The 72,089-nt window shown below is 30.5% G+C and overlaps 2 protein-coding genes across 3 annotated transcripts; both read left to right on the top strand.

Moving 5' to 3' along the window:
- Positions 1-20,678: 20,678 nt before the first annotated feature.
- LOC121119602 (chitin synthase chs-2) lies at positions 20,679-53,049 on the top strand. Of its 2 annotated transcripts, none has more exons than XM_040714310.2 (14): positions 20,679-20,815; positions 22,246-22,389; positions 22,462-23,165; positions 27,554-27,988; positions 33,949-34,278; positions 36,924-37,146; positions 38,374-38,986; positions 39,046-39,440; positions 40,212-40,443; positions 42,083-42,236; positions 44,558-45,005; positions 49,006-49,189; positions 49,250-49,376; positions 52,724-53,049. In XM_040714310.2, exons 1-13 carry the CDS (start codon positions 20,768-20,770, stop codon positions 49,255-49,257), a joined length of 3,918 nt encoding a protein of 1,305 aa, XP_040570244.1. In that variant the 5' UTR covers positions 20,679-20,767; the 3' UTR covers positions 49,258-49,376; positions 52,724-53,049. The 2 variants fall into 2 exon arrangements, with proteins under 2 accessions (XP_040570244.1, XP_040570242.1); XM_040714308.2 differs by having other exon boundaries at positions 44,543-45,005.
- A 13,763-nt stretch (positions 53,050-66,812) lies between these two features.
- Positions 66,813-70,895, top strand: LOC121120602 (transforming growth factor-beta-induced protein ig-h3-like). The gene is made up of 2 exons (XM_040715478.2): positions 66,813-67,379; positions 70,197-70,895. The coding sequence occupies exons 1-2, from the start codon at positions 66,828-66,830 to the stop codon at positions 70,755-70,757; spliced, it is 1,113 nt and encodes a 370-aa protein (XP_040571412.2). The 5' UTR covers positions 66,813-66,827; the 3' UTR covers positions 70,758-70,895.
- Positions 70,896-72,089: the final 1,194 nt, after the last annotated feature.

Below are 72,089 nucleotides of genomic sequence, written 5' to 3'. Positions count from 1 at the left end.
TTTTGTGATTCCAAGATCACTAAGTAGTCGAACGCTGTTAACTGATATCATTCATGATATTACATAAGTGGCATGTTTTACTTCAATACATATTATCACAACTTATACAAGATATTTCAACCTTTATACATATGTGGCATATTTCCTAGGACTACCTTTGGCACGATTATTTTGCATATTTTGAGCGGTTCATTATCGAAAACAAACGAATTTTCTATATTTCTTAATATAATTCAATAATAAACACCAACCACGTTCAAAACAGAGTTTCTTGTAACCTTAGAGAGGAAGGCATCTCTAAATATTTAAGGTACTTCATCTGGGCAGCTTTGACAGAATTGTACACTATGTCATGGAACACGAACTTCTTCTAGCCAAGTTCAGGCCTGGACATTTTTCTGTATTTTCTTCAAAGCTTAAAAAAAATTCTTGAATGAGTGCAGCGTCTTAATAGGCCTAAAGCCGCCCTCGTTTATGGTCTGGGTGGGGGTCACCTTCTGTGGTATTAAGATGCAATTGATCTGCATACTGAAGGTATGAAGGTCAAGTACTTCCCTAGATCCAGGAGCAGTAATGGGAAGATTCATACTCTTCCAACAAGACAGAAAACATTCACATATTCCAAAGTCTGTGCAGGTGTGGTGCCAAGCCACTTTTGACCACTTTTGGAGAAAATAAATGTGGCCCTCTTCATCCCCAGATCTAAATTGAATGGACTTCTCCATATAGTCAATTCTGGAGATGTAGGTTAGTGTTATTTCCTACTGCAGCGTTAACATCTGTATGGCGTGTAAAGCAGTTCTGAAGCGTCTTAGAGCTACAGTTGCTGCAAACGGTGGTCATGTGAAATGAACTGACACTAATTTTGAAAGAAATCACACGCAGATTACAATAATTTAAAAAAATGTTTGGAGAAATAAATTTTTGTATACATTCTTTACCTTAAAATTGCCTTAAGACTTTTGGTTCACCCTATATATATTCTTTTCTAAATGGGCAACAGATTTTCTTAATTTTAAGTTTTGATATACTTGCTTTGTTGAACAATTGTTAAAAAACCTATTTAAACACAAGTTTTTAACATATTTATATGTATCTCATCTCGATACTCAAATTGTACTTTTTCATTTTCCTTCTTGGAAGTATGCAGATATCTAATTACATCCGACAAAGTATTGTTCACAAATAGATTATTGGAACATTATAGCTTTGGTGAAATTTACTTATAATCGAAGAATTGTATTCCCTTTTGTTTCATGTACAATAAATAATATATTGAATTACATATGAATGAATATGTGTAGATTGTAGACAATAGGAACAACAATATATTCTTGTTAACAATCTAATTGTGTATTTTATCTTCCAACACATTTATCATTATTATTTAACTTTTGAGGAGGAAAAATAAAAGTTTAATTAAAGTGCGTGTACTATGAACAATGGAAGCATAAAAAAAGATATATATAGAGATAACAAGATATTTTTGATGGTAGTTTGGCATTGGAAGGCAAACGTTTTTTTGAATATAAAGCTCGTACAGAAGAACTCAGCTACTGTTAGCAAAAATGCATCATGCATTACAACTTTAATAGATTCCAAAAAAATTAACGTAGAACAAAGAAACATACATTGTTTGAAATAACATTTTTGAGACCTGCCTTTGTACGTCATACAACTTTTTATCAACAGAGTCATTTTTGTGGTGCTGTCGAAGTAAGATAGAGTGCTTCATTTTCTCCATTCGGGAGTTCCTGTTTGTGAGGTGATCGAGATTGTGGAAGTGAACAAAACCACAGGTTTTTAAGATCAGGAGGATGTTTGAGGGTGATGGGAGCTATGAAAGGAAACCTGGGAGTGGGTAACATAAGCGATTGGAGAAGTATTGAGGCAAATCCTCAAACCTTGAGGCGGAAGTTCACATAGAAGCACGTCGTTCGTGAAAATACGATCAGGAATGCCGTAGAAGACATGGGCTCAAGAGCTACGTCCGTGGAAAACACAATTCCATAGCAGCAACGGTTAGGAGCACCGGATTGGCCAAGGCCAAAAAACTTCAAAATTGGCTGAAGGAAGATTTCCGGGTCAGGACATTGGGCCCTCTCTCCTCAACAGATCCGAACCCACTTAACTATGGGATTGTACTGTCCCCCACAGAAATGTCGTTGAGCTGAAGTCCTCTATTGAGCGCGAGTGAATAGTCATCTTTGATGTGTAGGTCATCAGAGTTGCAAGGCCTTCCGTCTTGTGTAGAGGGTGCAATTGAAGCTAAAAATAGATATTTTTAATGTTAAGGAATGACGATACATTTTTTCATTATTTAATAAATTTCAAGGTGATAATCTTAATCAGGTTTCAGCTTTCTAAGATTTTGTTTATGTTATTCACCATGATGCTTTTTTTTTGTTTACGCACACTTTGCAAAAAAAAAAAAGAGGTTGGCTAAGGATATCCATTATTTGAAAAACAAGTTATCACAATCATTATTTATTTTTTGTTAAATTTGCTGAGTTAATTTAACTTATAAATGATTGGCCAACAACCATATCCCAAAAGAAAATATTTTCTACAGCTCTACATATGCTTGTATATTCTTCTCTTTATATATAGCCCGTCAATACGAAAGTAAACTGTGGTAATTTTTCTCAAAAGGCTTCTGGAATTAGTTTGTATTCTTAATATAAGTAACTTACATATGTATTAAACATATTTTTAGATAATTCATTTGGAGATTCATACCTATCCTCATCAAAATTCATAAACACATAGAAAAGAAAAATACAAACGACAAAGGAAATTATTTTTTGATTATGTTACATAACGTTTTTATGATGAACTCCCGACCATTATTACTTTTGGATTACCCCTTTAAGTAAAATTAAAGGCAGTGTTATAAAATATGGCCTGCAACTATTTAAAAAGCTGGGGAAAAATCATTTCGTATTTACAGCACTTTTTTAAAAATTGAACAGGGTAAGTTCCGCATCGTCTGACGTTTCAAATTGTCCGATACTTAACGGTTAATTTGCAACAATTCTGTATTACTTCAACCAAGGATATCAAAAGAGATTCCTATGTAGTCTTCACACATTTCTAAATAATCCTATTTAATTTCGAATCGATTGATGGTATAGTTTTTGAGAAATAAAAATTTAAAGTTCGAGGTCTGGCAAACTCTGGACCCCGAAATCTTGGAGAATCTGGTCGGAGGCATACATAGCAGAATCAAAGGAGTAATCAAGAGAAAGGGCGACATCATTCGGCGGTAGATTTTTGTATTGTCAGTTTTTTTTCCTATGAAATACACGGTAGTTTCTCCAGCAATAATCTTTTTGTGTCACGCCGTAGAGGAGACAGTGATATATTACTTAATAATTATTATGATAAATGAAACAAAAGAATGTACAAGGCTAGAACATCAACATCATCGAAATACAAATGATAATCTTGATTGTTGATGTAAATGAAGAATATAGAATTAGAGACATTTCCTCATCATAATTGATCTCACGTACTATCAGAATAATATACATTTTGATATGGAAGAGTCTAAACGAAATCTAGAATCCTAATGGAAATGAAGGTTTAACTGGAGTTGAGGATAGGAGCAAATAGGACACGAGAATTAAAGCACATCTTTGCAAAATTGATTATTTACCGAGGTTTTATGAGTTGAAGTGAAGCGACTCGGACTCCCAAAGACTCCATACATTCTTGGCTAGAGTTAGAATCAGAGTAGAGATATAACAGTGAATCGGATATTGGAGGTATCCATGGGATAAATTGCATCATATCGCAGAACTGGGTCAATTATATTCCTTTCGAATCCAAATTTGGATGCAGTGAAAGCCTCCCTAATTTGGGACAACATTCTCATGGAGATGGTCCGTCCCTGCTGCAATACCTTCTCTTAAAGACCTATGGCTGTAATTTTGGTAGAAGGATACCATTTTGATTGTTTTATTACTTATTCCTAAGATAATCAGTAGTACATAAAGACATCTCAGACATAAAGAAGTAAGACATCGGCTAAGTTATTTTTTTTTTAAATTGTGAGATAAAATTAAAATATATCAAAATGTTGGCTATGGTTTGGAATCTTTCTTTTGATTTAAATGAACCTATACTAGCCTTGATATGCCCCTTTTGAAATGAAATCCATTTATTTCTCATTTTTATATTGTGAAGATCCATTTTGGATACTTTAAGTGAATTTTGCTGTGCCGACCTTGCGTTCAGAAATAATTTGTACATGTATATTTCTTATAATTCCTCGAAGAATATAAAGGATATTCAGATTCCTTTTCGAGAAAATTAACTAAGCTTCCTTTTGCATTTACGGGCCACAAATATACAAGGGGGGCCGAAAAGTTTCCGACCTAGAAAAAATACAAGACCTTTTTCTGAATCTTAATTTTATATTATAATCTCCTTGTAACTCTACACACCTCTATCAACGATGCTCCCATCTCTCTAACCCGTTCAAATAGTAATCGTCCTTTTTCTCTGCAATTTTTTTTTCAAAATACACTTTTTGTTATTGGCTCAATTACTCCGAGTTGGATTGACGTAGACGCTTTACATTTTAACACAACAAGTCTATGTATGCCTGTTATTGTTTGAATATATTTAAAGGGTTAACTTTTACAAAAAAATATTTAATGAGAGCTAAATACTCAATTTTGTCCAATCGCACAAAAACACTCAAATCAACTCACTCAAACGACTATTACAAAACAACTGCTTGTCCAAAATGGCTAAACTATTTGTGATTAATTGCCATCAGATGCTGGATAAATGTGACTAGCTTTTATTTACAAGTGCTTGTATTTTCACATTGAGGCCAGACTCTGTTCCAAACAGCTTCGTACATCTAAGTAATAAATTCCGTGTATAAGGAGTATTTGACTCTGACCGTATTATCTAGTTGTGTCGGTTAGGATTAATACAATTGCTACTAATTTGTTGAAAGATCAAAAGGAGCTTTAATCTTACAATATAACAAGGTGGAATTCTCAGCTTAAGAAGATTACATTTATTCTATCCATTTCAAGCGATAAATTGTCTTCTTTACAAATAATTCCTAAGCTAATTTACAGTAATTAACTTCTTATCAAAGTGGACTTACTCATAAAATATGCTTGAAACAAAACAATAAGTAAATACAGTTACAAAAGAGGGGGAAGACTTATTCACTACTCAAAACACACCGAATGGCTCATTAAAATCTGAAAAATTTGAATTGTAAAACTACAAGAAGATATATTTATATATTTAGGACCCACTTAATGGAAAAGAAAATAAATGATAATTTTAGTCAATTCTTTATCTTTTTGATCATATTAAATCTTATTATAATTATTTCTAATTATGAGTTTAATAGGTTCACCAGAATTTGAGAGGATACTGGCGTCTCTCTGGGTGTAAAAAGTTACTTTTTACTATTTATAAACAAAATACTAAATTTACACTATGAAGTTGAATTCTTAATATTTATGTATTCTTTTAATATACTTTTTATTTATAATTCGCAAAATTAATCATTCTACCATGGAAAATTGATGAATATTAATAAAATAAATACTTTATATGTGAAACGTAATGGAGCAGAAAGCAAGATTACGAACCATAGTAATGACCAAAGTTCTATTTTCTATATTTTTGCTTGCAGAGTAGGCACATCTTTTTCTCGTGTTCATGACTTGCATCTAAGTGGTATTAAACAGTTCTTTGTTCCATTGTTCACTCCCCTATGCCTATGTTGTACAAATTTTTTAAAACTTTCGATCAACTCAATAGTCTTACTTTATAAGCTTTGTCACTCATATTATTTTTGAGAGTATCACCAAAGTGAAAATTAGGAAGTATAACGACGTGAATGTTGCTTCAGGAGTAAATAAAGCATCTTATGCATTCATTTTTGTGGTAACCTCTTGATCAGCTATAAATTAAGTATTAAAGTCATTAAATAAATTGTCAATTTCTTCTTCATCCCCACTGTTTACTTTGTCTAAAATGCTATAAATTAAGTAATTAATAGTATTACCAAAAAGGTGTAAATTTTTTTGTTTTCTCTCCATTATTTAATTTATGAATAACTCTACATTCAATAGTGTAAGATTAATAAAAATTGTATGCATAATCATGTTTTACTTGCTAATTTGTCCACTAATAAAGCGTACTGAATACTCTGGAAGAACAAAAATCAAAGATAAATGTCTAATCCTGAACAAATTTTTGAAACTAATAAGAGAAAAAAAATAACCTTTCCAATCCGGAGGGATACCATTGTCCCAACAATTTTAAACTGACATAACATTTGAATTTTTCATCAAAAACGGCAAACTTTTCAACAATTGTTTCTTATACTAGACAATATTAAATAAGTAATAAAAAGTTTAATTTGTCGACACATGAAAAGTATGTGATAGGTAAAATTTTATAACATTAAATTCCAAAAAATGACATAGTTTGAAGACTACTAGCACGAACATTAATTCTGTAGATTAAATATTTTTTTATGAATTTTGGAGATGTACAATTATTCTTTTTAATAATTTAAAAATATCACGAAAAATAATGACGAATCGTTGAAAATATGAGACACCAGTGTCCCATCGATGCTAATTGTTAATTAAAAATAGATATTCAACAAAATAAAAATATAAATAGATGTGTGTCTGAGCTTTTTTTTTATCATTAATGTAGCTACCATTTGCGGCATTGATGGATTCCAGGTGGTGGCAAAATGTTGGGAACACGCTGCATATGTAGTCTTCTTTATGGCGTCCCAGTGATGACTGACAGTGGCTCTGATGGTCTCGATATTTGGAAGCCAAACACTGCAGACCTTCCCTTAGACAAGTACTCAAAAAGTGTAGTTGAAATGGTTAGAATCAGGAGAGTAGGAGAGCCAAAAAAGTGAAAAAATAGTTCAAAAGAATTCAAAAGACTAATTTGAAAGAGTCTTGCAACGGAGAAGATTTCAGCTATTTCATTGCTTGTGCCAAACTTGCAATTTGATCTTGGGATTTGACACCAGACTGTCCAAAGAGCTATCAAATCCCAAGATCTCTTGCCTCATGGACTTGAGGGAATTGACCTGGGATCTTTTCTTTAACTCTTCCGGGTCCATTTTGTCCTTTTTAACAAAGCCTTCTTTCTTTTAACGTTTCAGACATGCTGACGGCGTAGAAGTTGGTCCTGGAGACGTGCAATTGCTTGAAGTGTACGAAAGAAAATTTGTCGATCCCGTTCAAGTGTCATGTTTTCAATTTGTATGTAAGCTAGAGAGCTCATGTTTGTGTAGTCTAGAACTAATTATTTATACTTCAAAATATCGAAATATGAAGTAATTTTAATCCCTCAAATTTAATTAATTATTGAATAAATAAGTGTTCAGATATCAGTAGAGTACAGGTAAAGGCCAATATTTGATTGCCATTTTTGGGTTAATGATACACTTATTAGACTATTTTGAAATAAGTTAAGATAAACTAGAATTTCAGCTATTTATTAGAACCTAGATTTGATATGATTTTTCTGATAAAATGTATCAATTTCTCATGCTTTTATTGCAACAATTAATTTAAGCAACTACAGGTTTGGTTTGAGGGGCAAACCCAAAGGGTTAATAAAAATAATTTGTTGACCAATATTGACAATTATTTGTCGAAGAGTACAAAAGTAATGCACACTCAATTTTGAGATGAATCATTCTTGATTGGTTTTGTGTTTGTAGGCCACATATGTATTATACTAGTTCTTAAGTTAGGGGTTTCTCGAAATGATTAGAGAAAATTGTCCAAAAAATGTCCTTGTGGTTATACATGAAAAATATTAAGTTTGATCAACCGAGCCAACGCTTATTATTTAACCAGTCTAGATATATCGATGCTCCTCTACTATATCCAAAAATTTCACTACTCGATCATTCTGGCAATTGAAGACAGATGTTCTTATCAGAAAAGATCAAAATGCGTCCACAGGTTCCCTTAATTAGGTTCAGGATCTTTTTGTACACTCCAAACTGACTTTTCTCTACTTTTCTGTATACAAAGGTTGTCGAATACACCACAGAGACTTTCGCCCTGCCTTTTTTAGATCACTGGACACGGCTGATGGGTCCCCCTTTTTAATCTTTTTAGACATATCAATTGATGAATTTTCCTTAAAGTCCGAATTCAGGTGGGTGATGGTCACGATGGGGGGTCCTGCCTGCTCCTGGAGAGTGTCTTAGGTCCTTTCTGCGTTACTTCCCTGTTTTTGGTTATGATGTCCTTATTTCTAGATTAACTCTTTTATTTTTGTTTACAATATAGAAAATTTCTTACAATAACTTATTACGGTTAGACATTGAAATATAACAAATATGACAAAGGTGTCCCATCTACAAAAGTGTTTTATTTTAGACGGAAGAGCTTTTAAATTATGCATTCTTGAGCACTTGAAAACTATAACACATTTTTAAGGAGACACAATTGTATTTTTTCCCAAATATATACAGTTGAACCCATAAATATTTGTACCCTTTCAATATTTGCCATATCTATATGAGAATTTTTTTTTAAAATTGTTCTTAGTTTTCTTTTTTTTGTAATGTTTTTGATAATAATTACTATTAAATGCCTAAAAATATAAACTTCTTATATAAAATATTCTGGTGCACTGTGCTGTGGTCAGATGAGACAAATGTAGAGTTTTTTCGGCACTACCAGCATCGACACATTTGGCTACAGAAAGACCAAGCCTTCAATCCCAAAAACACTATTCCAACAGTGAAACACAGTCATGGAAGCATCATGATTTGGGCTTGTTTTACTTCCAATGGAACTGGAGAACTATACAAAATAGATGTCTCCATGAAAAAGGAAGAATACATCGAGATTATTGAAATGCATTCGCATCAATCAGCAAGGATACTTAAGCTTAGAAGTCATTGATTGTTTCAGCAAGCAATGACAAAAAGCAGACATCCAAAAAAGTTTAAGAATGTATCACTATGTATGTTTTATTAAGTAGGAAGAAAAAAATACAGCAACGGTTCGAATAAAATAATTGCTATTTACTTCTCCGGTAGTAACTATGATTAGACATGTTGGATTATTCATACTAAAAAAGACTTATGGATTCACAAACTAGCATAATATGAGACAAGAGCAAAATTTACCATTATTCTAACAGAAAACCAACTTTTAATATATTTTATTGTAATAAATATTACACATTTTGATTTAGAAAATTCAAAGGAATCATCCACTTCAACCAAAAATAAACATGAACGACGAATTAATCTCTTATAATTATGTATAAATTAAGGTGAAATATCCTTGAGGCAAAATAGGTTAAGGCAAAATTACCGGGTATCCGATGATCCATGCAATGATATTTAATGTGTTTTATAGTAATAAATATTGCATGTTTTGATTTTGAAAATTCCAAAGGAACATCAATTTCAACCAAAAATTAACAATAATGACTTATAAGCCTAATTTATTTATATATTAAGATGAAATATACTTTAGGAAAAATGGTTTTAAGACAAAATTTACCAAGATTAAATGGTTTATGTCAAAATATAATGAGGAAAATAGTTTAAGGCAAAATTACCAGCACCAACAAACATACACTCAGCAGTATTTGACGCAACTACGAGTTTGTAATAGTTAACAGGAGTTCCTAATTTCCATGACTCACGTGGTAAAAATTCTTGAACTGAATTTGTAATTGATTAAAAAACATTTATTTTCTAAGCAATATATAATAATTGAAAATTGGTTATAAAATCCATTACTTTTGATATATTATAACTAATTTATTATACAGAACTACTATAAAAAAACCTTACAGGGATAGCTGTATGCTCAGACAAGTTGGCCTTAATTGATATACTTTATATTGATATGTTGAGTGTGAATATGTAATTATAAGTTCTTGTTTTGTTATTTGGCAATTTCTTGGTAATAATGGCGTTAACCTTGCCTTTTCCTTTCCTACAATAGTGTTCAAAAAATTTACATCTATAAGTTATGGTCGTGCACGTCGAATGAAAGTCTCTTTCGGTTGTTAAAAATTCGTCTTTTTTTTTTACTTATTATAAACTAGCGGTAATATCCGTTATTCCCCTGAGTAATTAGGCGACGACTAATAAACAAATTATTATTTAAGAATTTTTTAAAAAATGACTTCCCAAGAAATCCTTAGCTTTACTCTGTTTAACACTTACACGTAACACTAAGTAGTTATACTATTTTATATGTATTATTGCCTCAAGAATGAAAAAATAGTATTAAGAGATTGATGATGATGAAGTGATAAGTATTTTAGTTTTTAGAGTACTTAGCAAAAAAAAAAAAAATAATAATAATTACAATCATTTAAATTTAATCAAATCTTAATATATACTGAAACTGCACACGAATTATGTTATATTTCCTAAGAGAGCAGGAACAAAAACAAATATAAATTGTGATCTTATTATACTTCTACAGGCCTGCAATATTTCATTAATACGTGACTTTTTTAATATTTTCAATATATAATTTCATTATTTAGCATAGTTAAGCATCTTTGTTGTTCAAGATGCCAAGTTAGTTGTTCAAATCAGCGCTTTATAGTTCTGAACAAATTGATAATGTAAGTAGTTAGGAAGCAAAACTAATATAAATTGTTTTAACTCTCGAAAAATCTAATTAATTTCGCATCCAATTAGATTTTTCCTGTTATTTATTGATAAAGTAGTTTAAAGTTATAAGTCATTAAACTATCCTTGGAAGGTAGGGGCGAGGATTTTTGAATTACAACAATGTTCGCCTTTCAACACTTGTGATATATGCTCATAGAATGTAATTCATTGAATTGATATTAACGTACCAAGTAAAAAAAGAAAAATGGGTTGCTTGCTTACGTCCCAGGTGGCCTGGAAACAGCGATACCTTTTTGTAGTGTTCCTTTAGTCGGTAAGATGGAGTTGCAATAATTAAGTATAAATAAGCATTATAGTATTATATCGGACATAGGAATCTTCTTTGAAGTCGATATACATATAGTATATTTCCTTCTCTAGGAACGACCGGGCGCGAACATACCCACATTAAGTCCAAAAAAATAATTTCTCCCGAGCTACGTCTTTGCTCCACTAAACACTAAAAAAAATCTTAGAACTACAAAAAGTCAATCAGATAGAAACAGATTATTTTACATAGTTTAACTTTTACTTAAAGGTTTCTATGCAGAAAACAACTCAATAATGATTATGTTTATGTGACAATAGGATCATGACAAAGGGGAGTGCGAACAGATGCAGCATGTTTATTTCGGGGAAGGGGGTGTAATTAAATTGCATGAGACAAGCCCCCCCTCTCAGCATCCAAAGTTGTTACCGAGACCCTCAACCATGTCTACGGCCCTCCTTGCCACCTCTACTTTGGCCCTGCTTGCCACCTCTTCTTTTTTCTTACATATGGCCTCAGTCCACACATTGAAAAGAACAATAATACTAGAATTGGAAAAGAACGACTTTTAAGCATAACAGTTAGAAAAGTTAAAGGAAACATCAATTAAAAACTCCTTATTTTACGAATAAATCCTAACAAGGCGTAAAAAAAGACAAATAAACAATAGGACATAATCAGATTTAATATTTCATGAGAATTCTGAAAAGTATTGTTGTGCAAGTCTTTATTTAGGATTAAGACTGTAGTCCTGTTCATTTTAGTCTCATTTTGGTCCAGTTCAGTCTTGCATATCAGTCCTAAATCTGATAAAGTTCGGTCCTTGATGACATTACTTAATTTATTTATTTTGTGTTTAATTTGGTCTAATACTGACAATCCGAAAGACCAACGTTCATAAGGGCCGTACACAAGGACTCATAGGACCAGTAGTAGGACTAGACTGTACCTAATGAATAAGGACTCTACAAGACAAGAACACCTTGGTTAATGGAGGACAGTCACTTCTCCGAACTCAGGCCTACATGGCTGTTTTTATTTTTTTGTTTATTATTATGTTTGATTGCATGCGTTGCTAAATGCGTGATTATCATTATTAGATTAATTGTATTGCCAAATTAGGAGATAAAAAGTTATATTCCTTTATATTTCACTTATTTTTAAGAATCAACATCGAGATTACACGTAAAAAGACCTTTCTTCATGAGTCAACATATTTCATTCTTCCACCATATAGGCGATGGGAACCTACTTCTGAGACATTACTCAAAAGATGGATTAAAAATTTTACATTTTACTCTTTGCCCTTTGCTCAGCCAGGCGTTTGACATTTCTTCGTGGATGGGAATGTCATAGCACTCCACATTATAATACATTAAGGAGTTATAACAGTGAAATTAGTCAAACTTTCTGGGATACACATGATTCAATAATTTAATATAAATATGTTGATACGTAAATTCAGTACATGCAGGGTCTGAATTCTTTGTTGGATCCATATTGTAATAAAAATATTCTTGAAAATGAAATTTGCTTTTTTATCTACTTTGTACTTGCATATAAAATTACGTGGACCGGTGGACCTATATTAGTCCATGATGCTGATTAAAAATATAGAATTATGTTATAAAAACTGATTTTTATGGGTTATCTGTAGTAAATTGATATGCTTTTATATTTATTCTCTATTTCGTTTTTTTAATATATAGGCCTGAGATTAAACATTGCTGAGATTGTTGTTTAAGTGCACTCTCCCTCTCTTTAGTAGTCATTGTACAACCCTACTCAAAAGTAATAAAGGTCAAATGTAGATTCAAAGGAATAAGAGGTGTATCAAATCCTAGTCCATTACCGAAGGATTATTTTTTGAATTTCTTAGAGATTCTGAAATTATTGATCGTGGATTCCAATAGTGTTTTTTATGGATTCTATTTATTTATCTACCCCAAGGATAAATAAGAAAAATAAAAATTGAAGTAAGTGTACTTTTGTATAAACAGATTTTCTTGAATAATAATTTAATACTAAGAAATATACTATTCCCTATAGTCTTTTAAATTTAATATTGTTGTCTTCAACTACCATTTTACGCAGGTGTAAAATTATATGATAAAAACATATAAAATTTGTTCGTTGATGTGTATAGTATCATATGTAACAAATCCTAAAGACAAATAATGCTTTATATTGCTGAAGCATCATTCATTTTTACGTTAGGGTGGATCGACTTGAAGTAAGGTTTAAAGGGAAGTTAATCATGCAGTGTCTTATTTATTTCTACAACTTGCATCTACACGGTAGTTCAAATAAATTTAATATACCTCTAAAAACTTATAACGAACAAACAAGATGGGGTTATAACCATATTTTTCAATATTTGAGAGCTACATATAATGAAATTCATTTATTCATAATGATATTTTCCTTTCTTGATGACTTCGGCCACATGGTGCCAGAAGCTTTAGCAGGCCCGGGAAACCTTGTGCAGATTCAGCTATGCCTTTGTACTAGTATTGTTCTTCTTCAGGTCCTCCACAGACAAATGATACTTGGCACAGCCCTCATGCTCGACCCCATCCCAGAGATAAAAATCAAATGATTTCAGGTCCAGGATGTTTACAGGCCAAAAATCTGGGCTCTAAAATGAGATATTTTGTGGCCAATACATTCTGCTTTTTTTTGGCCTTGTAGAGCGGTTCACTGTCTTGTTGGAATGGGAAATTTCTTCCTTCAGCTACTCCACGGGGAATGTAAATTAAAAGTGTAAATCCTGAACCAGTATAATCACAAAACTGAATTATTACGAGGTGCTTCCGGCACTGTGTGGCTGAGGTTATCAACAGAGGAGGATCTCATTATGAATATTTAAATTTAATTAAATCTAGCTTTCCAATAATTAAAAAATTATAGTTCTAAACCCATCTAGTTCTTTCGTTATAAGCCTCTAAAGATTTTCCCAGTTTGTCTGGACCACCCTTTACACTTATAACCCCCCTTAAGAGATCATAATTGGACATTAAAATCTATATCATTCTTATTAGAGGTTGGGGACTTGAGTTTGTATTTTGGACTCTAGAATTGATTGAACTTTAAAGTATTTGATTTATAAATCTATATTTTACAATATATAATATAAGAAATAAATCAAAAGACATTAGATAATTACATTCAATAAAAACTAAAAATTATCATTGTAGCTTAAAATTAGTGTAAAATACCTTTTTAATTTCAAACGTACACTAAAAATCTACTTATAAAATAAACAAACACTATAAAAATAACTCAACAATTAAAAATATCACCTTCTATAAGTTATATGTGTCGTCTATAAGATGAATAAAAAATAACGTCAACAAAGAAAAACATTAAAGGAAAAAGAGGTTTGACCGATTTTTATACCTATTAAAGACCCTGATAATACGATTTAAAATTTTAGTGTACAAGGGCAAAAGTTATCGAGAAAATACCATGGAATATCCATTGCCTTATCGAACATATCTGTATGGTCGTTAAGGATCGTCAAATCTAAACCCATATATCTTGAAACAGACGTAATAAGTATGTCTCTAATCTACATAATACACATTGGTTCATTCAAGATCAACTTTTTTGCGTGGTAAGACTTAGAGTTTAGAATGGTAAACCGATTGTAATAGCCTTTTTCGAAAAAAGTTACTTAACTTTGAGCAGCCCAACAATAATTATGGACAAGATGTTATTTGGTAAGATGTTTATAGGTATGCCCTTCATAGTTCCAGGCAACAAACTTCATTACTTAACAAAAAAAAGCATGGACACTTGAAATGTGGCTGTGAATTTATTTCCATTTCCAATCTTTTCAGTGGAATTAATAATAGGACATGTCCATTCGACCTTTCAACTTAAAATACAGAGATATTTTTTATCAAAAGTTAAGGCTGCAGAAGATATTTTTTAAGATAAATCCATTTTTATAGGCCAAGGAGTCAGTTGATAGTATCTTGCTGCTTTCCTTTTCAAAGGACATAATAGTTTTATTTTTGAAAAAATATCGTTACATTTAAAACCATGAATATGAATAATGTTATTCTAGAATGTTTCCATCTCTATTTTTATCAGATTTTCACTGTTTATAAAGAAAACTCTCTTCCCTGGTTCTGATGTAATATGTTGATTGTCGAGTTCGAGTCACAAATCACAGTCTTCCACAGAATTCGTTGAACTTTAACAGTAATAGGAGAAAATGGGACCACCTGAGAATTGATCATTTTATATCCAAAGAAAATCCCCTCCAAAATCCTGCTCAAGTTTATAAAAACGGTCCTTATTATATATCCAAAATACCAATACAAAATTGTTTTTGGAGCTTAAGAAGACAAGATGGAGCGATCTTATCTTTCAAACAGCCGCCAATATGCTCAAACTTCATCGTGGGGCATAGGTCAAAAAAAAAAATCCGTGTGGAATTTTTTAAACTTCACATGGCTGATTTGATTTTTCTTAAATTCTGATTTTGTATCACGCTAATTTTCATTCAAGAGACCACTAATCAATTGCCTGCTCTCATTATCTTGTCCTAGATTAATAATATTTATGAGTTTTGCTTTTTTCTTAACCGCATTCCTACAGTAGTATGTTATAGCAATTTTTTTCCATGCCACTAAAAGTAAGGGAAATTCGCTGTTAGTAAGTTGTGCGTGATCTTAGCAGTGTCTGAGGTGACTCCATCGTGCTGGAAGGTCCAAGGATCATTGCCAAATTCTTAATCCACACAAGGCTTGCCACGAGCCTCAAAACGTTCGACGCTTAGTTCTTGTTACTTAACTGAAGACCTTTACCGTCCTGTAATGTCAACATGGGATTCTCCGTTTTGAATTAACTGAATAATCACTTATTACTGGTTCTCAGCCTGGGTCATGGTGTTAAAGTAACGTTTTTATGAGATTAAAGTATAACATTGGTGTGAATGAATATGCAGAAGATGAAATAGATATCACAAAACCTCTATAATGTTGAGACAAATATATTCACGACTACTATAATTTTCGTACACCCTGTATAGATCTGTACGAATGAATTTAAAAAAATTAGAGCATTTTGCACTAAATTCTACAAAGAAAATCTACTTTACTAATACAGTACATATGTAATATGTCTTGAACGAAAAAATAGTTCAATAAAATTATAAATTCCTTCCTTATATCTTATCTATTCTAAACAGGATTTAGATTATACGAAGTACATAACTTATTATAATTTGTGTAAATATATGAGGATTTATATTAAATAAAAAAACCTAGAATTCATATGTACAATTCAAGTTGTCAAGTATTTTTTTAAGAAATTATCCGTTTTTGATCAAACACTACTGATGAGTGCGTATTTACAAAGAAAAAAGTATTGTTCATCCACAATTAAGTAAATCAATTTTTGTACATTACTCTAGAGCCAATGAAATTTGACAAAAACTATTTGGACTTTTATTTATTTGCGGGTATTTGCAATATTCGTATCTCATTTGAAGGCTCTTTTCGAGACTTATCCGTTTATATTAGTATTTCTTTATATGAATGGGCATTTCGTAGTGTGCAGAGTATGAGACTTATGATAATAATGAATTCAAACCCTTGTTAAGATCAGTTGCAATTTATATGGTTGTAGAGGGATATAATGTATAACTACAAGGGCACTCGGTAGGAAGCAAACCTCCTCTTATAGTAATTTTCCCTTAAATGATTTCATTTATATGGAGCATCATTATTAAAACTTGATCTCTGTAGCTCCGACTATGCATTTTTTTAAATGTTCCTTTAACTGGTCCGATGGAGTTGCACTGATTAAGTGTCAGTACAGACTATGATATTACATTTACTCCATCTGATATAGTAATTTTCTTTCAACTCCATATACACAAGCTATATTTCATTATCTTGGAACGTCCGGGGTGCGAACCAACACACAATGAGTCAAAGATAATAATTGATCTTAAGGGCGCGTTGTTCATTGAGCTACGTCGTTCCATTTTATTTCCCAAAGCTGCAATAATTATTCTTCTATTGTTAACCACATGAATGTATAAAGTAATAACTAAAGCGGGTGTTCATGAATGATGAAGCGCGACACTGATATTTCATGAACATTTTTAAGTCAATAACCCTAAAAACTGTTATAATGTGAGAGAGATAAGCATCTAAGCTGTCATTAAATTTTAATAAAATATATATAATGAGTAATAAGAAAAATAAAATACACACAAATCCTACATTTTCTTGGATTCAGATCAGTTTGGATCTAAAGACGTAACCATTCGAATAAATTTAGGGTACTCCATCCAGATCCGAAACTTAAAATGAAAGAATACTTGTCTCAAACTTTTTAAGGGTTTTTAGATATACATGAAGTACTTAGAAATAAATTATATATGGCCCTATTATATAGAAAGAAAAAAGAGGGGAAATAATGTAAAATGATATTAAGTCGTGAATTATATCATTATTAATTATGCATTTTTTTTTAAATACACCAAAAGTAAGGGGAAATTTATCTTTTAGAGTAAAATATTAACATCAGTACGACAGCTTGCAGTCTCAGAATATAAGTGGGATTGTTTTTGTTTTGTTGCATTCTGCACAAATAGAATGTGAGTCTTTAAAGTGTTTCCCTGTAAGGACACCGCCAACGATTTTCTATATTTTAGAAATATGCTTCTTGGACTAACAATAGGATTGCAAACGGACTTTATGTAGTGAAGAACCCTACTTTACTTCTTTGCTGCTTCCACAAACTTATTCATATCTTCAAACAGTTAATTTTATTTTCGTTTTACAATCCCCTACTTATGATATCTTACGAGTGATGACTGAGCAAACGATGTAATTAATAGTTTTTGCTAAAGTGCCTTGAAAACTCAGTACCAAGTGCTCACGAATACATTATAAAGTACTAAATAATGTTTGCTTTTTATCACCAGGGGCAACGGAACCAAATCAAAAGTGAAGGCAGTTTCATCAAAATAACCTCATCTTCTTTTGATGACAATATAATCTCACAACACTTCATTGTTGTGTGATCTTTCAAAAACTAAGAGGTAAATAAACCCTCTCCCCTTGTTGTAGCGTCTATGGTCATTACTTATCGGTAATTTTGTTGCATTATTATTTACCAATTACTTGCGGTATTAAAAAATCTGGATAAATTCTCAGTTCTACCCAATTCCGAAGTTTAACTACTCCTGTCTACCTGAAAATCATTTGTATATATAGGTCAAATAAATTAATAAAATTTGAATTAGGATGATACAAAAATGATAATAACCTCCTCTTTCGATAATGGACCTCCTCTTTTTCATTTGATGCCAGTATTGCGGATGTCAGCCGTTTAAGGGGTGTAAACAAACAAGTTTTATCAGAATAAATACCTCATATTCATAAAAAAATATAAGCTAGTACTGTTTCTTTGGATGTCAAAATAATGCCAACAAATAAATAAAAAAATCCTTTGTGTCGTCTTACGAGTAAAAATGACCCGTTTTTACACTTAACATACGAAAAATACAAACCATTAGAAATTTCTTGAATTTCTTAAATATACCTTAACCTTTAGGGAAGTACAAAAAAAATCATTTTCAATAATTTAATTTATCCTACAAAAGACTTTTGTAGAAAGATTGTTGCATTTTGATACGATTATAAATGATATGTTATTTAATAAAAAATACAAGAAATACGTATAAATCGAATGGAATATTGATAGATATTCTCGTGAGGACTAAATATGACCATTTTATGTCTACATAGAGTCAAAATAAATGTAAATGAAGAACCAGTAGATTTAGAGCTACCAAGATATATAAAATAATAAAAATCACGCACTATAATAAATATACCCCTCTGATGCCTAATTTTAATAACAAGTGAGACACAAATTATTAGAAATCTATGAATAGACAAACTTTATTTTATTAATGTATAAGATAACTCCCAGCAAATCATCAGTGTTACTGAGCATATTTTAGTACTAATTTAGATGTTCTTTCCTGAAGAATAAAAGAGTATGAGGTGTTTTGAAAAAGTAAGAATACTGTTTAAATTTCCCGGCCAACGTAAATTTGAAATATTCGATGTCTTAAGTTGTTTTTTTTATGTTAGTATACTCGCCATGAATATGTATTTACTGTTAGAGCAATATAATATATTTAGCTTGTTTTTAAGAAGCATACCAGTTAGAAGTATTTTGCGTGTTTGGCGATTTTTTGCTATGTCCATTGGGACGATTGGGCTTTGTTTTCCATAATAATTTCCATTTACCTATGATTAGTCACAAGTTATGGACTTTTTTAGCAAATCGGGATTATCATATTTGAAGAGCTCATGAGCAGTGTTCATACAACGTTTTATTTGGCTAAAATTTTGGAAGAGTTTGTACCAAATGTAACCATTTTTTTTATTACTCAAAACAGTTTCACAGTATTCCACTGTCAACAATTAAGGGTTTAAGAGGACTTCATTTTATTTTTCAAACAAAATTTGATGCAAATTCTTTTGATCCAGGTTTGACAGTGGCCAAAAATCACCAAACACATAAATTATTTCTAACCATTATGCCTCTCAAGAACAAACTAAGCACATTATATAGCTGAACCAGTAAATATATGTTGTTGGTGAGTGTACGGACATAAAAAACCGAACATACCAAATATACATTACCTGTGAAATTGGAAAAAGCATCTTACTTTATGATCACACCTCGTATTTGTAACAGCTTGAAAAAATAAAAATATACGGTTCAAGTTGTCAAATATGTACAACAATACCTGCGCACTAAAAACTCTTTAAATTTACAATCATCAGAATATGTACTCCTCCTTTTTTTTCATTTTATTGGTCAGATGGAGTTGCACTGATTGTGTATTAGTCAACCTTAAAACAACTACTGATCTTAATCAGAATCAGAGAATTAGGTGTTGTTGTTTTTTTTGTTGTTTTTTAATGAGGATCAGTTTTGGGAAAATAACGTTGAATTTTCAATTCCGATTCTTATTTATTACAGATATTTTTTAACTTTCTATAAATAATTATTTATTTTTTAATTTAATATTTGAATCTTAGAAAATTAATAATTCAAACTTTTTTGAGAACAGCTCGGAATTTGGAAATTAAATTGAACATGTCAACTTTTTTATGAACAGCTGCAGAGTTTGGAAATTTCTGGGAATAGTCCTTAATTTTTGAAACTTCTTCTGAATAACTGTAGATTTTTTAAGCAAATTTAAATATTGAGTATATTTTAATTCATTTTTTAAAATTTGTTAAAAGAAATTCCAAAAACAAAGCCCCCCCCTGAAATATAATACTGTAGAAGCAAAAGGGAATTTGTTTAACTATTATTTAAAATTATTAAAGTATCTGAATCGCCACTAGAAACGCATTGACCCCAAAAAAAAATTGGAATCGTACCATCATAAATAATTACTCTATCTCACGTAGGAGTTGTCTTTGAAGTCCATATACATAAAATATATTTTTTTCTCTAGCAATGACCGAGTATCCAACAGCCACACATTAAGTTTAAGAACCAACCCCAAGATGGTGTCCCATTCAGTAGTGTCCTAATTTATGAAGTCAGTGGAAATGCTTCATATGCAATATTATGTTTAATAATGGAATGACATTTCATGATTCATAGTTCAACGTATTTGTATAAATGTTTCTTATCATTTAATTTGGTGTATTTTGTTGTTATCAGATTAATATGACATGGAGCTGTGGCCTTTGATATAGGTAGAATAATGTTTAATTCAATATTCAAAGTATATGTAGTTCACTAAATGAATTGCTATGAAGAGTAATCAAGAGGATGAATCCATTGGTGATTCTGAAGCAGAGGTAAGCTCATTCTCCCCTTCCCTAGTTACAATTGGCATAGTTTCTAAGCTTCGTGTTTCTTATTACAGGAGTCATTTTAAGTCTATCATTTTATTATAAGGGGCGTAGGAAGTGTTTTTATATTAGAAGGTGGAGGGTCTGCGAGGGTGATCTAAAAAGTTTCTGACGTAAATAAAGATACCAAATATTTTTTTCTGAGCTTATACTATTATTTATACTTTTGGCTTAATTACTCTGAGTTGGATTAACTTAGACTTGTCAAATTTTAACACAAAGGCTTTTAATGACATCATCCTTTATATATACAATGTACTATATGTTCGAATCTAGATAAAGGCTAAACTTTCAAAAACAAATATTTAATAACTCCTTGATACACCATTTTGTCCAACGTTGGATAGACATTGGTAAAAATATAACTATACACTTAAATTAATTTTCTTTTAAAAAAAGACAAAATATAAGCTCATTTTTAAAATTGAAATAATATTTTTTATAAAAACCTCATTTCTTTAAAATTGCAATGATGAGAAGAACCGACATCGAAGGATCAAAAAGCGACTTCACTATGAACGCTTGGTCACCAAAAGCCAGATATTCCTGTGTACATTTTCCTGGTGCCTTGTTCAATGTCATTCCTTAGCTCAAACAGTATTATTTCCATGAAGAAGCAGTGTAGAATTAAAAAACGATTTTTTTATCCACTGTTTTGGAAATAACAAAAGTTGGTTTTACACGTATCACAATTACTCATAAACTAAAGAGCAGAATGTTATGAAATTTTGACAGATGTCTTTTGAAGGTATTTACTAGCTAAAAATGAGGTTAATAAAAATAGTGCCTTCCATGTGTGAAGGCTAGGGCCTATTCTGCCCAAAAGTTACCATAAAGTATATTTCCTTCTTTAGGAGTGACCGCGTGCCAAACCTACCGACTTTAATTCAAGTGAATATGTCACTCTATTTATGTATAAATTATTCCCAGCATAAAATGCCTTCAAAGGTTTTAAAAATATATTAACCCTTTAAGTACTAAAGATAAAATTACAAAAAATGAAGATAATTATTTGCATTGGCATAATTTGTATAGTCATATATAAAATCTCTTTGGGATACTTTTTGCTCAAACATTCCCCTTTTTCTAAAATTTACCAAGCCTTTTCAGTCGTTCAGACAATTACTACTAGAACTGATTTAAAAAAAGTTTCGTGACGTCATCAAGGAACGAACTTTATAAGTTTTTAGTACTGATATGGAGAAATGAACTGTACCTGACCAAGACTGTAGGGGACGAAACTACAGTCTTATGTCTTAAATAAACATCGACACAATACTAGTTATATATTTTCATTAAAGTGATAACCCAAATAAAAAACAGTCAAATGAATGCACACTCTGATTTAAAAATGTTTAAATATATTACTCTTTTAGGAAAATGGATATGAGATTGGAATATCAGATTTTCTCTATATCGTTGGCCTCTTCTGTTTGGGGGGATTTTATTTATTGCTTTTACTGTCAGCATTAGTTGGAGCAACTATCAGTAAAGGACTTATACATTTTATGATTGATCAGGTCAGTTATTTATTTTCATTAGCTTAGGCGCATTTTTATTCCCTAATTACATTTTTTTAAACAATACTATAGATATCAACGAACCCACGAAGAGTTGATTTTTGTAACAATGATATGATCATACCCGATGATTCGAAAACATACTATGTCGATTGGTCAAGAGATGACTACAGTATTATTGAGGACATGAATGGTGATTATGCTCAAATCCAAGGAACAGATCAATTACATTTGCTAGAAGTGGAACAAATTGCTTGGATATGGTGTCTCATATTTTCATTTTGCTTCCCAGAATTTCTCGTATTCATCAAATCTCTTAAAGAAGTCATAGTGAATAATTCAGTGATTGTGAAAAGCAAGGTTTCATTAAAGACTCAGTTCGGTATAGTTTTGGTATTTGAGTTGTTACATACTGTGGGATTGGCGGTTTTAATTTTTGCGGGACTTCCTCACGTGGATACAATACAAGCAATAGCGATTACTAGCTGTATGGGAATCATACCTTTTCTGATCAGCTTTGTGAATAAACATATCTGCAGAAATAAAAAACCAAATATCCGGGTTTTAGCTCTTGACGTAACTGCAATTGCTTTTCAGTTAAGTGGAATATTGATATGGCCTATATTAACGGGACGACAACAACCATGGAGTCTTACATTAGGACTAATATTAACTTCATTTGCATGGTGGGAATCATTTGTTTCGAGCAGTAACTTGAATTTTAAGTTTATTACCTTTCTTTCGCAAATAAAAACAGCAATGAACAGTGGAACAAGGTACGTGTGCTTTTTTTTCGACATAATTTTTTACATATATAGAATGTAGTGAACCCTAACTGACACAAAGGAAATCTTGGTGATGTTTACTTAGAAACTTATATATTTCAAAAAGGCAATAAGTTGAAATTTAGCATAAAAATTTTAAAAAAGGGTTTTTACAACTTATTTCTCAAAATTTAGGTTTGCGGTATCCTTCAGAGTATTTGCAGATGGGTCGGGAACCGATCCACCCTTTCATATTACCATAGTCAATAGGGCTGAGATCAGGGAAGATGTGGGACACATTTCACTCCCCCTGAAGTTGGCCAGGTATTAGGAGAGTCAATTTTGAATCTTCGTAGCTGTGTGTTTTAAGGCTCAATTCTTCTGCATGAATAGTGCCCCGATATGTAGTTGGATATCAGATAAGGATTCACCTTTGTCTTTATAACCAAAAGGTATTCCTTAGTTCCAAGCATGGTCTTAGTGGGGAAACAAATATTTATCCAATCAACGGGGTAGTCCATAGAAATCAGAACACTTCTCCAGGACCAGCGTCTACTCAGTCAGCAAGTCCGAAACGTTGGAGAGGAAGTATGGCTTTGTAAAAAGGTCAAACTGGACCCGGAGCATTTAAAGAAAACTACCCAGGGCAATCTCCTGAAGTACATGATGGCCCATGTAAGATATCTCGAGATTTTACGCCATGTTGTCCATAGAGCTAAAAAAAAGTGTGCGAAAATAGCCTTATGGTGGCAAAGACACCACTTATGATAGCAGCAATGAAATAACCCATCTCCTCAGTTGCAAGACTCTTTTGAATGAGTTTGGAATTACTCTTTTTATTTATTTTTTTAAACTCTTTTCTTACACTTTTGGCCCCCTTCAGCCCTGATGCTAACATCTTCGACTACACCTTTTGGGTGCATGTGGAGGGGAAGCCAATGGGACACCATGACAGAAGAATACATCCTCAGTGGGTACTAGGTCTTCACCGTGGTATAGAAGCCATCATTGGTGCTAAGAGCAGCTACATCAATGATTAAGTGTGTTCAGTCACACATCTATTTATAGTATTAACTATTTTGAAATTATATTCCTAGGTATTAAATTATATTTTGTTGAAGATTAAAATTCAAAGGGTTTAGATTTTAATGTACCTCTCCGTATATTTGTTCAATAATAATGTTCCTTACATGAGAATTATATACCAGATTTTACAAAGTAACTAAGTACATGATAAACATGATGAATTTACAATTCAACAATGATTTTTATCTCAAAGACAGTTATTTCTAGTACAATAACTGGGTTTGACACTAAAAATACCATTAAAATATATAATTCGGTCAGAGAATCAAATACTCTGACTTTCTATTTTATTAAATATAACATCAACACTAAATTATAGTGTGTTTTGGAACAAAACTTAAATGGAATTAACTGCTTTTGGAATCGTTCATGAATTCTCTGTGCATATTATATTCATTATTTTGACACAATATACTTACATCTTGTACTATATATGAAACTAATTAAAAGTCACTTATGCTATGTCCTTTTTCTGTAGTTTTCATTTAAATTATAACTTCACAGTCGACCCTACTGTAAAATCATGGAATTGACTTTTAGCTCAAGTCGACGTCTGCAATCTTTGTCCTAGAGAGGGAAAAAATTCTCATTTGTGTAACTGATATCTAATATTAAAAAATGGTTCTCTTTTTAGAAAAAAATATTTTAATTTTTATGGGACTTATCATCTTAGCAACATCATTTTAAAATTAATAATTTGGGCGAGCTTCTTTTGAGTGTTGTTTATTTCATTTAACTATAGAGCTATAGAACTATAATAAGGACCATCTGTTGTATATTCTCTTTTTAAGAATGCTGAGTATTTCTTCGTTTAATTTTTCTAAAAGAATGAAAAAAGAGTAACCAAATAGATCCATCCCAACCCCTCTGAAGCCTTTTCTCAGTCTCATGTATCCAAGGTTTACTATCACAACATTGGACAACGAAAATGGTTGGAGAATGCATCTCCTATTTTAAATATCTGACTCCACAAGTACCTATCAATCGAAACATTTGAGTGCCATCCCACTCAATAAGTTTTCTAAATTCGACCCTCGATAGAAGCTTGCAGAACGAATATAAAATCCGATAAGAGCCTCAGTTGCTCTTGCTACATTTTTCCATTTATTTTAAACACTGCTCTGATGAAGGACAACATATAATAATAAAGTAATTTGTTAATTTTTTGTTTACGATATGAAAAGGTTGCTGAAATGAAGGATACCGAAAAAAGCTCGACCAAATAAAGAATATTGTATGACTGATAAGGAAAATCACATTTGAATATATGATAAAGTCGGAATCCCGGGAAGTGTATAGGTATTTAAAAAAAAGTTTATTTTTGTACTTTGCAAAATATTTGTTCTCTTAAAATAGCAATAAAAGCAAAGAGACAAAAGGGGTTTGTTAGCTAGAAGATATTTCTTTTGCTAAAAGAAAACTTTTTCTAGCCGGTTGTCTCGTTTTTGGTTCAAATATTCAATTATGTACGTTACTGATACAAACAACCTATTTTTTGCTTGTGACACATGAACTTTTTTCTAAATATTACAAAATTTGCAAGGTAAATTGTGTATAGATTAATTATACAGTCATTTATGGCAGCTTCATTCTCTTTCGACAAGAAGGGCGTCTTGTAGCCAACTCAGTTTGTTGTATAGCTTTGCATAACATTACTCTGAATTCTTATGCGTCGATAAACATTCAAAAAGATATATAAACTTTGCCATTATAATATAAATATTTACTCCCTTTTTTATAATTTTATAAACTCTGGAAACACAAACTCGTTCTAATTTATTAGATAAAGTAGCCACACAGTACTAAGAATTAAGCGTACACTCGCTAATCATGCTTTTACAAACATTGAAACAGACAGACAATCTAACTTACATTATAAATATAAATTATTTTCTATTTTGACAAATTCATCGTCACCTGAGGACAGGAATACTATAGTAAATTATGTGATTTAGATATATTGTGTCTTATATATTGAGCATCCCGCTCAAACAATAAAGAGAATAGATAAATTTTTACGTTGACCTTTTATCATTTTTATTAAGAATGGGGGAAAAGTAACCTAACATATATGTTACCATGTCGCGTCATTGTGTGATAACAATGATTTCGAGATATATTCAGAAGTCAAGACCAGTGTTTCTCAAAGTGGGTGCTGCGGCACACTGAGTTGCTCCAGACAGTATCAGGGGTGCTATACCAAAAAGACACGAAAAAATAAAAACGAAAATATATCCTTTCGTCTTCAAATATATTATTTTAAAATATGAAAGGATAAAATTTTAAACTCATTTTTGATAGAAAAATAAACATAAATTAAGAGTAAAATTTGTCTGAAGTATAATGTGTCTAAAACTTTAGTCCATTGAGGTCAAAATGACTTCAATTTTACATCATATTGTTTTTTCAATTTATTTCACAAAACAAAAGGACAAAACAACCTAATCATGTATCCTTTTCTAAAAAAAAAAATCAGCACAGAAACACGACATGATTTACTGTAAAATTTTGCCTCAGCTTACTTTATTCACTTCCCTTAAGTTTTTTTGGTCTTATTGTTCGATTATATTGTTGATGTCTCGCTCAGGCGATCAAAGAAGTTTGTAAACTTCTGGCTTTAAAGGTTAAAGTTATGGTTACAATAGATAAGTTTGCCTGCACATCATAGTTTCTCTTTCCATCTCAAAATTGTAGATAGGAACAGCGGATAGTTTAGATTCAATTATTGCAACCTTTTTAAAAAAAGGAAATCAATTTCTTAAGTGCAACGAAGCAATGCTTCTTACAAAATAAAGAATATATTGGATGAGATGGATTTCAACTCAATCCATCACAATTACTTTAATAAGTTTGCACTTAGTCTTAGACATTTGTTGGAGTGTTAACGTTTTTCCAGGAGCCTTATAACATTCCTCCTGTAATTATACTATAATGGTTCATTGTAGATACAAGAACAAGCTGGTGTACTTTGCTCAATGAAATTCCATCCTCATCCCTCAGTCCACCGATCGACTTCGAGCCCGCCACTCCCCCGGGAATACTTCATAAGGGACAACTCAAAGCCTCCTCCACATGAGACCTTCCGCTTACTTTCATTTTTTAAAGGTAGAATCAATTAAATTTAAACAATATGCTGTCTTTGTCTCCAACTTTGAGATAGAAAGAGGATGTTTCACTTACAGGCAAACTTGGATAATGTTCATAAAGTTATTATTATTTACAATTTGTATTATGTTCTGTTCATAACTGAACTGGACTGACGTTCTAGCCTTGATAGGTGAAGAAAATTAATAATTATCATTATTCATTTTTAGATATTGGTTATATATGGTCATTTCTTTGCTCAAAATTAGCATCTTCATTGGAACAGCAGTCATTTTGTGTAAATATAATGGCCTCATACTGGACTATGCAGACTTATTCAACAAATTCAATGATTCATTTTCCTCTCATTTTTACAAAGTCCGAGAGTCATTATCGGAAATGATTGGAAATGATTTTATATTGGATAAAGAGTATATGGCTCTTCTTCAAACATCTCCAAGTTTTCCATTTTGGGTATTGGCTGTACAAATCCTTTCTTCTTTAATTACTTATGGAATTTCCGTCTTTGTTTGTAAAGTTCGAATGGAACAACTAATTTTTGCTCTACCTTTATCACTCACGTCCCCATTTCTTCTAAATGCTATTTTTATATTTTGTGGAATGAAAGTACAAGATCCCTGCTCAACTAATGATTTCTTCCCAAGGTAAGTTTGTTTTTATTAAGATTAAAGTACTCTATGGAAGGATTAGATAGACAGAGATTCAGCGTCAAATTAAAAGAATTACATGTAGGATAAAAAAAAATCAACCTCACACGATAACAAGAAATAACTTATGACTAAATAAAAATAGCCATGAGTTAGAGTTGTTCAAAATATGATCTAAAACTGAAGCGATAATTTTTAGAGTTGCAATCCGAATTGATTTTATATTTGCTGAAGCTGTTATGATTATTATTTAATTCTTGAGAAAGGAACCCATAAGTATAAAGTATTCACTTATGTTTATACTTATAAAAAGACGAATAATAATAATAAGGGTGTTGTCGATCCTTATTTAGCACCAAAGACCGCAGTCTAGTACAATCCCACATGTCAGTCTTTAAAGAAAGTAAAATTGATCCCTCTCGACAAAAATGAGTGTATTTTACCTACTTTTAATCATTCTGCTATGTAATATAATAAATTATATATCTAAGTAAAAATAATATAGTTTCGTATTATATTGTGTTATTATGGAAATAAAAATATTTTTTGCAAAATATGTACTATATTTTGAATATATATTTATATATCCTATTTAGTTAAAAAAAACAATATTATGAACATTCCAAGGACCAATAGTTAAGAACTAGTCCAAATCATTGACAATTCTAAGGACCAGGTATGGCTGGCTCTAATACTGGACTAGACTGTATTGAATAAATAAGGACCAACACAAAACTAGTTAAGGGTCACTCAGGAGTAATTAGCCTAAGTCTCAATCGGTGTCCACAAGGGGTGGGCTGGAGGGGCTGTACTTTCCCTACAAATTAATGAATTTTTGACTCTTGCTAGATTTTTTTGTCATTCGAACACATAATTCAGTAGACAATAAAAATTAATAGTTCAATTTTTTTTTTTTTTTAAATATTTTTTTGTGAATATTTGTGATTTTTGAAAAAAATTTAGACAACATTTGTAACTTTTCTCAAAAAAAAAAAAAAATTTTCTGTAGATACCTATTGATTTATGATTTTTTTTTTATCAAAAATTGTTTTTTTTGGTAAATTGCTTTGGATTTATGTACTTTTTTCCACAAAAAAATTAATATTTTTAATTTAATTTATATATTTATTTCCAAAAAAAATAATTTTTCAAATGATATTTCCAAAAAATATAATTAATTTTGAGTAACTATAGATTTTTGAAAAAAAAAATTATTATTATTATAATTTTTAAGTTTTTTCAAAAACATTCGAACCCCCAAGCCCCTTCTCCAAAAAAATATATATATCATCCTGCAGACACCCTTGGTCCTTGTTGGACTAAGAGTAGAATTGAGGATCGTCATCGGAGTAGTTACAGCCTTTATGTCCTTAATATATAAGGAGCTGGATTTGTGTTTATTTCCTTCCGTTTATGGATGCTTACATCTGATCTAATAAAACGTTTTAGACACCACTGTGGATATAGTTATAGAAAATATGACACTAAAAACCAAAAAGACACATGAGTACCCTAACAATTTAAGAATAATTAAAATTAAAGCAGAATAGCTATCATGAAGTTTTATTAAGTTATCTGCTAGCAGCTAAAAGGGAAAAATCAAAAAGACAAATAGCGATACATATCCACATGGGTAGAAATTACTCTTTAATTCTACTGTGAGTCCAACTAGGACTTTCACTTCTAACTCCCCCGACAAACATTAGTTTTTCATTCCATCTTTCATAATAGATGGACTTTATTTTAGATGTTCTCTCTTATAAATATATTAATCCTAGGAGCTAAGGTAAATAAATTGTTATCATGTCCGTTTAGGTCTCTTATTTTAAGTATATCCACCGGTCACATTTGTAAAGGTCTTTATATGAAATATAAAGAAAAAATGCGCAAGTTCTAAGTTTGTGTCAAAAATGTGTAATTTATTCTTACTACAAATTTATTAAATCTAAATTTTTTACTCAATATTTCCACAAAATTTCAATTTTGGTTAAAAAATTTAATTTCGTTAATAGAATAAGTTCCCAATTGAAACCAACCTACAGCCGACAATTTTAACTCACTTAGAGAGGGGGAAAATAGAGTTGTGTAATTAAGTTGTGCGGGATGTCATGGTGTAAAAAAACGAGATATCAAAGATGTAAGTATACTGAAGGTATAGATAGCTTTCATTGATATTAGAATAAAATACTTTGGTTTACCAATTCCATTTGTTAATTAAAACTTTAAGTATACTTTATGCAGGATAATAGTTTGCTATTATTCTTAATTTAGGGAAAGTTGAATTATTCATTAAAAAAGTCAATCAATTTGAATTTTTTCAAAATATTTTAATTTCCATATTCATTCATAGTAGTATTGAACGCCGTGATCACGAATTTTTAAATTTATTCTTTCGTTGCTAATCTAATTGTTGAGAATTTTAATTTAAGCTTTTATTGTATTTTTACCTTATTTATAGTTTTGAGAAAAAAAAGCATCAATAATTTTCACAAATAAATTAGTTTTTTGTAAGTAAAGTTGAATGCTTCATTCATATATGAGCTTATTAAGTCCACCAACGACGTTGAACAAAACTCTCAAGTTTATCTATTTGTCATGTTTTGTTTTTTGGTAATCAGGATTAGTCAAAAGTTACGGATCTAAGTGAAACATTGTAGAAAGGTCATATATGTTAATAATGCGACAGTATTAAAATTCGAAAGCTTAAGATCAAGGTCACATAAAATGTTAAAAACGCAATATTGACGATATATTTTATTTTCTCATTAATACATGAAATTGACTCCTAAATATAAAGTCGGCTGTTCGAATAATTAAAAATCACTACCCATGATCATAATTTAATGAATTTAAAGAGTTTTTTACACACGTAGTACACATGTATTTCCTGGAAATGCTTACCCTCTCCATGTATATAGTGTTCCCTTGATGGATGTAAGGAAGAGCGACGAAAAGAAACTTTAAGTTTCTGTAAAATAATCGTTATTAAATTGAAATCGAATGATAAGTAATATTTTTATTTATCTTCTATGTCTATTATTATTCGACGTAACGTTTGAAATTGGTTATAATGATAATGATTTGAATATCCTTTTCTTTTTTGCAATTTCATTAAGTTTTTATTTTTTCTTGAAGGAGAAGAAATCATACGAAAATACTTGAAAATTATTGAAAAAAGGAGAGGTTTTTTCAAAAGATCATCAACAAATAAAAGGAGCTAAATTGCAGTAAAGAGGGGCACAAGGATAATAATAATAAAAACTGGGAAATTATACGTGCTAAAAGAGTGGGTAAACATTTCAGTGAATCTACATCTATATGACAAATTTTACATATTCAGAAAATAAAGATGAACTTTTACAGATGGTTATTTTCTCTTTTTCCTCCATTTGGTGGCTTAAGAGAATAATTTCATAAAATATTGGTGGACAACTTTTTCATACTCCAAGTTGTATTTGATATTAGAAAAAAGATGAAAACAAAACTACTTATAGTACAGGCTTAGATCTGAGATGTTTTGTGTCTTGGTTCTCCTAATACACCCCAATGAATACACAGTAGAATAGACAGAATGGATTTTTATTTATATTCCTTTTTGTTCCAACTTAGGGGTTTTTTTTACTGGAATAGTTATGAAAAGAAAAAGAAAAGTGAATTAAAGCAAATGTGCATTGATTGTCTTACATAATTAAATAATGTTTTTGGTTGCTTTATTTTTTGATATGTCAGCAGAAAAATTAATGAAAAAAAAAGTTCTATCAATTCCTAAAACCCTCCCGTAGTAAACATGCTTCTTACAAATGAATAAAATAAATAAATTTTTATTTACTTGCATGATAAAGAATTACACGAATTTAATCATTACACCATTTTTTTTTTTTTTTTTTTTTTTTTTTTTTTTTTTGCAATCATTAATTTTAATAATTAAAATGTCTAAAAATACTTGTATGATTATGAAACATCGAGAAAAATAAGTATGTATTTAAAAATAACATTTAGATCATGAATATGGGGGTTTCAAAAATATTTACAATTTCAGTCTTATGTTAAAAACATTATTTTTTTATTTTTAATAAAAATTTATAGGATACATCTTCATTACTCAGTAGCAACTAAAAATAAATTTTGTAGGTAGTTTTGAAAAAAAAAAAAAGGAATTCCAGAAATCAAGTGAAAAACAAAGGAACAACTTTTTTAACCCATATAGCGAATTAAATTCACTAAACCTACATCAAAAGTGCCTTAATATAAGAATAAATACGAAACAAAGCATTAAAAATATAAATAAAGAATAGCACATAATTAAATTTTATATTTCTTTAAAGTATGCTCCTGAAATATAAATTCAAAGGAATAAGAAGCATTTTTATAAGTATTTCACCTACTTATTATCTACATTACTTATATAGAAATTTATTATCCGATTGTTTCAACTCAATTCTCTGTTTCATTTTATAACGCATCTACTCTTAAAAACGGTGCCCAGTAATTTTACCTTAACCCATTCCGCCTAAAAGCCATTTTGCATCCAGGATATTTCGCCTTAATATATATATATATATATGAAGTTTATACGTCGTTATTTTTTATTTTTGGTTAAAATTGATGGTCTCTATGAATTTTTTTATCAAAATATGTAATGTTTATTTAAAAAAAAAAATTCAATGTTTTTTTGTTAGATAATGATGGAATTATGCACTTGTCTCATATTATGCTTCTTTGTAAATCAATGAGTCTTTTCTAGTGTGAATACTCATGTCTTAGAGTAATAACTAACGGAGAATTAGTTAGCAATTATTAAATTCAAATTATTCTTTTGTTTTTCTTATTATACTCATTCAATCACCTATTTTGTCTCTGTTTCGAATTCATTACATAGTGAGATTTTGTTAGTGTATGGATTTTAGGGCAGGATTTCATAATTTTTTTCAAAAGAAAACAACCATTTAATGCGTTTTATGGTAATACACAAGACATTTTATTAATGAAAAAGTTCTAAGGGTTCATTAAATTTAACCAAAAATAACAATAACGACGTATAAATCTTATTTATTAATATATTAAGGAAAGGGGTTCCAAGGCAAAATATCCTTAGGGAAAATTATCCTACGCCTCAAAAAGAGCCTTGAGTTGGTCAAACAAAAGAAAGAGGGGAAATTATGCATGTTCCATCTAATAGTTAGTTTTCCTTGCCACAATATTCAAATATACGGTTAGTGCTGACGCATTTAAAACGGTATTGCAACAGTTATTACCATTGATGAAAAATATATCCAACAATATTTTCACCTTTCAAATAAAATAGAAAAATATGTTTAGCTGAAAAAGTATCGATACCTGTTTTGACACACAAACCTTAACTAAAGCGTTATTCACGGCGAGGTTGCTTTTCTATCAAGTAACTTTTCATCTAATAGAAAAAAAAAGAAACAACAAAAAAACCCGAAATCATCTGGTTGTTGGCCAAATAAGTCAATCCCACCAAATGTTATTAACTTCTTAATTACTCCCAGAATGTAATTGTGATATTATTTCTCGAAAATTTTTAAAATGAATTATATATATATATTTCATAATATTAAAATACTACATAGTATTATATTTAATACTCTATAATAATATTGATTATTTTGTTGTTGTTTTTTAAATATTGTACTGAAAGCGTAGCTTTAAGTACTTCTATATGAAAACCAAAATTTCATTATAAAAATTAAAAGATGTCCAATATATATATTTTATAAGCGACGAGAGATCAACAAGAAATTGTATTCTTGTTCTTATGGAAACTGAGTAAAAGTATTCATAACTTATTACTTCGTTTATTTATCAAGACAACAAAACATTTAAGGCATTTTTGTGTGAGCAAGGTTACGCCCTATGATATTGTAATGGCACTAACACGTATATAAAAATAAGTTATAAATTGATTTTACTCACTGTCCAATAAATTATTTTAGATATGTGTTCTTTCAATGTCCTTCTATGAACAATACAATCACTTACATAATGGAAAATCAAATTTGGTTTTGGTTCTTATGGTTTGCATCCCAATTATGGATAACAAAACACATTTGGAAATCCGCAACCATTCGGCTAGCATCCATCGAACAAATATTTTGCAAACCATTTTATTCAGGAATGATGTTAGATCAATCCCTTCTCATGAATAAAAGAGTGGATGCTTTTATCAAAACAGATGAAAAAAGTCCCACAATTGTATATGGATGTGTCACTCTATGGCATGAAACGAAGACAGAGATGCAGAGTTTAGTACAGTCATTAGTGAGGTAAGTACCTATTAAGCATACACCTTTCTTTGTAGTTGGTAATCTAAAACGTGTTTTTATTCAATTTTTATAATCTGCTACCATTATTATTTAATTTAAGAACATTAAACGGTATTGTAACTACGATTATATATGCTCAAAAATAACGGAGAGTGCCACTGAGTTTTTCTTGGGGAGTTATAGAAAATATGGACTGTCTGTATCCTAAAAAAGGAAACTGAAATCAAGACCGTAATTACAACAATTTAAATAATCTTTTTTAAGATTGACGGTGATCTAGCATTTATTTTTGCAGACTGATGGTATAAAAAAAGAGTCCAACTGTTTTTTAGCAATACACACTAGTCAATTTGTATACAAAGTGGTTTCCAAATTAAAAAAAAAAAGAAGATGTAATGAACATTTTATTTATTTATCTTTAAATGTTCATTGAAATTGTTCAGATGGAGTTGTACTTATGAAGCATAAATAAACATTATAGTATTATATTAACTCCATCTGACCCAGAAATCTTCTTTGAAGTCCATATACATGAAGTATATTTCCTTGCCTAGGAATGACAGGCGCGAACCTACACACATTGAAAATGACGTCAATCCTTTGAATTTTTCAGCAGGACTGGTTTTTTTTTAAGAATTGGTAATGTGAAGAATTACCAGTCTTACCTACAAAATTGTCATTATTTTGTAACTCCTGAGTATAAACATCCTTTTCTAAGTAGATTCAATTATATTCAAAAACTCATTGAACCTTTGTTATGCTCATATAAGACTGAGCGTAACCCTTAATTTGTTGCAGAACTATATAATTATAAGTACTTGTTTAACTCAGAGTAGAGTTGGGGATAGTCATTAGAGTAATTCTTACAAATGCCCTAGTTCATTTCCTTCCTCTCTTGTCACAGCTGATTGTAATTGATCAAAAGAAACGTCTTGAGCATTATTTTATCTTTTATACAATATATTTTTCAAATTGTCAAGGTTACCATGTTGATTTTTGGGTCTTTTAACATGCCCATTGTTCAAATAAATTTTAATTACTACACATTGAGTTCAAGAAAATAATTTCTCCCGATTGCATTGCCCATTGAGCTACATCGTTCCATATATTTTTAACAAATAAAGCTACAGTGGTTTAACATTTCCCTGCTGATAACAAAAAGGATACCAATAAAGTATCAAAACTATTCTGGATATCACAACTAATTATATTTCAGTCTATTTTGAAGAATATGCCTGTACTAATTTGTTGTTAAATATCAACTAGGAGGTCTGAGTACAAGTTTGAACTATTAAAAATCGATGGATACAAATATGACTCTTGCATCCACGGAGAGAACATTTTCTTTTTTTTTCTTATAATTAAAAAATCTTTGTTTTTAACACTCCAAAACTTCGGCAGGACGTAGTGCTCACATCGAAAATAAAAATCTGGAAAGCTAAGATTTAACAATTCATAATATTTGACGCCAAAGTCCAAACGGTATCAAAACTGATACCTCCGTCTTTATAATATTGACGTAAAAATTGTATTCTTAGGAATAAATAAAAAATGGCGAGCAGAATATTGGGCTATAAAAATTTTGCGGAATTACATTTCCCTGTTAGACATTTCGCATAAGGACAATTTAGCGAATTTATATTTTGAGAAAGGGGAATTTGCCGAACTGATATTTCACCATATATTTCATTTGGGATATTTGCCCAAAAAATAATATTTAATAAATTTATATATACGATTGTATATTTAATTCAATACAAAATGATATGGCTAAATTAATTAGTGTTCTTTTTTTCTAGTTATATTTATAAATTATCCTTATATAAACACAACACAGAAGTACATATGTGGTTTGAATTTAGTAAGAATCTTTACAGCTGCAGTACATTAACGAATATCTTTTTAAAAAAATATTTCTTGCAAAAGAACACTAATTGATTAAACTATATAACATAAATAAAGATATGAAAAATAACTAATTATGACAAAACCATTTAAAATTGAATTGAAAATATCATCGTTTATATGAATGCATTAAATATCATATTCCCCCAAATGTCCCAAATGATCCTTTGGCAAAATGTTCATTCAGCATATTGGTCTTCGGCTAATTGTCCTTCAGCGAAATGTCATTCGGCAAAAATGTTTTGGCCAATTGTCCAATATGTTTCCGATATTTATAAGAATAAAAATACTTCTTGATATTGTAAGCAGTACCGAGAGAGGGATTCAACGTTCTCTGCCGGCTTCCGGGTACTGACAACGGCTAGGAGTAGATTAAAATGAAAAACTTGTACACAGAAATAGTGGTAGAATTTATTTATATATATTTTCTTAAATAAAATAGGTTGTTTAAACTATTTGATTTTCCTTTCAGAAAAATTTATTTTTTTGTGAAAAACTATAGATTTTTTCGGAAATTGTAATATTTGAAATTTAATTTTTGAAATTTATTTTGAGTAGCTGTGGTTTTTTAAATTTTTATCTAAAAAAAATAACTTTTTTTTTTTTTTTTAAATATAATTTTTTTTAATTACTATAGAGTTTTAAAAGAAATTTCAATTTCAATGAAATTCGTACCTACTTGTAATTTCTAGTATCTTTTAGAAGTAGATACATAATTTATATAATTTTAAATGTTTCAGAATGGACTCGTATAATGATACGCAAACCTACATTATGAAGCACAAAAAGAACGGCACTAATGACTACTTTAAATGGGAAACTCACATTATTTTTGATGATGCATTTCAGTATGGGGGTAACGATGGATCGAAAGAGCAGGAAAGGAACATCATTGATGAAATGGGATCTATAAATAGCTTTGTGCATAATTTAATTGATATACTTGAGAAGGAGTGTGGTAATGTATGTATTTTTATTAATCTTGCATAAACAGTCCCAGAGTTAGGAATATTGATCATACAGCCAATTTATAGTTTTAGCATTAATCAATATTTTTTAAAATACATATTCTTGAATAAAAAAGGGTTGCATTATCTGACCATGCTTTCCGTTTTCCTGTTTGTTGCACTTTTTCAATGAAAATACGTATTATGCAAAAATTTCAAAACTTTATTAGAACGTGCGTTACCATTTGAAACTATTCTTATTACCGACATTTTATTCTATTACGTGTCAACATTTACATTTTTATGAATTTATGAAGTAAAAATAATCATAACCATTTTTCATCATAAAGTAAAGTTTTTATCATCCATACTTGTTCCACAATTACTTCTACCATATAACACTAGAAAACTTGTAGTGAAAGCTCAAACGCACCCTCTATAAATGGCATAGAATAACTGATAAATATCCACGATGGCATAACAAAAGATCAAAAGGCAATTGGTTGACCATTTATCATATTTTAATAGGGAAAAAATATTTATTAGATTTAAATACCCAAACATATATCTACATTTAATAACTGACTAGTAAAATTCGTAAATAAAAGTTTTTATAAAATTATTTAATTTAAATATCAAGCTTATCTCAACCCTCTTCTATCATTCAACTATTTAATTATAATGAATTAGTGTTTTTTACCATCGGTCATATGAACTTATATTACGTTATTGTTGTAATATCTCAGTTATTCTACAACATGTGTAGTGGGCGCGCTTGAGCCTTCCATTACCGGTTCAGGGGCGTCCGCAGGATTATACATATATAATTTTTTTAGGGGGGGCTTTTTATTTATTTTTTTATTTCTTGAAAAAAGTTTAAATTTTTGCTCCACTGCATAATTTGGTGAAATGACTTTTCTTAGAAAAAAGACGCTTAAAAAAATCCCCCCTATTTTCTCATTAAATTTTTTCTCCCTTTGCGATATTTTTTTATCGTTCAAAAGAAAAAAATTATTTTTTAGGGATGGGTCTCCATATCAACCCCTGTGCCCCCTGAAATATCTAGTATTATATGATTCTAATTACCCGATCTCGACCAATCGAACCAATTTGGAATCCTTGAATAATAAAAAATTAGTTATGCACTCATATGGGATCTGGGGGATTTTAAAGTTTGTTTTAGCTGTAGTGTACATCCGGGTATATTATATATGAATCATTTGTATCATTTCCTACCTTTTAGAACAAACTTCCGACAGTTGCGCCAACTCCTTTTGGAGGACGATTAACTTGGACACTTCCTTTAGGCACACAAATCATTTGTCATTTAAAGGATAGATTTAAAATAAAGAAAAAGAAACGCTGGTCTCAAATCATGTACATGAACTACCTCATAAAGTATCAACACAAAAAGCTCAAATCGGAAGGATATAATCATGCATTAGAGGACACTTACTTATTAGCGCTTGACGGAGACATGGATTTCCATCCCGAAGCAGTGACTATGCTTTTAGATTTGATGAAAAAAAATGTAAAAACCGGCGCAGTGTGTGGAAGAATTCATCCTTTAGGCTCAGGAGTTATGAAATGGTATCAGTCCTTTGAATACGCAATTGGACATTGGTTACAAAAATCAACAGAACATATTATGGGTTGTGTTCTATGCTCCCCGGGTTGTTTCAGCTTGTTTAGATCTTCAAGCATAAATGGAAAGATTATGAAGACGTATGCAACTGAGAGTATGCAACCAAAAGATTTTGTTCAATATGACCAGGGTGAAGATCGATGGTTATGCACTCTGTTACTTCAAAATGGTTATCGCGTATCTTATGCAGCGGTCTGTGACGCATACACATGTAAATATGATAATAATTTAATTTTTAATAAACCCCTTGCTTTAAATATTTCCTTAAAGTTGTCCCAGAAGCATTTGATGATTTCTTTAAGCAGCGGCGAAGATGGATGCCTTCAACAATGGCAAATGTCGTGGATCTTCTTTTCGACTACAAAAATGTTATACGCGTCAATAAGGATATTTCTTACTTTTATATTGGATATCAAATAATGCTTCTCATTGGTACTATTCTAGGGCCTGGAAGCATTTTTCTCCTGCTAATTGGATCATTTTCTGTTGCTTTTAAGATTTCAAATACTAGTTCCCTAATATTTAATATTATTCCTATTATCCTATTCATGATAATATGCTACAAATATTCTTCGAACGACAAAATACAACTATTGTTTGCACAAGTGCTAAGCGTCCTTTACTCATTGATCATGATGGCTGTCCTAGTAGGAATGTTATTACAAGTAATTAATTATAATAATGTATGAAGGTAACCAAGTTCAATATGTTCATATCTGATATCTCAATTAATTTTCCCGTCAATTAGTATAAATTTTAAAATTTAATGATAATTCTAAGCAGAATTAACCATAATTTCATTTTAAAATTTAATGATACTTCTAAGCAGAGTTAACCATAATTTTATTTTATAACAATGATGAAACTCTCTGATTTAACTGTCTTTATATACTATCAACACATTTCTCTCAAACTTTAAAATTTATTTGTTTTGCTACCTGGGGCCTGGTACTAAGAATGTCTTCTGAAGACCATCATAACTGGGTTATATGGAGATCGGAGCGTGTCTATATGGCCTTTCAGGAGAATATTATTGAAAGCTCTGAAAAGAAAGAACCTGATAGATCATCTCATATAACCTTGATGCATAACAAAATACTAAAAAAGTATTAAACAAATAACCTTAAATAAAGGCTTAAGCAATCTGGAAAAATTACTGGCTCAAAGTTCTCAAAAGTGAGGTAGGTTGACTCTACCGAACAATAATATATATATTTTCGTAAGTGGACTTTTGGCCGTAAATATTTTTGTCGAAGGACAATATACAATTGTATATTTTAATAAAATATAAATCATTTTTCAGCCAAACGGTCCTGTATATTCGCCCAATTTTCCTGGACCCCTATATTTTATCGACTAATACGCATATTGAACTGTGTTAACCTTCTATCTAAGAGACTTAGTTTAATGATTAATGTACTTCCTTACTTTTTAAGATTACAGAAGATGGATGGCTTGCTCCGACAACCCTTTCACTTCTCTTAGTTGCAACTTCATTTATACTAGCAGCATTGATGCATCCTAAAGAGATTCTTTGCCTTCCTTGTGGACTCATTTACTATGTTACTATACCTTCAATGTATCTCCTTCTTGTTATATACTCGATATTTAACTTAAATGTCATTTCTTGGGGGACAAGAGAGACCGGAGAAGCATCCTCAACAAAGGGTAGGTGATCCAACATAATATTGCAGTAAATGAAAATTTCATACGGGTCCGTGTAAAATATTAATGCCGGTTGGCTATCTGTGTAACTTCCTCATTCAAGACAATTCATTCCTTACCACTGGCGCTATGTAAAAACAACGAGAAAAAATGTCAAAACAATGCCATAATATATTTATGTATCTGATATTTTTCTTCTTTTTTTTCTTTTTTTTTTACATAACGTGAGTACAATTCTTCACAATTCCCAACTAGAGTATGGAGCAACCTAGCTCATTGGACAACGCACACGGGGAAAAAATATTCTCTAGAACTCAATCTGCGTAGGTTCTATATTCGGTTGCTTCTCCTTTTTGTATATGAACTTCAAATGCAATTCCTAGGTCAGAGGGAGTAAATTAAGTATTACAGGCCTGGTCCAAAATAAATTAGGCAAATCTTGAAAGCCCTATAACGAACGAATTAGATAGGGTAGAACCATAATTTGTTTTTTTTATTTGAAAGGTACATTTAATTAAATTCAATTATTAATAATAAAATCCCCTTCTCCTTATAACTTTCGTCCAGACTGTTTACAGCCCAAAAATCCCGGCTCGTCTAAAAAAAAATCTCAAGAATCCTCCACTTCACTTCATCGAGTTAATGATTTTATGATGTTTCCTGTGAGTCTTCCCCTCGGCGTCAAATTCATCACAATTCCTATACAATGTTTTTCTGGAGTAATTGAGACGCTTGGTAATCTCATGCAGAGTGAATCCTGCACGAGGCAATTCGGATATATCAGTTCTTCTGGTCTGCTCCATATATAACTGTTCCCTTTTTAAAAAATATTGTTTACTAACAACAAACGTGGCTGTTCAAAAATAAAGAAATTATTTTGACACAACCAACGGATAGATAAGCATTGGAAATGGTTCCCAAATTATCTGGACCACCTGATAATGTTCACTTATACTGAATCAGTGTAACTCCATTTTACCAATAAAAAAAGAAGTTGAGTTACATAAAATGTTACCTGCCGATATATAAAAATCAAAGAACCCTAAAATGGACATGTTAATGCTGACAATTTAAATAATCTTTTGGAGGAAAACAACTCAGCTATCAAAATATTTTATCAAATTAGCTGGGTGTACCCATGAGATTAAGAAAATAAACACAAATTCTACTCCGTATCTTGCAAGATCATAGACATAAATTGCTACAATGTCGATCCTTAGTTCTACTCTGACTCCAATATGCACTTTCCAATCATAACAAATCCTCAGCGTTACTTTATGTCATTTATGAGCAGTCACACTTAGAAGTGCTTTCTTTAATTATTAACCCTGTTTAATTTGTAAGTGAAATTTTTATAACTATTTAGTTCAAATAACTTCCTAATTGATGAACTATGTTGATGAAGAAATGTTTTCCATAGAACTGAACATAAGCAGGCTCTTTCATTGTGATACTCAAAAAAATATATATATTACACGTGTAAAGGTATTAGTTATACAACTTTACTTTCAAGGACGTAAGAAAATACGTGCTCCCTGAGTTATCTATAAAGACATTTTCGTTTTCTTATCAGCTTTAGGCTGAACAATGATACAATTATAAAAAAATAAATACTAATGATGGTTTTAATATCAATGTATAGATTCAAAATCAACCTGGAGGGATGCTGTTTTACGTACCTTAATGAAATTTTTGAAAGGTGAAGAAAAAAAGACTGTTGCTCCTTCAAACTCCAAAGATTCAGTTGCTACTTCATCAAGCCTAACCATTCCACAGCCAACAAATCAGCAATCAAGGTGGGTAGTACAGTTATATATGTCGTGTACAATGTGTAACTTGTATGTAAGTAGTAAATTATATAAGTTATAACACAAAAATGAGATGAATAATTTTTAACTTTTGAAAACATGTCAGAAGAAACATATTGCAATAATTGAAGTTTCCTTTGATAGTCATGGTAGTTTTATTTTAATTAAAAGGAGCTCCAAAACTTGGAGCCAATGGGTGTGACCACTTATCTTTTGATAATTTACAATTATCATTTATCAAAAGTGTCCATGTTTAGATTTTCAAACATATTTTAATAGTGATGTCAAAGAGTAAAACTGTTAACAAGTCCTTGATTGTTACTGTTATAGTACAGCTGTTATACTATGATATCAAAATATGTCTGTCTTGCCCACAGTCAGTTTTGGAAGATCACATTGAAAATTCTGGCAACCCTAATTACATGCTGGCATAACCTTGTATTTCTATTAACCTTTGGGTAGAGGAGAAATATATTGAAATAATTAATATAGGGGGTTATATTTTGATTTTTGTTTATGATCTTATTAGTATACATTATATAATCTTCCGTTAGTGAGCATAATTTTTATAACGCAATAAGTGAATTGATTTAAAAATGCCAAAAGCACCGTATTTAATACCATAACAAATAGTTATACGATGATAATACGACGTCATTTCCATATTGTATCATTTTTTTTAGATATTCCATCCAATTAGCGCTCGTATATATTAATTAAAATCCTAAAAATATCTAAAATTAATATAAAGCATCCAGAAGAAATAAACTTTTATTTAAAAATCATCTTAACAACATAAGTTTTTGATTTTTAACAAGGTATATTTTTTATTCTTGTAGTAAAAACATTCAGGAGCTATTTTATGCCTACACAGACTAAAATCATATCTTCTAATATTTTTGGAAGAGTTTTTAAATCAAAAATTCTACATAAAATTCAATTTCAGCTCAATTAATACATATTAGTATTATTTTTCAATAAACCTTGAGTTGCTAATTTTGACTTGTATAACGCATATTTCATAAAAAAGAAGAGATTCCAGTAAATTACTTGTATGTATATATTTATCATGCCCGCCTTTATCCATTGAAAATGGAAAGACTATTCTGTAAGACAAGTAATATACTTTATCCAATTAGGAATAAATAGACTCATGAGCACTTTTTAAATTTCAATTTAAAATTATTGACAAGTAATTTTAAGCATAATGATGATTTTTATGTATATTGACGTATTTTCTTGGCTGGACACTCGTTTCATGCCGAAAACGTACGAAAATAAAATTATGGCACCAGCCAACCGATATCTTCAGCAACTTCTCTGATAGTGATTCGACGGTTTCATCTATTGTTGATGTGCTTGGGTGTCCAGAGCAACGCTCGTCATTGGCCTCTTTTCGAGAGTCTTGAAAGAGTTGTGGCACTTGTAAACATTTTTTTTTTTTTACTCAGAACAGTTTCACTGTATGCTACTGTCAATATTTTTAGTGTTTTGGAGTATACTTGATTTCTTTTTTTAGACAAAAGTTGATGCAAATTCTTTGATCCATGCTTTTCCATAGCAAAAAATCGCCGAACACGCAAAATACTTCTAATCGTTATCTTTCTCACAAACAAAATAAACATATTATTTAGCTGAATTAATATATGTATTTTTTTGGCGGTTGTACTTACATAAAAAAAGAGCAAAACAAATGTATCTTACCTGCAAAATTTGAAAAGTCATCTTACTTTTTGAGAACACCTCGTATATTAGATGTATTAGTTTTCTTTTCAACTATTTTGCATTGTAATTCACGTTATGTATATTTTATACTCAGAACGACATACCTATTTCTTAGTGTAAATTCAGTAATCTTAAAAAAATTATTAGACCTAAAAAAACTGTTTCGTGAACTGTTTTTACAATAATCAAGAAAGAAGTAATTTTTGGGGAAAAATGGCAATTTTCTAAACTTTGAGGCCGTTGAGCTACCTCTAAATATTCCACAATTTTTGTCAATTGTATTATTTTTTTTTTTAATCATAAGGAACTGATTTTGCTCCGGCAACCTAGACATATTAATAAAATAAAGGAAAATAAACACCCTGCTGTGTATAAATCAAGCAATTAAGAATGATACGCTCTGTAAAAACATTTCATGATTATTTCACTTTTTGTCTTGATTAACTAAATTTTTGGAATTGATATTTTTGGCTCAATTTTGTTTAATCGTCTATTCATGAAAGAGAAATTATTTAAACACATATTATTTGATGATTAAAAAACAAAATAACATTGGTTTATTAATATAGATATTTAAATTCCAGGAGATTTTCTTCAATAGGAATGACTTTGTACCCTAGTGAGGATAACGATGATACGGAAGAGGACGAGTATTCGGTTAGACCTCGAAATTATCTGGAGAATCCTCATTGGATGGACAACACTATAATTAAAAAATGTAATATTGATAATATTTCCGATACGGAAATAGGCTTCTGGAATGACACAATAGAAACATACTTGTCCCCAGAAGTATCAAAAGACAAGATCCTGGAGGACAGACTTGAAACAAACAAATCAAAACAGAAGCTCAATAATGCCGCAGAACAAAAAAAAGGACTGGAAACACTACGGAATCAAGTTGTTCTAACATTTATAATCCTCAATTCTCTTTTCGTCGTCACAGTTTTTCTTCTTCAAGAGCAAAAGAATCAAATTTTCATTAATTGGCCTCTAGATGCGCTGGCAAATATCACCTTTATTCGATATCAGGTAAAATACATTTTAGCTTTATACACCTAGGTCTCTATTCAAAAATTAATTGGTTCTCCCTCAAAAAAAATTGTACTAAATTGCTAGAGAGAAGAATTATTAAAAAACTTGTGGTACTAAACGACATTGTCTCGAGTTACATGTTGCTGACGAACAGACAAACTCTGATTTGAACATATACAGGTGGGGATTTTAAATCTTAAAAAAATTTAGACCTCAATATCTTGGCTACCTTAGATCTGCGTATGCTTATGAATGTGTGTATATCAGATTAAACTGACAAGATTCGTCAGGAAAATATGCGTAATCTTTGAGATTGTTCCGAATACGAACGGCGAGCGGCCATGATTGTGTGTCTTGTGTTGTGAGCAGGCCTAACTCAGTACATAATTATGATAAAAACTAAAATTAGGATTAATCCTAGGATTGTTATCCTAAAACTTTAAATTGGTTTGGCTTATCCATATTGTGTCATTTGCAACGGATGTATTCCCCAAGGACCAATATTTCTAAGTCCTTTATATTTTGGTCATAGGTAATGTTCCCTCCTAGCTCACTTGATCTGAGCCCCTTAGACTATTATTTGCGGGACATCATGGAGAGAGAGTCCAATAAACTTGCCAACATGGACAAGTAGTTCTTCATTAAGGCCTCTGCCGAGTTCAAAGCCAGGTTGGAGGCTGTGGTTGAAGCTTGAGGTGGTTAATTTGAGTGAAGGACCCCGTTATGTAAGACCGAAAAATTTGTGAATTGCTGACTAAATTTTGGGCAATAATTTGTGGTATTCATTATCTTTAAATTTTCCGGTTTTAAAATCCGCACCTTGTAGGTTTGGGGAGATTATTATAGAATATATCTCCAAAGGAAATCTTTTGTGTATATCTACGTTTTTCATTACCAAAGTCATACGTAATTACTTGATACTTCTCTCCATTATAGTAAAATAATAAAATAACAGCTTAAGAAAATAAAATCATTTTGGTGACATATGATGGATTATTCATAATACTAGAAAAGACTCCTGGATTGACAAACCAGCATAATATGTAGCAAAAGTTTATTTCCATTATTATTTCGACAAAAAAAGATCCAATTAATACGTTTTATTGTAATACGCGTAACATATTTTTTATTAAAAAATTCAATGGGAACATAAATTTTAACAAAAAATAAATAAACCTCTTATATATTTGGGAAAATATATTTGCCATAAAATTACTTTAAGGGAAAATATATTAATGGTATAGGGTAAAATTCCACGGCACTATAACAAATATAAGTTGGTTGATGTAATCGCCTGAGAGATTACATTCCTATTTAGCAAAGCATTTATTACTGAAGCTCAAAGTTGAAATTTTTGGACACATCTGTTTTAAATGAAACCAATCATTTGAATTAAGATAAGCTATTACAAATAATGTATAGTTACCACAAATCGAATGTCATACTTGAACTTGCAATATATTGCAATCATAAAGAGTGGTCAAATTCAAATATAACTATACAAGCGATAAAATAGTTGCCACTCATTTTTAATTGAGCTGGAGCGCGCTCATTACTTTCAAAAACTTACTCTCCAGGGAGGCCGCTCAGGATTTCTTGAACGGACTAATCCTCTGCTATATATTTTTTAGACAACTAAAAAATAAAAAACTATAAATATATACTCACTTTTCTTTTTTAATACGACGCGCACGACTGATTACATTGCTATTTCTTAGAACGCATCTATGCAGTCCTACCGGGCCGTGCAGAATTATTTACCGATTTTTGTTCAGAACATATCGCGGACAATAATGACATTTGAATGACCTGAGAAACAATTTATTCATACATTTTTAGAATAATAAAATAGTTTCTGATCAAATTTAATCAATGTAGCCACCATTTGACTCAATGACACTGGTCAGGCGACGTCTGAATCTGCCACAGACTTGCTGGATGTAATCGGCGTCCATGGAGGCCCAGGCCTTATTGACAGCAGCCTTTAAGGCATTTATGTTCTTGTGTCGTTTTTTGCAGGCCTTGGTCTCCACGGGCGCCTAGATAGATAAGTCAAGTGGGTTCAGATCTGGGATCTGAGGGGGCCAGTAGTCCTGGGCCAAAAGTTCATGTTGTCCTTGAGCCACTCCTGAGCTTTCTTGGAAGCGTGGGCGGGTGCTCCATCTTGTTGAAAACCCCAAGGAGAGTTGCTGACTATTGATTTGATCCACGGAAGGACCTTGGACGCCAAAATCTTCACATAATCTTCCGCTGTTAATCTGATCCAGTGGGGCACCATACCGGCTTCATGGTCTTCCCGTCTCCAAAGCTCGCAATACGTTCATTTTGCCAGTTGAAAACAGGATCGACCGTAAAAGTTTTCTCATCTGAAAAAATGATGATACGTCCAGATGAGCTCTTGATATCATTCAAGATTTTCTTGGCACGCTCAAGTCTGACTTCTCGCTGACGTTCAGTTAGCAGAGGGCGTTCAGTACGCCTCAGGGACTTTCCTCCAGTCCTTTTCAATGCCCTTGAAACAGTTGATGTCGACGTTCCCATCTTTCTGGACATGTCGGCAGTGGACTTGTTGGGAGTCCTCTTGAACACTGCCTTTACTTTACCTTGTTGAGACAGTGGGCTTCCTGCCAGCCCCAGGGGAATGCTTGAGATCACCCCCAGCCTCGAAGCACTTGGAAACGTTGTAAATTGTCTTCAACGTGGCCCCAACCTGTTTCTTAATGTTGTTATGAGGCACTCCCGCTCGGAGGAGGGCTGCACTTTCGATCTTCTTTTTTTCCTGATTGGACATGGTCTCACGCGTGAAAGTTGTTACGCTCTCACAGGCAGGATTTTTGTATATTTTAACAGTAAAATACGAAACAATCAGATTGGTTGCCACAAAACCTCTTAAAAAGTATATATACATCATCGGTAAACAATTTTGCACGGCCCGGTATGTAGAGATGCAACGAATAAAAAAAATCTACAATTATTCAAAAAAAATAAAAAAATCTATGGCTAATCTCAATAAATTAAATTTGCAGTATTTGTTTTTTCGTACAAATTATTTTAAAAAATTTTGAAATATTTATTTTTTGGAAAAAAAATTTCAAAAATCTATAACTATTCATATAAAGTTAAATTTTTTAGAAAAAACATTCCACAGCTTATAGGTATTCACAAAAATTTAAATTTGTAGGGAAAAATTATTGGAAAAAAATTTCAAAGATCCCCAGGTGTTTTCAAAAAATACAATTTAAAAATAAAATCAAAATTCAATTTTAGTGTAATACTGTTTGACGAAAAATTTAAATATTAAATTTTTTGGATGCAAATTTCAAAAATACATAGATATTAACAAAAAAAATTTTTCAAAAATTTTTTTTTTTTTTTTATTTCAAAAATTAATATTTTTTTAAAATTTCAAATATTGAATTGCTTTTAAAAAAATTCAAATATTAAATTGTCTAGTAGAAAGGAAAAATCCCTTTTTTATTTTTTTTTCAATAACTTATAAAAGTAATATATAGTTAAATGCCAGTAATAAATAATAATCGGAATCGCAAATTAAACATTATTTTCCAAATCCCGTTCCTGATTCTAGATCCTGGTTGATTCACTCAATTCTCCGATTCTGATTAATCGTCCAATTAATAGTCTTATGATAGCCTCAAAAATGACTTTATAGAATCCAACCATACAAACTTCCAGACAGACAAACTTTCTATATTTATATAAATTGTATTCCCTGAATACCCTGATTATGACTTATTAAGGGTCGGTTGTTGTACACATTTTTGACATAATGTAACAAATTGAAACTGTGACAATAAAATTACGCCAAAAAAATTATAATTTTTGTATTTACATCGATATTTTTTTCAAAAAATTAAACGTAACTCACTTATTATTCTTACTGATGTGCCCCTCACCCTATGTTTTTGAACTGGACGCAGGCCTACATAAAGAATGTTCCTTGACTTTCTTTTTAACCAACTCTATATACATTTTTCAGAACTCAGTTGCTATCGATATCTCCTATGAATACTTAAAATTAGAGCCAATTGGATTAGTTTTTATCGCTTTTTTTTGCAAGTGTTTTGATTGTGCAAATCATTGGAATGCTTTTACATCGGCTTTTTACGTTTATGCATATTCTATCCATGAATCCAATAAAGAAGTATCTTCAAGGAGATATGGTAAAAATAATGAAAAACCTTTTTTTTTTAAATAAATTTATATTTTAAATATTTTACCAGAGATTTAAAAACTTGGTGGATGATTATTTGAAATACAAAAAGAACGTAGAAACCAGAAGCACTTCTGTGAGATTTGATACCGATGAAGATACTAATAATGATTTGGATATGGATGAAGATAATTTGCGTAAGAATATAACTCTTTTATTTACTAGTCTAATAATTACATGCTTTAAGTGTGTCACGGCACAAATCTGTATTTCAAATTCATTAATTACTGGCAAATGTACTTCGCATTGCCCAGAGTTATGAGGCGGGGACAAATATACATATGTAGTTTCAATAATATTAAAGATGCACCCCCAACAAATCCTTGTTATAATTTCATTTTTCATGAGCACATTTATAAATAGCTATTCATTCAATATTAAGACATTATCTCCTCAAGAATAGACAAATAACAGATTTAGCAGAAAAAGTATGATTTGAGGAGCCAGAGAGTACTTTAGCTGGCTGAAAAACATGATCTAAAGTCACATTGACTTTTATTAAATTGTATATAAAGTACTTCTTTATTAATAAATTTTTAATAAAAATTGAACTAAACACTTTCGAGATTTCATTCATTTGATACAGTGCTCCCTGTATGTTATACTCCCTTTTTTCTTCATACTATATTGGTATTTGAATCAAAGAGCACTATATCGGGTGGTCCATTGAAATCTAAAAACTTATTATTGAAGGTTGAGTGATTGAAATTAATTCATATTCCACCGCAATATTAAAGAATAAAAAATTATTTACAAAACAAAAGAAACCTGAGTTCTCCAATTTACGTACATGTAGAGAAAAATGACACTTCGGGATCGACAAATTTCCATTTGCATACTCCTTACAGTTGGGCATCTCTAGGACCTCCGTCTACACTGTCAGCAAGTCGTAAGAGTTAGAATGGAAGAAGGGCTCTGTCAAAAAGGCCAACGAGTCCAGGCCCATCCCCTCACGTCTGTGAGGGATCGTGCAAGAGATCTGGCGATTTCACACCAAACTGTCTACAATGCTATAGAAAAGTGTGTTGAAAGAGTCTTGTGAGGATACAATGGCCACTTTTGTCACCAGCAATGAAATAAACCCATTTCCTTTGTTCCAAGATTCTTTTAAATGAATCTTTTGAGATATTATGAACCCTTTTTTTGTCACTTTTGGCCCCAACAGTCTGATGTTAACCCCCTCTACTACAGCTTTTAGGGTGCATGTCCAGGGTAAGTCCTGCAAATTCCGTCATCTAAATACGGGAGTTCTCAAAGCCACAGGCAGCCAGCACTGGGACGTCACGACAGAACACTACATCTGCAGCGGTGCTACACCTTCCACCGCCGCCTGGAAACCATCATTGCTGCTATGGGCAGCTACATTTTTATTGAGAGAGCTCAAACAAGTATTTTTTATAGTATTATTTTTTTTAATCTATTCTTAATTAATGAATCTTGTTGACGTTTAAAATTTTAAAAACGTTCAGATTTTAATGGACTACTCGGTACCCAGTGACGTATTTTCATACATTGATAAATTATTCTTTACTCGCTAAATGCCTCTTAAGTTGAATCAATATTACTTAATACAAAACTTCATGGCAAATAGTGAGATTTTTTGTAAAGGAACAACTCAATTCAGTCAAATTGTATCTCAGGGTCATATAATAAATGCCTTAATTTCCTGAATGGAACATCCTTTTAGATTAAAGGAAGTTGATGTTACCTATAATAAATACCCAACAGTGAAACTCTATAGTTTTTTAAGATTACAAAATAGGAGTCCTTGTTTCTGAGGTACTTTATTCAGTTTATTCAGACTGCTTAATACAGGTTTTGCTCTGTTTGAAATGACACAGTCAACCAAGTATTACCTTTTTTGACTCTTGTATTATGATGTTGTATCCTTTATTGCTTTGATGTTGCTTTAAATATTAAAATTACCTTATAATACAAAAAATTGAACTAATTTCTACTTTTGTGGCCTACTAAAGTTATTGTTTTTACACCATGATTACTTACAATTTTTTTGTATTGAATAAAACAAATATTAATAAAGAAACTTTGTAGATACATATTTTCAGATTAAAAAAATATTGAATTATTTCAGTATTATTTTTTTTAATAGAAGAAAATATGTTGTAAGTACAATTTAAAATGAAAAAACAAATGAAGTTTTCTTCTAAGGTCTACTAAATTCCCCAATTTTGATAAGAATGACAGAAATCATAGTTCGAAGTAGAGCAAGGGCATACGACTTCATAATAAAGAAAAGCATCTTAAAAATAATATTTAAAGTAATGCGTGTACAGTGTATACGTATCATTCCTTTTTTGACAGAACATGTTACCTCTACAAAAAAAAAGTTGTCTTACTAAGGCACTGTATAATAATAGGATTTTCAAAAAATGATAAATTGCATCTTTTTGTCATAGAACTTCCATGTTATAAGGTAATTATGTGAGCAGTTCCAAAAGTACTCGACCCAAAAAAGAAACAAAAAATTTTGGAGGTAAAAAAAATATTTTTGAACATATGCTCCTGTCAGTTTTGTACACTATACTCTATAAACGGAGCACACATCTAGTGTAAAACTTCCCTTTGTCCAATTTTTCAGATAATATGCAATGTACCACACTTTTGGTAATGCTTACAATATTAGCTAGCTCGACACCTTCAGTTGACGGTACACCAGTGCCGTTTTGTTGATTTTCTTTGCCATTTCTGAATCGTCACCTCATTTGGTCAAACACTGCGATGTTCATCTCGTACGAGGCTTTACAAGCTGTACAGCCTCGTTTAAACTCAACTAGCCAAAATTTTACTTTCGTAAACGGAGTAACATACTCTCCCAGAATATAATCAAGTTCAGCTTTTAAATTAGTAAAAGAGTCAATTAAATACTTTGTTGTCAAATTTGTTGGATGGGTTAATTAAGCTATCCAAGAATTTTTGCAATATCTTAAAACCTTTACTGGTCCTGATATGACCCATTTAAAATATAGTTTATTAATTTATCATTATTTTATTGTGAAAATCAAATTTGATTACTTTAAGTGCAATTGGATGCCCACTCAAAGGCGTTATAATTATAATAAGTATTATATTTCGATATAAATTAATGGTAATTCGTCAAATAATACAAGTGTAATCCACAAAGAAAAATTTAGAAAAAAAATTAGCTTGATTTCTGCGGATAGATGCAACTTGCTTAGACATAAATTGCGTCTACAATTATGATATATGTGTAAACCCAGCTGTAATTAAGATTAGTTTCTTTGAAAAATATTTGTGTAAACTTATTTAAACAATCGAAGTTTATGATAAGTTACTCCCTTCAGAACACACAACTAGAAATGTTTGTGTGAAAAGGTTATATTCATATTTCTTGAGTTAAGAGCAATTAGGGGTATGGCATATCAAATCAAGGGCAAAACTTTGTTAACTAGTGCTCTTGCATAATGGTTATTATTATTATTTTTTTTTTTTTGTTATTTTTCAGAACTTTACAAATATAAGTCATCATATAGAAGAATGTCCCTGCATCCTCAATTCCTGCAAGACAATAACTTAATGAAGGATAGTTTTCCATAACAAAATTAAATCCAGACATGAACATAACGTAAAGGATTCACAAAGTCTTTGTTCAAGGGATGCTAACTACCAAATAGTTCGTTGGATAAGAACTATTATCCAACTCAAATTTTGTTCTGAATATAAATTTATATATCAAATATTATTTTAACTTTAATTGTAAAAGAAAAGCAAACAAAATACGATGTAAACAATATGCATATAAGAATAAACTGTAATGTATTAATTATGTAATATTTTAAGGGATTTTTTTTTAATAATAGGTGCTCAAACTATGATCTAACTCTTGGGCTAAAAAGTACAGCGCTGAACAAGGAAAACACGTGTTTTCCTTGTTCAAAATTGTTTTTTTTTAAATAATTATTATTTGCCTTAGGGAGTGAAGTCCCCATAACGCTTTTCAAGTCATTACTTAGCTTGAATGGTACATTTTCCCATAAAGAAGCATTGTAAAATTAAAACACAAATTTTTTTTTGATCATTATTTTCGAAATCCCAAAAGTGGCGTCAGAGTTGACTCATAAACTTAGAAACAGACTATCATGAAATTTTGATTGCTGTCTTTTGAGGATTTTGAGTAGTAACTGAAAATGAGGTAAATTAAAAAAAATAATGCTATCTAGGTGTGAAGCCCTCAACTGTTCAGACCATGTGCTACTTACTTTAATATGAGAAATAATCAAACTTGGATGCGTTTACGCTTCATCCGTGCCATTGGTTTTTTACGAAAAATTTATGTTCATTTATTATTTTATTAAATTCATTCTGATCATATTTTAAAATACGAAACGACCACCATATGATTAATTTTTGTACAAGTTTAGTCAACTAAGACTCTTTTTGTGGAAACTGAACCTAAAAAATTTATAGATGATGCATTGTTAGTTATAGAGTAATTCATTATACTTTCAGCGACCCTAGTGGACAAAGAAGTACTCATGCAACCAACTAAATTTGGATAAAAAATCATCACATGGTCGTTGTATCGCCACTTGGTCATTACTTTGGTTCAGGAGTAAAATACTTGCAAGAAAGAAATGAATAGACAAAGCTGTTTAAAAATCTTAAAAGAGCTTATTGTTCAATTATTTCAAGTCTTCAAAAATGAACGGTATACATGAACAGCAAACATTTTCCACTCAATGTCTAAGCCTACAAATATTTGATTTACAAATTTCATGTATATATATAATGCTTTATATATATTTATTCTTATTATTGTAAAAGATTTCAGGGTGATGATGGAAGGATTCTTTTTTCTCAATAGAAAATGATTATATATTCTGAATAACTGCACTATATTTCAGATAAAGTGGGACTATTCTATTCATAACTTAGAAAAAAAACGTATCACTCAAACATATAGTTTACATTGGGATATTTTTCCGCAACGTTTATTTTGATTCTAACATTATCTAATGGGTAACAAAAAAAATAGCTTAAGTTTAGTTCTTTCTTTCCCCTATCTACATTTTATCTCCAATACTTTTCAGTATGCTTCGGAACAAATAAATCAGACTAAAATCAATTCTTTATTTATTCTGATAATGTCTTCTTAAGAATTATTTTTATCTATCAAATAGCAATTTTTAATTGAAGTTTTGTTAATTAATTCATGTGTTTTTCTGAAAATTCCATTTATGTCCATTTCTAGGCTGAAAAATAATGAAAACCGACACTCGTTTTTTGACCCTTATAACTTATTCATACTACATAGAGATTTATTTAAAAAAATATGAATCTCCATAGATTGTTATTCCATTTTGTAGTGATAACATTTTTTATGGGGGTGTTCTAGCAAATAGTCAACATTATCATCATATTTTCTATGATGATAATCCCAATTTTATCACGTCATGCCTCAAAAAAGAAAGATTTAGGCAATCGAAGGAAGATCATAAGATGGAGCGAACATCTATTGATGAGATGCTCTACACTTTGCAATTTTTTGAATGAGATACAAAGATTGAAAGAATAGAGCGATCCATTCTCAATTAGTAGAGAATTTCAGTATTTCAACATGGGATCACTTAAAAAAATATAAAATATAACAAAAATCTGTATTAATCCTTGTGTTCAGATTCTAATGGACCGCTCGGTATAATTCCTAAGAAGCTTTTTGAAATAAACAAAGATGCTCTTTTCTATAATATTCATAAGTTGACTCTTGTATAATTTAAAGGAACTAACTCTACATGTTATGAACTCAAAAAGGGTACTATATGGGATTTTTATAGTAATTTATATAAATCAAGGACTTTAATTTAATGTATTTTGTATAAATATATCCATTGATAAAGAAATATTTCCCCCTCTATTATAATATATGTATAAATAATTAACAGGTGACAATAAGAAAATTACAGAAGATGAACTACCATATCTTTTTTGAAAGTTTTCCCTTACCCTTTACTGGTCAAGATTCCAAGTGGATAAAAAAGCTAGACGTGCCTCTAAAAAGGTCAATTATATTGGCCTACATGAATTCTTCATTATATGTCCTTGTTAGACTAAGAGTATAATTGATGAACGACAACAGAGTAATCCCTGCATTTACCCTTGATGGATAGGAGTGAACCCTTTATTTATTTCCTTCCAGTAATAACTGCTTGCATCTACATCTAAGTAATTTTCCAGCATTTTTCAATATATATATTTTTTTATTTTTTTCAAATTTGTGTATATGTCAAAATTAGTTGTATTTTATCAGAAATCAGTTATATATATTAAGAATGATAAGTATATATTAACAAAGATTAAAAATAAAATATTTACTTAAGGCAGTAGGAAAACTAAGCTTTTAATTTGTGAAATGTTGTTTGGAATCTAAATATTTACATTAGACACTTAATTTCACATTTACAGAGTGAAGACTCAAAAAAAAGAAAAAGGCAATAGCATGACTAAATTAGGTCAGAATACTGGGATTTGTATAGAATCCAGAATGGACAACTCAAAACTGATTTTTGATTTGTTTAAATACTATATTTTGCTTTATTTTTTTAATCAATAAGTCTTCACTTACGAGCAGTACCAGCTTTGACACACCGGTAAACAGATTAGCAGCTCTTGACGATGATTATTGTGTCCATGGCGTACCAGCCTGTCATGAAAGCAGTTCAGAGCAATCCAAATTAGGATTAGAGGTGAGGTCCCCCAAGACACCTCATACTGCAAAGTTTATAAGGATGATGTCCGGTTTCGAGTAGGCCCACGTGGAGATAAGCCAAAATTCACCCATATTGTTTCTACATAAATTTTGGTTATTCTGGCCTGTATGGCTTCATTTCCATCTTTAATGGACTTATTCATGTTGAAGGTATTCTAGATGGACCTGCGTGTCCGATCTCTTCTGCATCGATATCAGTACAGAGAAAGCTGAACCCGCATTGCCTTTTTTATTATTGTTTAATATTTTTACATATCGAAACTTGGAATAAAAACAAAATGTATTACTGGGCAGATTGACAGTGATATCCAAAAAAAATTAAAAGATGGGTTTCATAAAAAATTCTACTTTTAAAAACTTACATACAATATTCTGTTATAATTGGGTTATTTCGCATATTAATATCAGAACTAGTTCTGAGATTTATCGAGAGTTATGTATTTATATTATTCAGATCTTTATACGTTCCTGTGACTTTGAACTAATTAAGTAGTTATATACCTTAAATTGTAAATTTTAAAATATAATTTATCTTAATTATTTTGTTATTGTTATAATTTTGACCTAGGCAAAAACCAAAGGCCTCTATTTAAAATTATTATAGAAATAACATGAACTAATACGAGGGAAGTAATCATGTAAAATACTTTTGATACTTTTTATAAGAATAGAGTTTTCCTTAAAATTACCTTGAGAAGTAACATAAAATATTTTTAAATTAAACTATGTTCCTAAAAGAATTGTATTAAGTTCAAGTCTTCTTACGGGTTAGCACAGCGAAATTGGGGAAAGGGGAGATGTGGGTAATATACATGTTCTTAAATTTTTAAACTGTAATACGTAATTACAATTATTCTTAAAACCACCTATAACACTGTTAATACTATAAAATACTTTAGAAACACTGAAACAATATTGTTTTTCAATTTTCTCATATTAATAAAGTAAATTCAATAAAAAAATTACATTTATTTTTAATGAAAGTTTAATCATTAAATAATTATCCCCGCATAACATAGTTTCAAAAACCGTCAATTTCGTATAACACTGTGTTTGAAATTATTTTGAACCCCCGTATAATGCAGTAAATTCCCCTCATATCGCAGTTTTTTAATATTATGATAATAAATTATAAAAACTATATATTGAGGTGAACAAGAATTTTTGTAGTTGTAGATGAAGTTTTTCATATTTTCCCTATATATTCATTTTATAAAAGTGTATAAGTTTGTATTGAGGTAAGGAGGGGGGATGTCTTGTAAGACTTTTGGTTAAGCTTACTATTATCTATAAAAAATTGGAATGAAACAGGTTGCTGCGTAAATATTGGTAAGGTTTTGACTATTTAAACTTTACATTTTTGAAATGACTAGATTAAAAATCAAGAAAAACCCTATAAATATACTATTTTACTATCTTGTCCAGTATACATTATTTTAAAAAATTAATGGCAAATAAAATGTTTTTATTGTTCAAATCTAACATAAAATCAAAGGATAAAGAGGACTTAGAAAAATAGTTTCTTGTATTTTACGGGTTTTAGTAGTAAAGAAAGTCCCTGTAGAACATTGATATCTAATAACGAGAATGTATCTTGTTCCCGAAAACTACTATAAGCAGGGACCCATTTGTATTATATATTTTGAATTTAACCCAATTTTTATTGTGAAACACATATATCATGATGTCCAATATAGAATAATCACTGCAGATAAAATTGAACTAATTCGCAATTCAATCAAACTTTTTCGAAAATATTGGTCATAGACTAATTTTTTAACCGTCTTTCCTTTATCTATTCGCATGAAATTGGCTGTTTCCTTGAGAATTTTTTTTTAGTTTTGATATTAAAGAATTTTTATTTTATTAGAAAAACATAATGACTAAGTGATTATTACTACATCACGATTTTTGAACCCTTGTTGTATTGATAGGAAATTCTCACACTCATTTGCAGAAATTGCCATGGTTACGTTAAGTGTTATTGTGTGGATACATAAAAAAAGTATTAAACTTTTATGTTGCTCGTATACTGATCAGATTAGGACATTTTATATTGACAGATTCAATTAACTAATATAGAATAAGAAATTACATCTCAATCAAGTAAAAAGTAATTTCATGATATTACTTAATATTTACTTAGAAAAGTAATAGTATTATAGTAATATATGAGTAACTATCGTGTTATAATCCAACACTGTCATTAAATATGTATTGCTGGCTGTGAATGAGAAACGCCGATTTTCCCATAAAAAAACATATGCATAGTCAAAATTCAAATCATATATGTAGTTTACAAGTCGATTTTTGGTGTTATCACACATGAAATCCAAAATGGAGAAACAGATTTGTCTGAAATTGAGCAAGTATACATATAAAATAACCAAGAATGTTCCAATGATATTTTTGGGGCTTTTTTTTCACCGAAATAAAAACTAATTTACCTTCTATCTTTCTTTATATCTAGGAGGGCTGTGAAGGGTGACTCGGGATTGTACTAATACACAAAGACATCCTGACAGAGGTTATGAAAGCCAAATGGCTCTAGAGGTAAAGAGGCAAAGAAATCTGGCACTCATCCTCACCAGAGTTAACCCCCGTGGACTTTGCTGTGTGGAGCACTTTGAAGAGGGAAACCAACAAAATTTCGAACCCAAATGTGGACTCACTCAAGGCTCCCATAGTGGCTGTGCGGGACAACTTATCTGTGGAGTTTGTAATCAAATATGGCAAGGCCCACAGCCGCAGTATAACGGCTGTGATTGATTCTGAAGGTGGCCATATTGAATTACCAAGATTGCAAAACCTCTAAACTAACCTCTCCATTCCACGTTTTGGTGTATAACCCTGTATATAATACTCCCTGATGTATATTGTCTATATTTTTATTAATATAAGAAAGTTTGTCTGTGTATGTGAATTATGTACAGAGGTTTTTGAGAGTATCTTAAGACTTGATTGGATAAATTACAATGCTGTCAAGCGTGAAAGTTATATTAAAAGAGAATACATTTGTGTTAAAATGTATCATAATGACACTAGTTCGAAACTTGGTATCGCAGAATAAATTGAGTATTTTATTTTTTTAAATTTAAAACATCACTTTTTAGTGTTTAAATATACATTAGTAAGTATAAATACACAACTTCAAACCCGGTTAACAAATCGTTATATATGAAAAACCTTATCATTTTATTCATAACACAATTTAACAGAAAAAAAAATGTTTTATGTGTTATATCGTATTGTATCTAGCTTTGAATAACTTTCACATCACAAAACATGCTTCTTCGTGTAAAAGTATGTTTTTAATGATAGACTTAAGGCAAAGCAATAGTGAGCGACCCTTAAGATTTTGAGCAAGAGAGTGATAACTGCATTAAAATAGTGAGTGGTAAATGCCCATTCAAATTTGCAAGAAAATAAATTTTTACAAAAAAAAGTCTTTATAAAAATTGAAAATAATGAGAGCCCGATTGAGCCTTAGCAACCTTGTGATTTCTTGAGCAGCACTAATGCTTTACAAAAAGAGGATATTGTTATGTCTTAACGCCCGTGTCTGCTTAATTCTTAAAAAAGTCACACCAATAGGCTTGTTTTCTATACCTTGGCTCTCAAAAAATTAAATACACTGTCGTAAATATCTTTAAAACATGTATCATTTAATATTTAAAATAATTTATCATAATTTCAATAGCATTTAATCGGGCTGAAACAATACCTCTATTGAATCATGATTCATGATACTAAGTAAACTAAAATATTTAGGTATTGAACAATATTATTGTTAAATATCAATTTATGTATGTATATAAATTTATAATATCTGATTATCGATTGATATTGAATATAGGTAACGGCTGTGACACCATAATTATTAATGTGTAAGAATTGATTCAAATTGGGATTAATGCGAAAGGTGAGAAAAGAGAAGAGTTAGAACTGTGTGTCAAAGTATTAAGTTAATTGGACAGGGCGTTACCTCGCTAACGCAAAGATATCTTATGTATTTTGTTGTCATCTGTTGATTCACTCGGGAACAGGGCTCCTATGCCATATCCTTTAACCACCAGCTAACTAATCCCTGAACCCTTTACCCACCTTCATTAATATTGAGAAGTACAGTTAGTAAATGATAGAATGTTATGGTTGTTGGAGTGGTTGTTGAGCAAGGAAACTTTCAAGTTCGAATTGGAATGTAATTATGAATTCTATAAATCATCAAAATTTTAATACTAAAATAGAAACATTTTTTAATTTAAAAAAAAACAAACTAAGCCTGATTGTTTCGGCATAATTAGGACATATTAGATACAATAATATTTCGAATTATTTTATTATCTAATTTCCTTACAAAAAATTAGTAAAACATTTAGTTTTAGTAGGTTATTTATACGTTGAAGTTAGGGATATTGAACAAATATGTGCATGATGTTAATATAAATGTCTGAGAAGGATTTTCGGATAACTCCTTAAATACGGTGAACGGTGAATAAAGTCATGCATAACCAAAATAAATAGGTTAATTATATACAAAAGTCAAATAAAATCATCCCAAATCTTCTTAAGTTAATATCAGCTGCATAATTGTAGTAGAAAGTTTTAAAATACTTACTTAGATAAATATTATTTTTGATGATAAATTCTACTTGATAAACTCATATGAAATTTGTACAAACATAAGATTACATATAATATTTGTCGTAGTTGTAATTTTTTATCAACATAACATAGTATTTTAAGAGACTATTCCATTTTTTTACATCTAATTCCTATGAAGTAATATAAAGAGCTGATTAATTATTTACTCACGGTGTCGATTTGAAACTCAGAAAATATGTACTATATTTATTTATGATTTGGATTTGGAAAATACCTGCAGATTTAAACCTGGGATCTCTAAATATTATAAATTCAACCTCAAAAACTACTTGAATAATACGTTAGAAATTTAATTTAAATTTTCAGTCTCTAAATCATAATCCCTAGATTTGAACTATACGATTCCAAATTAGTCACATAAGTATTGAAAGATCAATGGAAGAATAATATTTCATACTAATTAGTTAATTAAATTAAACTTACTACATAATAATCTTATATAACTGAAGTTGATACTTTATTTTTGAAGGACAAATTCATCAGTTTAAATAATCAATTCAATAATTTAGTTCAGTAAAAATAATATTTCAGCCTGAATACAGAAATTAAATGCAGATTTACTTAATACAATATTATAGATACAATAATAATATTAAATACAATATTTTTTAGATTTAGACACATACATTTAATTCAAGATAAATTTGTCTGTTTATTCACTCTTCCGTATGTTCCAAGATCACTATATATCTATTGCATTTTCCATTTTCTTGTACATTAAAATAGGGACTTTTTAACAATGAAATTATACGTTTTCTAAGCTATTAATTCAATCAATTTAAAAATTATCGTTTAATTTTACTACGCACATAGCAACTAAAAACAAGGTCCATTGTATATCTTCTTTCACCCTTATTGATGGTACAGAGCAAAATTCGCAAATTTTAAATTTTTGGTATACGAGATATTAGAAGAAATCAATTCTTCAATTTTCGTCATCATCTTTCTTGGTTCATCATAGTCTTTCTACCTTTCAAATAGGCTAGACGTTATGAGTTGCATCAAAAATGTTAAGTTTATTTGACCTCACAATATATACAATCTTGTAAACTAGGAGCTTTCAATGATTTACATAAGAATAAACAGTCAGCTCTTGCTCTAAAAACAATCTTGATTTGATATCTCACAAATTACTGTGTTGATCGAAGGAGTAAAGTGTCTAATCATTTCTACATATATCGTTAACCGATAGCTTTCAAAGATTTCGGAATGTCGTTTCCAATCCTGCATCTTACGACACAGAGTAGGGAAAAAGTCCTTATACAGAAAGTCTACGTAAAATATCAGGTCATGTCCAAGTCCTTGAATATTTTCATAGAATCCTCAGATTTCATTCCAGCTCATTTCAAGTCTATAGCTATAGTATGGGGGGTCCATAGTGGTAAGGCTTTTCTTGAAAGCACATTATTAGTAACTCTGGAGTCCAAGTCGAGATGCAAGACCTAGCTATGGTGTTTAAATCACGTCTCGAGTCTTTGATTCTGAGATTGTCTCCTAAATATGGACTCAACTCCAAGTCGAGTTGCAAGCCCTGAGTCCATGTTCCAACTTGTTGCAATAATAGACCATTATATCTTACATTATACATTTATTATTATACTATTAATTATTAAAATAACAATTAATTAATGGCAATAAAAGTACAGTTAATTGAAAACACCTCTTTAACTGTTAAGAAGCGTCAAGTGATCAGTTCAAGAGAAGTCTGATATATCACTAATACTAACAACATTTAGTTAAATTTATAATTTGCATGTTTGTTGAAAGATTGAATGTTTTGTCGTATGGTTGCTACTTATCGTATATGAGGGTAAATGCGGGGGTAGATGGTTCAGAAATTTAATTTGATTCGGATCCAGTAGTCCACCTGCTCAACCCGTGGGCGCGTATGTATTTTAGCATACTAGAAAGAATTATTGTTGTTTAGCAATGCAGCGGCGGTGCAGTTTAAACTTCCTTGAGGTTCAGTACTTCACCTGTACAGCCTGAGAGCCAGGGTGTAGTTTAGGATATTAGGAAGGTTAATTAGTTCTCAAGAAATAAGCATTGGAGAAGTTTAAATTGCCTCTGGCTCAGCAGTTCACCTGCACAATTACTTAACCCCTTCGGATATGTCCCATGTTTAAAAAAAAAATCGTTCTAAATTGGTTTTTCTAAATTATTATTAGTCTTTACTTTTTATTATTCTTATCATTTTTGCATTATGGTATCGAGTCCACAAAACTCTTTTCTTGCCATTGTTTAGATTAAATAGTATTTGTTCCAATCAAAAGAGCACAGTAAAATCAAAGCATCAAATTGTTTTTGATCCATTGTTTTGGAAAGAACAAAATTAGTGTCACACTTAGCACAATAACTCAGGAAGTAAAGAACAGATGGAAGTTGTGTCAGTCCTTATTGATTCGGTCTAGTTCAGTCTTGGGATTTTTCCCAAACATGTCGATTGTTTATTTAGTCAAATAAGATATACTACATATGTATATAAGCTAAATATATAACTAATTCTATTATATAACAGAATATTTAAAAAATGGAGAAACACCTTGAATGACGTCACATAGGATCCATTTTACCTTCTTTAAGGACCGACAAGGAGGACTACACTGGGCAAAATAAGAATCGATACAACACTGGACTGGTAATTTGTTTAATTTCTTAAAACTTAGTCGATATCACATAAAATATAATTTTCCAGACGCCACTGATATTTGATCTTTATTTTTGAAGGTAGGTTTTTTTTTTACTCCTGCATGATATAATTTAACCATAATTGTCAATATTAAGGACATAATGAAGTAAAAATACGGAGTTGAAGAGAGTGAGAAAATAGACAGAAGTTGAATCTTGAGTTCCATTATTTTAGTAATTTTAAGAAGAAAATGACGATACTTTAGATTATAGAATATTTTTTCTTAATCATCCCTTTGATATGATGCGTTCTGTATTAAAATCTCAATTAAATTAAATTACATGTGATCCATCAATCTTTGCTTAAGCAAAGAAGAAAATTTATACAGAATATAGTATATGGTTATTGAGCATTCAGATTTTCCTAGTATTGTAATGTGTTCCAAGAGATTAGATAAACCTGTGTAATAGGATAAACTATTCGGAGATTTCGGTTTTGTGTCCATAACTTATATTTCAATTTTCATATACGGGCTTTAATTTGGGAACATATAAGAATGATTTTGAAATGAAAAACATCAGTACCTGATATTAGTTATTCAATTATTTATTAAGAATGATTTACATATTAATTTTTTGCATGACTGTTTTATATGTTTATTTAAGCAAAATTTACACCATCTACATTTTCGCTCTTTCATATTTAAATATCGTTTATATCAGGAATACACATTATAATTTATTTAACTTTTGAATGTATGAAAAGGACTTGTAGAAAGAAGCTGATTTAATATAGGGTAGCTTGAGGTAGGAACCCGTTTCAAAATAGGAGAGTTGCTTGAGGTGATAAATGAATTAAAGGTTGAAATAGAGCTCGAAATTAAATTTCTTTACAAATTAATCACTCCTTTATACTTACAATTCTTATAATTGTTGCGTGTTTTTCACCTTGGGCTTTCTAAATTTTAATATATTTTTTTTTTTTTTAATCGCCTCATCACTACTTAAAAGTTATTCCTTCGTTTTTACTTTTGATTTTTTGGATTCTTCTTTTTGTGAATGTGAGGAATGAAGTGTAGAGCAGTATCTACAAAATTACAATATCGTAACTATTAATTTATATAATACACGCAACCTCATCAAAATCAGATAAGTTCTATTTTGAAAATTGAAATGACTTAACTATTATAATTGTTCAAAGGTTGATCATGTAATTCAATAAGTTTTATTTTTACGATAATTTTTTTGCACCCAGCTTACTAATCGTGATACAAAAAGGATGTTAACTAAGGAAGGGTTAAAATGAAAATTGTGATAGGGCTTTAATTTTGTACATAGTTTAGGAATATTTACACATTGCTCTTTCTCTATCTTTTACCCCCATTGCGGCCTATCGTGATCATATTCACTTACATTAATGTCATATTAAATTAATTCTATTAATTAGAAAATATGAAATAAAGGTAGCTAAAAAATAACCAATTTTCCAAATTGGTTATTAAGCAAGTTTCAGAAAAGTTTTCAATTTCTTTCATAATACTAATACAGATTAAAAGTTTTGTTTTACACAGTTTTGAAAATCAAATCAGAAATGTGACGTCAACCATGGTATCAGGTAAAATGTTTGTGGTAAAAAATTTTCGGACAAATTTTGTTGGGGGTAATATCGTTGCATGGTAAAATTGTTATGTACATTTTCATTGTGAAACAAAATCGAGGTGGGTAATATCATCAAGAAGCAACATCATTGTAAGCTATATGATTGTGAGTAATTTCATTGCAAGACAATGTGCGATTTCGTTGCGATATATATTATATTCAGATGATTAATCTATTGAGTAATGAAGAGTCATGCCATGATAGAGCCCTTCTAACATGCTATAATATACCTTAGCCCACAGGTTGTGTAGGTGAACTGCTGGGCCCCGAGGCTAGATGAATGTATCTGCGACACTACCCTTAGCATCAAGGTATATTTCTAATATCCTAAAATACACCCTGGTGGCGATTGAGTTTAAACTGTCTTGGGGTCTAGTACTTCACCTCTACAACCTCAGTGCATGTGTATTTTGGGATATTATAAGTGTTCCTTGATGATAAGGGAAGCAGTGGTGGATAAATTTAACTTTCGTTGGGGCCAAGAAGTTTACTTACACAACTTGTGGGCCAGGGTGTATTATAACATATTAGAGGCATTCCTTGGTGCTTAGAAACGCAGCAGTGGTGGAGTTTAAACTGCCTTGGGGCACATAAATTCATCTGTACAACCTAAGGACCGTTAGTATTTTGAGGTATTGCATGGATTCCTTGATGCTCAGATAAGCAGCAGTAAATAAATTTAACTTGTCTTGGGACCCAGTAGTTCACCTACTTAACCTGGTGGCCAGAGTGTATATTAGAAGTGTGTTTTTCTTCCATCTTCATCGTTTTATTTGTTTGCAACGAAATTTTGTCATACAATGAAATTACTCACAATCATACTGCTTACAATGATATCGCTTCACGATAATATTACACCAAAAGTTAAGTTTTGTCTGCAACCTTTTTACAAAAATTATTTTAGAGAGAACCGTCCCCCTTTGTCCATAAATTGAACTACGGTATTTTAATACCTGTGATTTTTTCAATTTTCATTTCTCCTAACATTACTTCTCATTAAGAAATTTATGAGAGATATTTTTTAAACAAACAAAGTGAAAAACTAAATTAGCATCATTTTTTTAATTATATTTGTGGATGAGTTATTGATTCAATAAATATTTATTAGTGCTTCGGTTTTAAAAATCTTTGATCTTTTTACCAAAAATGAATCAGACTATAATTGCCTGATTAAGACAAACTCCAATAATTTAAAATTTATGGGCTATATCAAATTTGACGACACTAATTTTAGCTCCTTTGGGTTATTAATCTGGGAATTATTCGCGTTCGATTATTTTTTTCCAAATTTCTAACTAGACAGTAAAAGAAACAGATCGTTTTTTGTATATTTGAAATCGACGCAATGAACTGATTTTCATAAATCGAACCAAGACAGACTCTGAATTTAAATTTAATATGTTTAATTTTATAAAATATAATATCCAAAAACTTTTTGTCCTTTTTTTTTTCACGGCAAATGGACATTTATCACTATTACAACGCATGATAGCAACTAATTGTATCTCCAAAAAAAAATTGAATCGATTTTAAGTAACATAACAATCATATTTTCTTTTCTTTAAAGAATATGAGTTCTTCTTGTTGTCTATTGCTCAAAGGCTTGTTCTTATTTATATCTCAGTAAGGTGGTCTATACCAGTTATAGTTATATAAGCTGCATTAGGATATCAAGAGTAACATTCATTTCATATTAAGGATTCATTACATAAGTTCAATATTATAAAACCAACGACAACCTATAAATATACGCCGAGCGCCCTCCATGTGCATTCGTTGGTATTCCTTTTATATATATTATGAAATTTCAATATAAGAAATATTTTTATGTAATAAAAAAATGTTTTTGACCCCCCTCCCAACAAAAAAAATAGAGTCCGTATAAAACTCCATGAATTTCCTTCCTCACCATCATTCAATTAGTGAACATCAACAAAGACCAACCATGAAATCCTATTTATCCATTCTCATCATCGCAACAGCCATTATATACTCTGGAGTTGAAGGAGGAAGTCCTCACTGCAGAAACGACTGTAATATTGTCAATGTTCTGTCCAGCTATAAAGAATTCTCTGGATTGGTTGCATCTGTCAAAGCAGCCGGACTCGTTGAAACATTATTGAGTCAAGGTCCATTCACTGTCTTTGCTCCAACTGACACTGTTTTTCAAAGTCTCCCTCTTTCTACATTGATTGCTGTGGTTTCGGATCAAAATGTTCTGAAGGAACTCCTTCTCCGTCACGTTATTCCAGGAGAAAAAATCTTGGCTCAAAATATTCCCGAGGGAACAACTACCCTTGCATCAGCAGCTCCTGGAGCTAGTATTACGATCGTCAAACAAGGTGGTTCTGTTAAAGTATCTACTTCTTCTGGTTCTGCCACTGTCACTCATCCTAATATCAATGCTGATAATGGTGTAATCCATGTTATCAATGGCCTCATTTAAGATATTTTTAAATTCTTATTGGCATTCAAAATATTCATATCAGATTTAAATAAACCAAACCATGTTATTTTTTTAATCAAATGAAAGTATTTGTTACTTAATAATATATATCATAGAGAAAGAAATATTACGTCGTTATATTTATTATATTACGCAGCCTTCATTCGTTCAAGAAACAGAAGGTAATGTTTATAATAATTTGGTAGTTGGTCAATTCTTCCCAACTCTGGTATTATTATCCATTATTTTTTCACGGATTGCTTGAGCTTATTCAACCAATCAACATTCAGAACACTGATTAGGACAAAAGTAGCAAAAGCATAAACAACTGAGTGTAACAGAACTGACAACCAAATATTCTGTATTTTTTTTATTAAAGATGTAAAATCGTGATATATAATGGCAACAAGTTGGGATTAATGACTCCCTAGCAACATTTTCTCTTGTCATAGAGTTTACTTTGTGCTTGGAATTTTCACATTTCCTATTTATTTTTTTGGTCAAAATTATGGTTTAAAATCCATATGAGTTCTTCTGCGATATTAGCGCCGTGAAAAAAAACATTACAACATTCAAAAAGGATATTATTTATTAGCTTATAGTGAAAACAATTCTTACGAAATGTGTTTAATCATAAAAAAAAACCAAGTAAACTGAAATACCTCATTTAGATGCTAAATAAGTATTTATAGTTAAAACAAAAGACTAAACCTTTCATTACAACTCAAAAATATTTGCCGTCAAGCCAAATTTTTATTTTGTTAGAAATAATTAATATTTTAGGGATAAGAAATTTTTTGAAATTAAATATAAATAGGTCGATAATATTACTTTGATCTAATTAATAAATAGTAATCAAAAACATTGGATATGAAAGTTATAAGGTTGCGGAAAAGTTAGTTTCTTAAATCCAATCCTCTTTTTTTTTTAAATTCAGTATATCTTGTACATTATTAGTCTCACCGGATCATACGATTAAGTGTTTGAAAGGTGTGAGTGTACAATACAAACGCTTTTCTGACAGACAGTATTGCACTTGGCTGTCTTAGTGGTGAATTAGGGTGCGTCGAGTATGGAGTACTCAAAGGAAGAAATTCACCATGTTATATATTGTTACTGCCTGAAAGGGAAAAAAACTCTGAATCGAAATTAGACACTACATACGTGATTTAAAAAAAATGCTTTTGAGGTCAAATCTTAAAATAATTTCAAAAGTTTATAGTTATTCTGAAAAAATTAAATTTTTTGAAAAAAATTGCAAAAACTATACTTCAAATTTTATTTTTTTGAAAAAAGGACAACTCAAAAAATTACATCTATTCACAAAAAAATTGCAAAATTCGATATTTATTCTGCAAAAACTAATTTTTTGGGAAAAATATCTGCAAAAATCATATTTTTTGGGAAAAATAAATTAGAAAATCCACAACAATTCAAAAAAAAAAATTGAAAAAAAATAAAAAAATCCAGTGCAGTTAACAAAAAAAAATAATTTTTGGATAAAAAATTTCACAAATTAAATTTCAAATATTAATTATTTTAAAAAATTAATTTTTTCATTTATAAATAATTTTAAAGGTGTGTTTTTATAATACGTAAAGCAAAATTCAAAAGTTTTGATAAACAAAATCATTTTGTATTAATTTAATTTATTTGTAAGTATTAAAAACATAATGTCAAAAAGTTTTAAAGTGAATGATATGTTACTTTTATTCTGTCACGTAACTTTTTCTCAGGAACGAAGCAGAAAACTCCCCCAAAATGTTATAGTAGCAGTAAATCAATTCTATGGATTTATTATTCAATCATTAATTTTAATTTTTACGGCTTAAAAGAAGCTTATGAGAGCTCAATCTTCAACATTTAAAACATTTCTTAGGAGTAAAAAAACAGAAAAAAATCACAATGCACCCCGAAATGTACTGTATATTGTTGTGTCAGCCAAATAATGTAGTGTTAACTGTTTCAGATTATTTGGGGATTAGAAACGTATATCCAAAAAATTAGCCATTTTGATTTCAAGTTAAGTTATTTATTTTACAATTTTTTCTCAAACTGTAATTTAATTCATTTTCGCTACCAAAAAATTAAAGCATCGATATTAATTGTTTTCTATACTTTTTGATTAAAACTAAACTGTGTAATTCATAATGAAAAATTAAAATTTACCCATTTTAAATTTTATTTAAATCTTAACCTTCAAATCTAGTAAATAAATAAATACTTAGTTAGTTTTAACAGAAATCTAATCCTTGAATAATGACTATGTATTGTTTTGTGGGTCTAAATTCGAGAAGAATACTTTTTAAAAAAACAATTACAAAAGTGTCTTCTTTAGTCATTTAAATTTACGACATAATAATCTTCGAAATTTACAAAAGAAATACTATTAATTGAGTTTCAAGGTTTATATTAGAGTATAGACCATCCCTCACAATTTTTTCTCTATTCCTTCAAAGTAATGACCTTGATGTCAAGACCAAGGCGTAAATAAATAGATGAAAACTTTCAATTTAAAAAATAAGAAAAAAAAATTTCAGTGTCGATCCCTCAAAGCCTTTTCCTTATTTAGATCTCAGTAAGAAGCTGCATTAGGATATCAAGAGAAACATAAATTTCATATTAAGGATTCATTACATAAGTTCAATATTATAAAACCAACGACAACCTATAAATATACGCCGAGCGCCCTCCATGTGCATTCGTTGGTATTCCTTTTATATATATTATGAAATTTCAATATAAGAAATATTTTTATGTAATAAAAAAATGTTTTTGACCCCCCTCCCAACAAAAAAAATAGAGTCCGTATAAAACTCCATGAATTTCCTTCCTCACCATCATTCAATTAGTGAACATCAACAAAGACCAACCATGAAATCCTATTTATCCATTCTCATCATCGCAACAGCCATTATATACTCTGGAGTTGAAGGAGGAAGTCCTCACTGCAGAAACGACTGTAATATTGTCAATGTTCTGTCCAGCTATAAAGAATTCTCTGGATTGGTTGCATCTGTCAAAGCAGCCGGACTCGTTGAAACATTATTGAGTCAAGGTCCATTCACTGTCTTTGCTCCAACTGACACTGTTTTTCAAAGTCTTCCTCTTTCTACATTGATTGCTGTGGTTTCGGATCAAAATGTTCTGAAGGAACTCCTTCTCCGTCACGTTATTCCAGGAGAAAAAATCTTGGCTCAAAATATTCCCGAGGGAACAACTACCCTTGCATCAGCAGCTCCTGGATCTAGTATTACGATCGTCAAACAAGGTGGTTCTGTTAAAGTATCTACTTCTTCTGGTTCTGCCACTGTCACTCATCCTAATATCAATGCTGATAATGGTGTAATCCATGTTATCAATGGCCTCATTTAAGATATTGTTAAATTCTTATTGGCATTCAAAATATTCATATCAGATTTAAATAAACTAAACCATGTTATTTTTTTAATCAAATGAAAGTTTTTTTTATTTGATATTATAAGCGAGTTAATCATCCCAAAAAGAAGTTAATTTGGTTTTTCCTTTTTGAATATTGTTTTACTAAAGGGTTCTAGACATAGAGTGGTTAGGCAAGAAAGTTAAGATTTAGTAGTTCCCAATTCCGATTAGTTTAAAATTAGAAGCTGCTACATGTTCCTCCAGACAAGCTGCCAGTTTGAAAAGGCCGTCTCCCCCTCCCCCTTCCCACTGAAAAGAGAAGAATAAGGATGACTGCGTCACAACAATAACACAATATTATAGGTCGGTGTTAGGAACATTTTCTTCCTTGTCTTTTGATTGATTTGTTTATTTTTTCCTTAACCGCTCTTTCTCTGGAGTCTTTTAGTTTTAACCAATCATTTAATCAATAATAATAACCTAGCTTATGTAAACAAAACAAAAAAAAACCCTGAATAGGGTTAATGTTGAATAGGTCGGATCGATTTTTCAATCCAAAGGCATCCCTACCTAATTTATTTGGATAGTAGCTGAAATATTCTACACAAGCCTCAAAATATTGAAAATGATTTCAATTTCACAATGCCAAGTTACTATTAAAAATAATTTGTCGTTAGTATTGTATTAGGACTTATTTAAAACTGAGGACCGCTATCTAATTTAGTAGCATTTGTGGGTCCTTAAAGGAGATAAAAACGATCCTTCGTTATGTTATTAAGGGGGTTCCTCCTATTTTTAATTATTCTTTTATATATTACAATAGACTATATAATTAAGTAAATATATAAAATGTTCATTATTTTGATAATAGGAATATTTTTCAAGATATCTGATATACTCATTATATATAAATATCTTGTACTACAGGAGTGGAACGCTCAAAACAAGCGAGTGTCTTTTACATGAACTACTTGACATTCATTTTCTTATTAGTAGTTTCTATTATAATTTATATACATATGTATAATTGTATACCTATTTTATTCATTATCAATTATCGTTATTATCCATTCACCGTTGATAAACCACAATTTTGTTTCGAGTAATTGGATAATAATTTGAATGTCATAAAATTTTTAGTTAGTATTTTTAAAATATACTGATATTATTCGCTTAGAATCAAGCAAACAATATTATATTAGTAATAGGATGTACCCATATTATATATTTTATTTCGAATTATTTTATTACTACTTTAAATAACTCCAGAATTTAGTCAAACTTTTTGATAGACAACATGATGATTAGAAATATGTTCCTCCTTGA

This window comes from Lepeophtheirus salmonis, chromosome 6, assembly GCF_016086655.4.
Source record: "Lepeophtheirus salmonis chromosome 6, UVic_Lsal_1.4, whole genome shotgun sequence".
Classification (NCBI taxonomy): Eukaryota; Metazoa; Arthropoda; class Copepoda; order Siphonostomatoida; family Caligidae; genus Lepeophtheirus; species Lepeophtheirus salmonis.
Note: the sequence above shows the minus strand (reverse complement) of the source record. Positions and strands in the feature narration are given on the sequence as shown.

Coding starts and splice junctions, on each gene's coding strand:
- LOC121119602 (XM_040714308.2), top strand. CDS start 20,768: ATGAAGAGTAATCAAGAGGATGAATCCATTGGTGATTCTGAAGCAGAG. Junction 22,390..22,461: donor TACATTTTATGATTGATCAG/GTCAGTTATTTA, acceptor ACAATACTATAG/ATATCAACGAACCCACGAAG. Junction 23,166..27,553: donor GCAATGAACAGTGGAACAAG/GTACGTGTGCTT, acceptor ATTCATTTTTAG/ATATTGGTTATATATGGTCA.
- LOC121120602 (XM_040715478.2), top strand. CDS start 66,828: ATGAATTTCCTTCCTCACCATCATTCAATTAGTGAACATCAACAAAGA. Junction 67,380..70,196: donor ATGTTATCAATGGCCTCATT/TAAGATATTTTT, acceptor GAGTCCGTATAA/AACTCCATGAATTTCCTTCC.